General features: G+C 49.1%; 3 protein-coding genes and 1 long non-coding RNA gene across 8 annotated transcripts; 3 read left to right on the top strand and 1 right to left on the bottom strand.

Moving 5' to 3' along the window:
- Window positions 1-3,014: 3,014 nt before the first annotated feature.
- Pgf (placental growth factor) lies at window positions 3,015-13,664 on the top strand. Of its 2 annotated transcripts, XM_021179227.2 has the most exons (7): window positions 3,015-3,521; window positions 4,624-4,663; window positions 8,513-8,709; window positions 8,917-8,996; window positions 10,830-10,859; window positions 10,953-11,012; window positions 12,879-13,664. In XM_021179227.2, the coding sequence occupies exons 1-7, from the start codon at window positions 3,444-3,446 to the stop codon at window positions 12,880-12,882; spliced, it is 489 nt and encodes a 162-aa protein (XP_021034886.1). In that variant the 5' UTR covers window positions 3,015-3,443; the 3' UTR covers window positions 12,883-13,664. The 2 variants fall into 2 exon arrangements, with proteins under 2 accessions (XP_021034886.1, XP_085686279.1); XM_085830153.1 differs by lacking the exon at window positions 12,879-13,664 and having other exon boundaries at window positions 10,953-11,016.
- A 15,909-nt stretch (window positions 13,665-29,573) lies between these two features.
- On the top strand, window positions 29,574-45,392 carry Rps6kl1 (ribosomal protein S6 kinase like 1). Of its 4 annotated transcripts, none has more exons than XM_085830555.1 (11): window positions 29,574-29,670; window positions 30,927-31,211; window positions 32,968-33,092; window positions 33,874-33,966; window positions 39,641-39,688; window positions 40,041-40,173; window positions 41,113-41,433; window positions 41,769-41,861; window positions 42,001-42,083; window positions 43,836-43,931; window positions 44,196-45,392. In XM_085830555.1, exons 2-11 carry the CDS (start codon window positions 30,947-30,949, stop codon window positions 44,304-44,306), a joined length of 1,368 nt encoding a protein of 455 aa, XP_085686681.1. In that variant the 5' UTR covers window positions 29,574-29,670; window positions 30,927-30,946; the 3' UTR covers window positions 44,307-45,392. The 4 variants fall into 4 exon arrangements, with proteins under 4 accessions (XP_085686681.1, XP_021034192.1, XP_021034193.1 ...); XM_021178533.3 differs by having other exon boundaries at window positions 40,843-41,433; XM_021178534.2 differs by having other exon boundaries at window positions 40,843-41,433; window positions 41,772-41,861; window positions 44,196-44,993.
- On the top strand, window positions 42,094-43,440 carry LOC147001278 (uncharacterized). Its single transcript, XR_015045245.1, has 2 exons — window positions 42,094-42,680; window positions 43,230-43,440. It is a non-coding gene; the product is annotated as an uncharacterized LOC147001278 (long non-coding RNA).
- Window positions 45,393-46,552: 1,160 nt separating the features above from the next.
- On the bottom strand, window positions 46,553-69,255 carry Dlst (dihydrolipoamide S-succinyltransferase). The gene is made up of 15 exons (XM_021178536.2): window positions 69,148-69,255; window positions 68,581-68,614; window positions 64,856-64,904; window positions 61,788-61,843; window positions 61,601-61,675; window positions 61,365-61,420; window positions 60,872-60,983; window positions 58,143-58,295; window positions 57,417-57,493; window positions 56,439-56,536; window positions 52,109-52,239; window positions 50,596-50,669; window positions 49,915-49,998; window positions 49,372-49,539; window positions 46,553-48,028 (listed from the first exon to the last, which is right to left on the bottom strand). Exons 1-15 carry the CDS (start codon window positions 69,208-69,210, stop codon window positions 47,894-47,896), a joined length of 1,365 nt encoding a protein of 454 aa, XP_021034195.1. The 5' UTR covers window positions 69,211-69,255; the 3' UTR covers window positions 46,553-47,893.
- Between the last annotated feature and the right edge of the window lie 565 nt (window positions 69,256-69,820).

Genomic DNA, 69,820 nt, shown 5'->3' with positions numbered 1-69,820 from the left:
TCTCTCTCTCTCTCTCACACACACACACACACACACACTCACACACACACACACACACTCACACGCACACACACACTCACACATACGCACACACGCACACGCACACGCACACTCACACACACGCACATGCACTCACACACACACGCACACGCACACACACTCACACACACACACACTCACACACACACACTCACACACACACACACTCACACGCACACACACACTCACACACGCACACACACACACTCACACACACACACACACACTCACACACACGCACACACACACACACTCACACATACGTACACACACACACACTCACACCACGCACACACACACACACTCACACACACGCACACACACACACTCACACACACACACGCACACACACATACACACTCACTCTCACACACACACACACTCACACACGCACACACACACACTCACACACACGCACACACACACACACACTCACACACACGTACACACACACACACACTCACACCACACACACACACACACACTCTCACACACACACACTCACACACACACACGCACACACACACGCACACACGCACACACTCACACACACACACTCACACACACACTCACACACACACACTCACACTCACACACACTCACACACACACACTCACACACACTCACACACACACACACTCACACACACACACACTCACACACACACTCACACACACACACTCACACACACTCACACACAGTGCCTTTATAGTTTCCATGACCCTACTGAGTTGCTTCCTACTTTGCAGATGGCAAGACGGACTCAGAAAATGAAAGCCGTAGCTTGAAGTTAGTTGCATACATGTCCTGAAGTAGGGCCTCAGGACCCAGGAACAGAGATGTCAGTTCACCTGTCCTGAAGGAGATGAGCTATCCTGGTGCCATGGAGGTTTTGGAGTCTTCCTGGTTTCTGCTACCTTACCCGCTTTAGCAAATTCATCCCACAAACCAAAACACATGTGTCTGAGGTTTAGGGACAAGAGACCTCTCAAGGCGCTTGTAGGGAGCCCAGATGTTACCCAAGGGGTTAAGTTCATGCAGGAGAAGAGGAGTGCGTGAGCATCTGCAGCCATCTGTGCAAATGGAAATGTGGAGGGGTCATCTGCATTGGATCCCCAGCATTTGGAGCAGAGCCTACAGCACAGTAGAGCCAAAGGAAGATGTCACGTGAAATGACGGATGAATAAATGCATGCACACATCCATCTTCAGGTACAATTACAGGCAAATATGCCCAATCTGTGCGTGCTCAAGATAGTCGGGGTACACAAGGTGTATATTACACACATAATTAAGAATACACACCTGGGCTGGTGATATGGATCAATGGATGGGGCACTTGTCCAAACCTGACAACCTGAGTTTGATCTCGGGAACCCACATGGTAGAAGGAGAGAGCCAACATCAGAAGGTAATGTTCTCTGACCACTCCATCCATACATGCACCATAGCAACACACAAAGCAAAATTAGTATTAAAAAAATGTTTAAAGGGCACACACTTGTGCCCACATCCACACATCCATCTGGGAATAGATGCACTTCAATGCCTACGTGTACACGAGATGCTGTGAGCACGTGTGGATCCTAGCTATCTATCCACAGCATCCTTGGGTCAGCTCACTCTCATCCACACGCACAATGACCCCGCACCGTGCTCTGGAGCCAGGGAGACAATCTGTCTACTGTACAATCCCCAGCATGTTGGAGCTTGTCAGAATGTTCTTTGCAACCCCCGCTTAGCTGGCCAGTGACTGGCCCCTGGCTCCTGGACCTGCAGGCCTCAGGGCCTACCAGACAGAGAGGCAGCATCTCTGGCAGCCCCTTGTGGGTGGGCAGCAGGCCACAGACACAGAGGTCACTGGGGGTGAGAGCCAAAACTGCCCTAGCCTCCCTGCCTCTGAATGGAATGTGATCCAAGAGCCACCTCCCAGGCCCATCTCCTCCCCCACAGCCACCCACCAACTTCTGACTCTGGACGATGCCAGGTTTTTGCGGCCAGCCCACAAGCTGGTCACAGAGGTTTGTTAGAATGGCAGGTGATGAAGAACAACTCAGGAGCACAGGAGGTTACCACAAAAGTACAGACATGCATGGCTGCATGCGTGTGTGCGCAAGAGCACACACACACACAAACACACAAGTACAAAGAGATACCCAGAGACCCAGATCTGCGACACACAGTGTAACTGGGCACGTTCAGTGGGTGACATATACACACACACAGCTTCATAGGTATACACAAGTGCCCATGCAGACACTGCCTCTCCTCAGAATGTCTTGCTGCTCTAGAACACTTCCTCTTCTGCTTGGGCTCTGGAAGTGATGCCAGGTTAGTCCATTCCTACCTCTAATAGGCTGGCCTGGCCTGACAGGAGGAAGTGGTGGTGGACCTACGTCTAGCCAGGTGCCCGGAGGTGTTTCCTATGTGCAGCCCACATCTGGGCTGCCCTGTGCCTGCCTACCAGGTCAGATAGTAGATGAAATAGAGGGACGGTTCGGGAGGCACGTAGCTTGTCTTGTCTCTGCCAGATCCCTGTCGACGCAGGCAGATGCCCGCGGGCATACATACACTTTCCAAGTGTGAATATGAACATTGTTCAGCATCTGCAGGTGGTGCCCTCTCATAGGATCGGGTTGTTAGTCTATAAAATGGGATTAGTAATCCTGTCACCTCTCCTCCCGGGGTTGTGTAGGGATGGCACGGGTCATGAAGAGCCACAGCAAGATGCTGCCTTCTTAGTACTGCAATCCCTGCAGAGGTCACTTAAGTACCCAGCCATCTCCAAGGCAGATGTTGGACGTCCGCACCTGGAGGCTCCAGAAGAGCCAGGTGCAACCTTGGCTGTCGCTGCGGGCTGACCCCGGGGCAAGCTAATGAACGCCTAGCTCCGAGGGGCCAGGAGATCTGCGCCGGCAGCGCCCCTTCAGCGCCCTGCGGGGTCACGCGCACTCAGGTCTCACCACCAACCGGCTCTCAGCGCTCCCGGGCTGCTCCTGGGGCCTCCGGATTGAAGTGGGCGGGCAGGCTGCAGCCCCGCCCCATACACGGTCTTGAAAACCAGCGGCCGACTAGCTTCGGTTCGTAGGGAAGCTGCAGTCTGAGAAGGAAACCGCATCTTCAGACTTCTACTCACCCACGAGAGGAGCTAGGGTCATCGGACCCCTAAGATCCTTTCACATCGCTCCGACTCGCCGGGACACTCCTCACCAGTTTCCTCAGCCACAGCCCTACCTGTGAGCTCCGGACTTCCCCGGCTTCCAGTGGATGCTCAGGCAGACTGCAGAGACCTAGCCTAGGACAGCAGTGAGGGGGACACTCCTCTCCTCTCCTCTCCTCTGGTATCAGCGTCTCCCCCAAGGGGGACGAGCATGGTGATTGTGCCTTGAAGGACCTTGGCTCTGGATGTCTGAGAAGATGCTGGCCATGAAGCTGTTCACTTGCTTCTTACAGGTCCTAGCTGGGTTGGCTGTGCATTCCCAGGTAAGGACCTGGCCTGGCTTCCTCTTGACCTTCTCATCCTAGCGGTAGAAACAGGGGCTATGGTCTTAAATTACAGACTCACGTTAGAGAGCAGCTTCTGCTAGGGTGCCCACATATTTCCCAGGGGCTGGGCTGGACCTCAGGGAGGAGACCTCTGGCTGGGCAGTCCCTAATTCCTGGGGGCTGTCTTAGTGGGGGCAGGGAAGCCACAGGGAATGAGGGAGGTTTCCTGTCTAGCCCCTGGAGCCCTAGTGGCTTTGCAAAAAGCATCCGTCCACTAATCCCAGTCAGCTCCCTGGCCCTGTGGTCAGGGTTGTGGCCCCATGACCAACCAGGCGCCCCCAGGACCTCTGACCTGGCCTAGTGGGGAAGGAGCTGACTAAAGAAGCCTGAGGTGGGGAGGTGAGGCCCTTCCCCCACCATTGCTCCAATTGAGCAGGGGGCTCTTGGGTGGGCTTCAGATATGACAAGGGATCCTGCCGTGCCCTTTCCTCCTGGTGGGTGTCAGAAGGTCCTGAGTGCAGGGCCTGGGGAAGTGAGCAGGGCCCTTTTCCCAGGAGCTGGGTGAGTCTGGCTGGGAGCCAGATTGGGCAGCAAAATCCTGACAAAGCCAATGCATTCCCTTCCTGCTGCACTGCCCGCTGCACTGCCCACTGCCCTGGGAGCCCTCAGCCCCAGCCCAGGAGTGGGTGGGTTGTCCAGTCCCCTTGCTGAGCAGCCAGGCCATCCGTCTGCTTGCTGCAGTGTTAGCTCGAGGTGTAACGTTACTGGCAGGCAGCACCAGCTCATGGCGCCGCCTCTTCTCCAGCCCCTCAGCTCCCACCAGCTGATCACCCTCCCCCTGGGCTCTGGCACCCAGCCAAGGCGGGCTGTAGTAGGCCCAGCAGGACTGGCCTGGGGGCTGGGTAGAAGAGAGACCCCACAGGATTACAAGCACTTGGGAACACAAGAAGCCTCCTACCCTTTTCCAAGTGAAGAAACTGAGGCCAGAAAGTCAGGTGGTTTTTAGCAGAGGATGGGGGAGGAGCTCGGGGTGGGCTCAAAGAGCCGAGCCCCAAGAAGATGCCCCCTCCTTATAGCTCCACCTTTGTGTCCACCGCAGGGGGCCCTGTCTGCTGGGAACAACTCAACAGAAGTGGAAGGTAAGCCAGCCAGGCCAGCTCTGCAAGCTGAGCCCCCTCTCTTCTTTCCTCATGAGCCGCAGCAGCCGAGGAGAAGGGATCGGTCGGTCGGTCTGAAGGGTGGGAGCAGGCCAGTGGCAAGCTGGGGTGGGTCTGCAAGCTCGACATCCAGGCTGAAGCCCAAGAGTCCAGCTTTTGTGACCCAGCAGCCTAGAGAGGTGCAGTCATGGGTTAGGGTCACTAAACACACAGAAAGCAGGACGTGATTGCTAGGGTTCGTCCAGCTGGCTCAGGGCCCCTGCCCAGCACGCTGTAAGGGTGCAGATGGAGTCTTGGTGGACAGAATCTGTGTTGAGTGCCGGAGGCCAGACTGGAGTCTGGGAACTGGATATAGTAAGGAGCATTCGAGGGGCTTGGTCAGGACGAAGAGTCCTCCCTGCCATTCCAACCCTGGTGGAGCTGTGCAGAGCTGACCAGGCGTTTCCATTGATTACAAACAGGCGGGCTCTGTCACACCCTCCCTGGCCCTTTCACTCTCTGCCCTGGGTTGTGTCAAGACATAATCTTCAAAGGGCAGCAGGACCTTTGCCAAAGAGAGGAGCGCGCCCGCCGAAGGCAGGGAGCTCGTGCCAGGTCCTCTCTCCTTCTCCCTTCTTGCCTCTCAGAGACATGGAGGATGGCCACATACCATGACTGAGGCGTCCAACAACATGGGAGAAAGGATGTGCTTGTAGCAGTGTCCTCAAAGACACAGATAATAGCTGGATTGCTTTCTTGGCCTGGGAACACCCTCTGCCAGTCTGCCCCTTGTCTGTTCCCCATCCCACTGGGAGCAGCCTGTCCGTCCTCCTGCCTGCCCTCACATCTGAAGTCCAGACCACTGAACAGGTTAGAGAGGTAGCTGCCTCAACTTCAGGGACTTGCCCATTTTCTGAGCCCTCTGGAGATCTGAGGAGAGTTGTATCTCCCACCCCCCACATCACATCTGTTATTGAGGACTTTTGTTTGTAGAGCGGACACCAGCTTCCAAAGAGATCTCAGCCTCTGTTTCCTCATCTGTGAAATGGGAGAGCTTAGCTAAGTACTTGATTTCAAAGACTCTTTTCCCAAGGCTGTGAAATTCTGAGTCCTCGGAAGAAACGTGAGTGTATATTATACGTGCCAAGATCCTGGGTGAGAAAGCTTGGAGGTATAGATTCAGAGTGTAGGCCGGCTCACCTGTAATCCTGACAAGCGAGTGGGCCTGCGTTGTGGCCAAGGAAACAACAGTGGTTAGCATCTGGCATTGTCATCCCCTCTTGCTAACACCAGAGGCAGAGGCAGCGTGGTACGGCCGTGGGCACCACTTTTTTTTTTTTTTACCACTGTTTTTCTCAGTTCCAGGGATGAGCATGTGAAGGAGGGAGGTCCCAGTGTGTCACAGATGATGTGTATGGGGTTGGGTGTGGGGGGAGGAGAACCCCAGAAACCAGTCAAAGCTCTATGCACTCTTCAGTGTATCTGGCAGAGCTGGCGTACTCAGCCCGGGGCCTCCCGGCTGCACAGGAGCTAAGGAGGCACTAGGAGAGCATCCCTTGTGGCAGGCTGGCTGGGTGCCTTGCCTGTGAGGAGGACACCAGCTAGGCTCCGGCAGGCAGCCAGTGGGCACTGCAGAGGCCTTTCCAGCAGCTCACCATCAGGATCAAACAGTATCCTTCCATTCTGGGTAGCATGCCACTGAGGACAGATGACAGCTCACTCACAGAGCTCGACAGGTAGCTAAGGAACCCATTCTGGCCCCAAAAGAGGCCCTCAGAGGAGGGACCAGTCCTAGCAGGAGCAGCCTCCCAGGCCTCTCACCACCCACTTCCTACCCAGAAGAGGTTTGGGGTTAGTGGAAGTTCTCCTTGGAGCAATGGAGCACAACGCTGTCCTGAGGGAACAAGTGGTCTCTCTGCTTCCTCTACCTGCCTTGATTTCTCCTGTACACCCAGACGGGGTACTGCTAGGGATGTCCCTATTTCCAGGGACATCAGCTCTTTCTCTGCCTTTTTAGACTAAGACATAGGTCTCAGGATTTGGGGGGATCCTGGAATCTAAAATGTTTACCTAATTGGACATGGGATAGGGGTTTGTTTGGGTCCTGGGTGGGGGGTGGCAAGGTCCCCTTCACTGGTGTCCCTCCCTAGCAGCCGAGTTTTTCTGTGATACTTTGTAGCTAACTGCTCTTCTCCCTTATTTATGTTCCATGGCAGAGATTAAATGTTAGTAGTGATTGGTTGTTCAAGAAGGCTTCAGACTAAACAGGCAGCTCACAGCACTGGCGAAAGGGAGGTGGCCTCTAACCCATGTCGCAAAGACAGACTTTCCTTGCCTGGATGTTCCCACTTGGGTCCAGGGAGAGTGTCCAGTAGTCTGGAAAAGTAGTGTCAGAGGGTCCACATCCCCCTCCAGCCCCTGGTCTAGCCCAAGTATCTTCAAAGCAGAGCAGGATAGGATGAAACACCAGACGTCTAGATAAGTAAGGTTTATTGCCTCCGAAGCTGCTCTGCCAGCTCCACGTGGATGAACCGCCTCTTGGGTATTCTCCACCAATTTTTGGCCTTTCCCAAGGGCCTCTGAAATGTCTGAAGTTTATTTTTCTTCTGAGATTACCGCTCCCTGTTTAGGCAAAAAGGCTTGTAGATGTCCCAGGCTCCAAGTCTTCCATGAGCTGAGGATGGGCATCAGATGTGGTACAGGCTGACCCAGGCATGGTCTCAAGGTTGCACTGAATCACAGACAGTCTGTCAGGGCGTAAGTGACCTTAGCAACCATCTATTCCCGGCCTGCTTCTCTCTCCCGAGCACAGGAAACCGATATACCTGGAATGGCTAAGTGACCTCGCCAAGGTCATACAACCAGTATAGGCACTGAAGCCAGATGGCCTGGCGTCAGCTGCTCCCTGAGAGCCTGTGTTGGAGCCCTGGTACCAGGCTACCCCCTGAAGGAGCAGCACCTTTGGAGGGATTTCAGATCGGCCCTGAGGAGATACCACTACCACCACCAGGCCATCACAGGGGTCAGGACTGTTCCTGGTAATCCTAGACCAACTGTCACCTCATCAGTCAGGAGTCACTTGGCCTATGTTTACTGGGGTCAGCTCCTGCTCTCCCAGAGCCTCATTTTGGCTCCAGCGGAGATAAGAAGCACCAGAGATGGAAGATGGGAGCCAGGGACCCAAGCTATGCTCCAGAAAGGAGTTCTGCTCCTGGGATAATGACCGGAGAAGGCTTCAGGGAGGAGTGGTGGCTGGGTGTGTAGCCACATGGTCTTCCTTGGACCATGTAGATCTAGATTCCAAAGCTGCAATCAATACTAATATGTTCTGGCTCCTTAAAGGGTGGTGGGACCCAGTAGACATGAGGCTGGACCATATGACTAGGCATGCTTTTAGCTGAAGAGGACTTGTATTGAGTGGGGTGGGACACAAGGTAGCCATAATGGGGTTGAGGCAGAGGCCAAGGGAAGGCTGGCCCTTCCTGGTGTACTTGAGAACTGTTTTCAGCAAGTTCCCCAAGGCCCAGGAAGCACTAGGTCAGGCTGGAGAAAGACACAGAAGCTTAAGGAGTGGCCATGGCATAGTCGTCAAAGCTCCAAGGAAGATTTTGGAACCAGTGAAAAAGACAGACTGAGAAGCTGGGACCTTGAGAGATTCTGCTCCGTTGGAGTTTGAGCCCCGAAGCAGCTAAGGCATCCCAGGGTGAAGGCAGCAATAGTTCAGAGCAGAGGGACCCCAGACAGAGTCGGGGGCTTTGTCGAAGAAGTGAACTTGGTATGAACTAAACCCGAGAGCCAAGTCTGAGACACCCTTCTGACCTGACCTGACCTGGCCCTTCTGTCTTCCCGTAGTAGTGCCTTTCAACGAAGTGTGGGGCCGCAGCTATTGCCGGCCCATGGAGAAGCTGGTGTACATCTTGGATGAATACCCCGATGAGGTGTCTCACATATTCAGTCCGTCCTGTGTCCTTCTGAGTCGCTGTAGTGGCTGCTGTGGTGACGAAGGTCTGCACTGTGTGCCAATAAAGACAGCCAACATCACTATGCAGGTAGGGAAACTCTCCCCCACATGTCACGCCCTGCCCATAGCCCACACCATATCCAGATGCCCACAGAACCTCTAGAAATTACCCAGATAGGGACAGAGGCAGGTCAGGGGCCTACAGTGGGTCCAAGCCAGGGTCCCTTGAGCCCCCATTCCAACCTTGATCTCCCCATGGACTCCTTACTGAATATGAACTCTCTATTTCCCACAGATCTTGAAGATTCCCCCCAATCGGGATCCACATTTCTATGTGGAGATGACATTTTCTCAGGACGTGCTCTGTGAATGCAGGTAGGTCCTGGGTGGGCAGCAGGGACAAACCCTGATCACTTAGCAGATTCTCACTGGGCCCCTGGGGCAGAAGAGGGGGTTGCCAGCTTATAGCAGGCTGCGTTTGTTTCCCTAAGCAAGTGGTCCTGGGGAGATGTTTTTCATTTAATATTCCCTACGAGCCAAGTCACTCTGAGGAACTGGCCCCAGCAGCTGGAGTACAGCTGCCAAGATGTCCCAGTAGAAAAGGAAGTCTCTCCTAGACATCCAGAGCCCCGGCGCTTGTCACACAACTGTCACAGGTCCTTGGAACTAATGTCTATAGACGAAGGTATCACAAGCCTGTGCTTGATTCAGGACCAGGCTGCCTGCCTGTGGGGAGTAGGGTGGGCAAACTGTACTGAGAAGACAGCAGGAAACCCTCATAGAAGGAAAGAGACAGGCAAAGGAGGTGCAGTGGTATCTTTCGAGTTGCTGCACACTGCTAACTGTCCCTGGGAGCTTGGGCCAGCCCTCAGCCTTGCTATCTGTTCCCCAGGCTCTTGGCACGCTTGTTGCTAGGAACAGCAGCCTGGCATGCCATCTAGGTCCCGGAGACATGAGATAGGTCTGGAGTGTCTCTGTGTCACAGACAAGGCACCAGACTAGAGGTTTGGAGTCTCGTGTGGAGCTGGAATAAGGGGAGAGCAACCACCTTCCACGTGTGTCTCTTCAGTGTCCACTGCATGCCACACACTGGCCTAAGTGCCTGGGAAATGGTGGTGAGCAGGATAGCAAGGTTGTGCCACTTGTGGCCACCTTGTCAGCATCGCACAGAGGAGGCGAGCCAGACACTGCAGTTCTGTGATTTGGTCCACTGGCCAACGTGGAAAAGGGCTCTGGATCTGGACTTGGCCTGTCTCACGCCTGCTGCCTTTCTTGGCAGTCACCATGTGTTCTCCATAGTCAGCTACACTGCCCGGCTCTGCCCAGGACTCTAGCTGCCCTCTTTGAACTTGAGCCCTGGCTCCAGGCTCTCTCCACTCTACCAGTATTAGAGGCCTTGAGTCAACCTGTTCACTTCCAGCCAGACACCATAGCTCAGTCAGGAGTCCCTCCTCACCTCCTCCCCCAGGGGCTGAATGGTGACCTTCACCTTCTACATCATCTTTTCTCTGACTTGCCCATCTGCAGAGGTGTGACTGGGCAAAGTGGGCCGGCTCAGGACAGCATACACTCAGGGCCCATGCCGCCCCTCCTGTCTGGAACACTGCTCTTGGGAACTACTGAAGAGATCTCTTTCCAGCAAGCCAGGCAACAGGGACACCTTTCTTTTTACTTCTGGGCCAAGAGCCACGGCCCCAGAAGGCAGAGCTGGGACATGCCTGGAGACTGTGAAGCAAGCTCCCTGCTGTTGCCACGGTGGAGCTGGGTTAAGCCCAGGCAGGCAGTCTTAGCTGGTAGTCACCATTGCCCTGACCACAATCTTGTTCATCATTTACTTTCTTGAGGGGCTCCCAGAGTGTACCCCTAGAAGGAACGGGGAAAGTGAACAGAGAAAAAGTAAAAAAAGCAGAAAGCAGAATTAGAAGATCCCAGCTCTTGATGCCAAGAGGCTGGGGCGAGCAGAAACATGTGATGAAAAGCCCCAGAGGGGAACATCGACCTCTCTGGGGATTGCCAGGACCTAGGGTAGGGCTGGGAGCGCAAGCACTGCCCCCCCCCGCCCCCCCCCCACAACTTCTTCACCAGCTCGGTGCTGCCCCCTAGCGGCGCTGGAGCAACCGCCTCACCAGGACCTAGGGACTGTGGGAAGTGGGTGGTAGCAGGAAACATCCATTTACTCGTCTCCCCTGCATCTTTCCGTTTCCCTAGACCTATTCTGGAGACGACAAAGGCAGAAAGGTAAGTGTACTTAGTGCGCGGGGAGGTTGTCGGACCTGCCAGCCGCTGTCCGAGCACGAGGAACCCTCTGTACTGACGCTTGGTTTATTGCAGGAGGAAAACCAAGGGGAAGAGGAAGAGGAGCAGAAACTCACAGACTGAGGAACCCCACCCGTGAGTATGCTGGGGCCCAGGGCTGGCACAAAGGCTGAGCCTGAGGGGGTGGGGCACTGGGGATGAGGTCTTGAGATGAGAACAGGGAATCCACGTTTAAGGTCTAAGGCGTGCCGGGCCTGGTGGCACACACCTTTAATCCCAGCACTTGGGAGGCAGAGGCAGGCAGATTTCTGAGTTCGAGGCCAGCCTGGTCTACAAAGTGAGTTCCAGGACAGCCAGGGCTATACAGAGAAACCCTGTCTCGAAAAAAGTTTAATTAATTAATAATAATAATAATAATAATAATAATAATAAAAAGGTCTAAGGCACATCCAGGGACTTTAGTTCTTGTCCCTTATCTCTTTGTGTGGCCTTAAACAAATCCCTTTCCTTGTAAAATGATGGGTCTGGGAGTACAACAAGCAATGCGCTACTGTGCAGGGGTCACTGCTTTGTGCCAGGCACCTAGGTGACGACCACATGCCCTGTTCTTCCAGAGTATGCCTTCTGCTACATAGTTGGCCACTTCTGGGCATCTCTGGGGCAGGTGCAGTGCGTCTGCAACTCTCCGGTTCCCAGGCCAGTGTGTCTCTCTGTCTTTGGATCCCTCCCTTCCTCTCCCCTCTCCCTGCCTTGCCCATCCTTGCTTCACCCTAGGGGCAGCAGGCTGGAGTCCCAGGTTACAGAGTCACAGTGTAGCTGGAAGAGAGGGGTCAGGGAAGGGACACTCCCACCTGGCAGCCAAGCTAGCCAGAGCTAAATGATCAACACACACCACACAGGTATCAGGTGCCACTGTGCCATCCCTCAGATATGGTTCTTAGGGGTCTTGTTCAGGTATCGCCCCCAAAGAATTTTAATAGTTCATGTGCCTCTCGCTTAATTTTAGGTTGGCCTTGAACCTATGCCTAGAGGAGGATTGTTTTGTTTTGTTTTTTTAGATAGGATGCTATGTAGTCCAAGCTGGTTTTAAACTCACAGCAATCCTGCCTCATGTGCTCACTGTGAACTTCTTTGTCTTTCTTTCTTTTTTTATTAATTTTTTAATTTTTATTTATTTTTTTTCAAGACAGAATTACTCTGTGTGGTCCTGGCTGTCCTGCATCTCATTCTGTAGACCAGGCTGTACTCACAGCGATTCACCTGCCTCTGCCTCCTGAGTGCGGGATGAAAGGCATGTGTTACCACTGCCAGGCTCTTTTTGAAGGTTTAAAATCATATTAACAAACATCTGGGTGTGGAGCTCCTAATGCTTCTTTAAGGGGAAAGTGCAACTGTAGCAAGGACAGCAGGCCCCACGCCTTCCTCACAAAAAGTTTAAGTGAATATCCAAGAAGGCTGAAGACTGATTTCTTTAAAAACACCTTTTTTTTTTTTTTTTTTTTTTTTGGACTGGAGATGTAGCTCAGCAGTAGTGAGCTTGCTTACCATGTGTAAGACCCAAGCTCAATCCCCCACCCCAGTGCCACAAACCACCTAGTATAAAAGTACAAACAACAGAGCCACTCCTACCAGTTCCATCCGAAGACTGCTGTCTTGGGATGGGTTAACCAGAGACACTGTTACAGGATGCCAGATTGGCTTCAAATGTCTCTGCCACTGAATGGCGAGTTTCTCCATCTCTCCGCCTGAGCTCCACATCTGTGAAAGGGTTAACACTCCTGTGGGGTGTGGCGAAGTGTGAGTGAGACAGGACCTGGCACAAAACTGGGCACCTGAGCAGGTGCTTGGCAAGGGAGACACCTGCTTGCTGGTCTGGGTATAAGCAGGCTTGCCCAGGTGCTGTTTCTTCCTTGTCCCTCTGGGTCTGACCCTCTCTCTAGGAGGAGACGCCATCCTCACAGCATCCTGTCCTCTGACTTGTCTGTGTTTGGTCTCTGGCAGGTGATACCGTTTCCCAGAGGTAACCAGCCACTCAGAGGAGAGCCCCACACCCAGCTCACGTATTTATTACCGTCGCCCTCTCAGAACCCTCCCTGCTGGTACCTACCCTCTATTTATTAGCCGACTCGTCCCTGCTGAATGACGTGCCCCCTCCAAGATAAAGGGGCATGGAAGGACAAGACCCTCAGGAATTCAGTGCCTTAAAACAGAACGAGAGAGAAAGAAAGAAGCCAGCCACGGACCTGTGGGAGCTTCGGCTTGGGAAGAAGCAAGACATGGACATGGCCTTACAAGGGGCAAGCCGTGCCCCAGAGGCCCTGGCTCTCCAGGGAACTAGAGAAGAGAAGAGGAGGCCTAGAACCTGCCCTGATTCCCAGCTCCACCCAGACAGCAGCTCTGGCCCTGGCTGCATTGAAGGCATGTAGAGGGGACCCAGTCTACTGTATCCTGGAGATCGGGACAGGACATTCGGCTCTGGAGAGCAGAGCTTGCCTGTGGACTTTGCCCTTCAGTCTAGAAGTTCATGCTTCACCCTTTGCAAAGCCACCCCCTTGTCCCCTCTCTGGGACACAGGCAGAGTGGCCTGGGGCTGAGCAGAGGGCAGGCTGGAGGAGCACTAGCCCGTGGACTTTGACCGCTGCAAGTCTGGGTCGTGTGTCCTCGTGGTACAGCTACGGGAAGTGAGCTGACTCCTGGAGGGCCCTTGCAGCCCACCGGTTGTCTCTGCCGGGACTAACTGCCAAGCCAGATTCTCTTGAATAAAGCATTCTAGTCTGGAACCAACATGTCTAGTAGGATGTATGTCTTCCAGAGCTGTGGGGGAGAGCAGAAAATAGAGGCAAGGCAGATGAGAGAGGATGTGGGAGAGGCAGATCCAAGCCTCGATTCCTCTTCTCAGAAAACCTTCTCAGGTTGTGAGGGGACATGCCAGCGGATGACATCATATGTTTCTCTTTTGACAGCTGGGGAAACTGAGGCCCGAGAAAGCAGAATGGGCAGTGCAGGGGTAAGGGGGCACTGGGCTGACAGGCCAGTCTTATTCCAGACTTGCCAAGTGATACTGAATTTCCCTGCATTCACGCTTGGATAGACCTCTTCCGCTTTGACACTGTTAAAGAAGCCCTGCTATTGTCTCAATGACCCTGGATGGTCTTCAGGGACTGTCCCTACAGAGACTATTTCAGGGATGCTCCTGGAGTCTACCCCACCCCAAACATACAGTCTCAATCAATAAAAGTCGGGGAGAGATCTGGCTCGAGCCTCCTCTAAGCCCCATCAAACACAAGAGCAGGGCTCTGTTTTCCTAACCCAAAGCCACCCACAGCCAGCCTGGGGCACAGACTCTGGAGAGGCAATAAGTGGGTCTCCTAGGGTCCTCAGTCCCTAGGACACCCTGTCTGAGGCTTGCTGAAGCACGTTGTCCCCTCACTACTTGGACCTCTAGACACCTGGATCTGTAGCCGACTTCTTCCTTTACCTTCCTCCCTAGGGGGAAAAAAAAGAGTTGGAACCATTTTCTAACAGACACCCAGCTGCCCCTGACCCATGAGGTGGTGTGAGTACCTTTTTATGGTGTGTGTGTGTGTGTGTGTGTGTGTGTGTGTGTGTGTGTGTGTGTGATGGTTTGAAGAGCCCTCCCTACTTTATCTCTTGACATTGAAACACACAAGAGCTCAGGGACAGAAGGGAGCCCGCCTACAGGCCAGTGGTTCTTAACCTTCCTTGAGTACAGCTATGACTCTTGAATACAGTTCCATTTTATGATTCCATGAAAAGTTCTTTTTAAAAAAAAAAATTTATTTAACGTAGATGAGTACACTGTACCTGTTTTCAGACACACCAGAAAAGGGCATCAGAGCCCATTACAGATGGTTGGGAGCCACCATGTGATTGCTGAGAATTGAACTCAAGACCTCTGGAAGAGCAGTCAGTGCTCTTAACCGCTGAGCCATCTCTCCAGCCTGAAAAGTTATTTTCATTGCGACTTCATGACTAATTTTGCTGCTGAGCAGTGTCTCAGTTCCTAAGACCATCAGGAATTAAGTGTTTTCTGATGGTCAGAGCCCACAGCTTGAGAACCACTGCTATAGGCTTTGGATGGAGGCCCTGATGAGGAACAGGGTAGAGGGGCTCTGCTCAGGCAGCTGCCTTCCACTTGTCTGTTCGTGGAGGCCTGGGGCCCTGGAAGAAAGTCCTGCGTTCGATCAGCGTGTGCTCCTGGCTGGGGATCAGAGAGGGTGTGGGCTGGCCCCAGGAGACTCAGCTAAAGAAATGACTTTCTTACTTCTCTCTTCAGCTGCAGCTGTTCAAAGACATTGTCTTTGGCTGCATTTGCCAAGGCAAGTACCCCTCCCTCTCTCCCCCAGGCCTCTGGCTGGGCCCCGAGGACCCCAACTCCACCCAGAACATCAGTTCCCACCCAGGCCAGCAACCTCTCAGTAACCTAGACAGAGAGCAGAGCAGTTCCTGGGTTACAAGAAGAAACCCTTGTCCTTGGCCAGGGTGTTCACTACAGGAACAGTTAGAGAAGGAACATCGTGATGGTGCATTTGACCAAACTGCTGGTCCTTTCAGGTCACCCAGGTCGCCAGGGACCTGTATAATGGGCTTGTCACCCATTGGTGGAATACCATCGAGTAATAGGCTCTGAGGAGCAGTGAGGAATGGAGCATGCATACCTTCCCCAACCCCCGGGCTCTCATGCCACAGAGCGTTGTGTATTAGAGGGTCTAGGGGTTCATTTTCATCACTCAAATGGATGACTCAACTCAAAGCTAAGGAAAGGGGGGCTCTTGAGCACCCGAGATTCTAAACCAAGAAACTATTTGGGGCCAGAAATACTTGCCTATGGGATTCATTAAGAACTTGAAGGAGATGGGGAGGAATCTGGTGAGATGGTTCAGCAGTTAAGACCACAGGAGGCTCTCCTACAGGACCTGGGTTTGAGTCCCAGCACCATACTCGACAACTCACAACTGTCTGTAACTCCAGTTCGAGGAAATCTAACACCCTATTCTGGCTTTTTCAGGGACCAGGTACCCATGTGGTACACAAACATAAACACAGGCACACTCATACTCATTAGTTAAATAGATGGATGGATGGATAGACAGACAGACAGACAGACAGACAGACAGACAGACAGACAGACAGACAGACAGACAGACAGATAGATAGATAGATAGATAGATAGATAGATAGATAGATAGATAGAGGTAGGTAGCAGAGGCCAAGAGATACCTTAAGAGGGGTTAGCAAGATGGCTCATCAAGTAAAGTTGCTTATCTTGAAAACGTGGTGTCTTAGGGTTTCTATTGCTGTGAAGAGACATGACCTTTGCAACTCTTATAAAGGAAAATATGTAATTGGGGCTGGCTTACAGTGTCCGATGTTTAGTCTATTATCAACATAGCAGTGTTCAGGCAAACATGGTTCTGGAGAAGGAGCTGAGAGTTCTACATCTTGATCAGCAGGCAGTGGAAGGAGACTGCCCCACTGGGCATGGCTTGAGCACATAAGACCTCAAAGCCTGCCTCCACAGTGACACACTTCCTCCAACACGGCCACACCTCCTAACAGTGCCACTCCCTATAGGCCAAACATTCAAACACATGAGTCTCTGGGGGCCACTCCTATTCAAACCACCACACTTGGTGACCTGAGTTCAATCCTTGGAACCCACAAAAGGGTAGAAAGAGAGAATTAACTAATCGCACACAGTTGTCTTGGAGCGTTCACACATGTGTTCTGTGGCACATGTGCCACACACATGGACATACATCATGCACGTGTACACACTAATGATGATAATAGTAATAACAACAACAAGAATAAATATTTAAAGTTTTTCAATTTAAAGTTGAAGACCAGTTGAAGCTGGTCTGGTAGTACATACCTGTAATTCCAGCATTCTGGAAACCGAGGTAGGAGAATCAAGAGTTCAATGCCAACCTGAGGTACACAGTAAGAGTCTGTCAAATTAAACAGAAAGGAGGAAGGAAGGAAGGAAGGAAGGAAGGAAGGAAGGAAGGAAGGAAGGAAGGAAGGAAGGAAGGAAGGAAAGAAGAAGGATGAAGGAAGACGGAAGACAGAAGATGGAAGACCGAAGAAGGAAGGGTTTTACCTCTCCAAAATGTGGCTGTGGAACTTCGCAGTATCCCTGACACTGCTCCACTGGAGGTGACCCTTCAGCTCCCTCCCTTTGGCTGAGTCAGGTTGATCTGCTTTGGCCCAGCCAGTGACTCTTATGCCAGTTCCTAAGGCCACTGGTATGTCCACCTCAGTCACTTGGAACTCTGAGCTCTCACGGTGTTAGCCATCTTGAGGCCACCATGTAAGGAGGAAGCTCTGACTGACCCTAGAGATGGGGAGCAGAGAGAAATGCTCAGCAGACCCCAAGTTCCTCTGGCCCCACCCATCACAGTCATCTTAATGAACACCTCAGGACACTGGGTAAAGGGCTCAGTGGTTAAGAGCACACGCCGCTCTTGCACAGGACCTGGATTCAATTCCTAGACCCCACCTTGGGTGTCTCACAACTGCCTGAAATCCCAGGCCACAAGTATACAAGGCCTCTGGCCTCCAGGGCATCGGCATCGGAGTGCACAGACCCACACATAGACACATAATCACAAATAAAGGTTATGGGGCTGGATTGAGCGCTCAGCGGAAAGAGCACTTGTTGATCTTGCAGGGGATCCATGGTGTGTTCCATCTTTTCATCTCTGCAGGCACCAGGAAAGAAGAAAGCAAGGAAAGAAGGAAGGAAGGAAGGAAGGAAGGAAGGAAGGAAGGAAGGAAGGAAGGAAGGAAGGAAGGAAGGAAGAAATATATATATATATATATATGCAAAACATCCATACATGAAAGACAAAACAAATAAATCTCTTTTTAATTTAAAAAAATTATTTTTATGTGTACTGGTATTTTGCCTGCATTTATATCTGTGTGCTCATGCCAGATCCCCTGAAACTGGAATTACAGACAACTGTGAGCTGCCACATGGGTGCTGGGAATTGAACCTGGGTCCTTTGAAAGAGCAGCCAGTGTTCTTAACAGATGAGCTATCTCTCCAGTCCCTAAACAAACCCTTTTAAAAAATAGAATAAAATAAAAAATTAGACTCCACTGAGAGCTTCCCAGACCTCACAGAGCAAAGACAAAATGTTCCCACCCTGCCCTGCTTCCCTTTCTAACTGTTGGGACCAGGAGACACTGTAACAACAGATTGTTTTAGAGTAGTTTGTTCTGTAACAGTAAGTAACGGGGACAGAAACTCAGAGAAGGTAAAGGGGCAGTGTTCGAGGGAAACGCCGTAGACCAGGTCACAGGAAGCCTCACCATGGAGACAACATTTACAGCATTTATGACATGATGGTCACATAAAGATCAGAGACAAGGATGCTCCAAACTGAGGTTAGGAAAGATTCCAAGATGGCTGGAACGTAATGGGTGAGGGGGAAAAGAGGAAGTCTTCAAGAGCTGGACCTTCACCCTGAAGGCAGGGTAGGGAGTCTGAAGTTTAATAGAATGTGACAGGAAACCACTGAAGGGTGTCAAGCTGTAGAATAAAGCGACACTGCATACCGTTTTTTGGTTTTTGTTTTGTTTTTTTTCTTTTTTGATGCAAGGTTTCTCTACACAGTCCTGGCTGTCCAGGAACTCACTCTGTAGACCAAGCTGGTCTTGAACTCACAGAGATACACCAGCCTCCGCCTCCTGAGTGCTGGGATTGAAAATGTGCAGCACTACCTGCCCAGCTATTGCTGGGTACCACTGTGAAAGCGCACTCTGTTTCTTGGAAAATATTCTCTAGGGACACAAGATGGAGAGGTCACTGGGCACGGTTAGGGTAGGTGATTCTAATAAGAAGGACAGGGCACAAAGAGATGTAGGGCCTTCCTGCTCGTGTTGTCTGTCCTGCTGCCTCCTGAGCATCAGCTGAGTCCTAGGACCAGATGTTGTGGAGTAGATGGATTTGTGATGGAGCAAGATACAGGAGCATGCAAATGTCTTCCCACTTCCCCACGGGCAAAAGAGGATTCCATTCTGAAAGAATTCAGAGCTGAGAGGCTAAGCTAGGAGCTACTTGGGAGCTAAAGTGAGAAGGCAAGTGAATGGGGTTTGCTGGGAGTGGAGAAGGGGATGCCGGGAGTTTTGTCAAGGAGCCTTGGATGATGAGGAACAGCTTGGGTGGTGAGAGAAGGGCTTTGAGAACACACTGCTATGATCCCCTACTTGCTAGTGGGATTTAAGAGTCTATTCAATGAGAGACCAGAGAGACTGAGCCCAGCAGGGTCACAAAGAGGAAGCTGAGACACTGTCTCTGCCCTTAGGGTCTTTGATAAAGGGGTTGAAGAGCTGGCTCAGTGGTTAAGAGCACTTGCTCTTCCTGATAGAACTCAGGTTCTGTTCCCAGCATCCACATGGTGGTTCACAACCATCCTTACCGTCAGTTCTGGGGTCGGGGGTGGGGTCATCACCTTCTTCTGGCTTCCCTGAGCACCAGGTATGTGTATGGTGTATCCAGGCTTAACACTCATACACATAAAATATAAGTTCAATTTTTTTAAATTTAAAGAATGTATAATTTATTGTATATTGTGTTAATATATTCTATCTTCAATATAAAATATATTTATTAAAATTACATTTACATTAATATTGTAGTTATATTAATATTTGTTTAAAGGGATGAGTGAGGGTTTACCTCAGGGGTGGGACACTTGCCTAGGACACAGAAAGTCCTAGGTCTAATTCTCAACTCGAGGGGAAAAGTTAGTCAAAGGATTAAGATTACAATTGGAAGGAAAGAAGGAAGGAAGGAAGGGAGGAAGGAAGGAAGGAAGGAAGGAAGGAAGGGAGGGAGGGAGGGAGGGAGGGAGGGAGGGAGGAAGGGAGGGAGGAAGGAAGGAAGGAAGAGTTGGTGACATTTGAGTTGTTCCTTAAAGAACAGGCACACCATGGACCAGATGTGGTGGCCTGAACACTTAGGAAGATGAGGCAGGAGGATTGTTAAATTCAAGACCATTCTGGACAACGTAGTTACACCCTGTTGCAACAAATAAAACAATACAAACAAACAGACAAAAGAAAGAAAAAGCAAACCACCCTCCCCTCCCCCTCTCCCCCCTCCCCCATCCCCCCTCCCCCTCTCCCCCTCCCCCTCCCCTCCTTCTCCCCCTCTCCCCCTCCCCTCCTTCTCCCCCTCTCCCCCACCCCCACCCCCCACTCAGCTCTGGGTAAAGGTAAACTGTTGATAGGACTTCCACCGCATCCCTTCTTAAGTAGTTCTGGGGCTGGTGAGGCGGATGTCACTGATGTTTTTAAATAAACAAACAATACACAGGCCTTAAAGAAAGGCCTTGTTGTCAAAAGCTACGTAGATTGAGTGAGCCAGAATTTTCAAATTTCCCAGGAAGGACGGAGATGGGATGGGATCCAAACCTGAAGCTGATGCTTCCTGCCCCTCCAAACAGCACCTCCTCCACAAGAGGAGGAGAGAGCCTTGCTCCCCACAGGAGGAGCTGGCCAAACCATCTGTGAGGTGTGCCTGGGTGGGTCTGCAGAAAAGGCCTTCCCACAGACTCGGGTGGGAAATCAAGGCTCCAGACGGGCGGTGACAGGGCTGAGTCTTGGAGTGGAAAGATGGCTGTCTGTCAGTAACAAAGCTTAACAGCTGTGTTTCTGAAGAAGCTGGGCCCCTCCCTTTCCTGAGGGAAGCCTGAAGGCCCCCCCTCCCTTGACTTTGGCCTCGACTGAGGCAGATGAGGCCCCACCTCAAAGACTCCAGGCCAAAAAGATGATGTGTTTCTGGTTCCTGTTGCCATGGAAAACATCAGACAGCTAGCGGGTCGGGAAGGGGTTGAGGCATCCTCGTTGAGTTGGATTATGGGATGTCACCTGGATGGCAGGTGAGACACTATTGGCCCCTCTGTAAGGCTGTTCAGTGCAGAAGACCCATTCTCTGTCTTTCTTCCTGCTCCTGTCTCTGTGGTCCTACCCTTTCACGCCTCAGCCAGGGCCACCCAACACCATAGGGCCACTGCAGTAACAGGATCTTCAGGCTTCCCAGCCCACAGTGGTAGCATGGTGGCACAGCAGGGGTCTGAGGGTTAGCCTGATGAGGTAAACCCCGTACAGGGTTATCCCATTCCCTCAGCACCATCCGAGGATCCCTGAAGCCTGTGGAGTCTTCTCACTTGTTAGACAAGTCCTAGAGGGGTGAGATCAACTCCAGGAAGTCTTCCCTCAGCATCTTGGAGGGTCAGAAGCTGACAGCTGGCTACGGCTGGCTGCCACACAGACACAGAAGAGTGAAGAAGCAGAGCTGGGATTCACATGTAGTGTCCTGTCCCCTCCCCTATGCGTCAGGGCCAGGCCTGTAGGGCTGTTCTAGTGTGGTGGATGAGGTGAGACACGGCTAGAACGGCATAAATCCTAGATCAGTGCTCACCTCACAGGAAGCTGAGGAAGTCCTAGACCCTTCTCACATCAGAACATCTAGGTGGCATTGGGTGCCCTTGGCTCCTTCTTGAGTGAGAAGCCCCCGGCCAGCGGAGATTAGCTCCATCAAAGTCACACAGTGACCGGCTATGGTGGCTCTTGCCTGTAATCTCAGCACTAGAGGCAGAGACAGGAGGATTTCTGTGAGTGACTCGGCCTGATCTACAAGGTGAGTTCCAAGATAGCCAAGACAACATAGGGAGGCTGTCTCAAAAGGCCCACAAGGCTTCACTGCGACCCCATGTTTCTATGTATGGAGACTTTTTTTGCCCTTCCCCTTGCTTCCCCAGGAGCATATACCATCTAATACCCTTAAGAAAGTCTGATCATCATGTGGCTATGATAAGAGGTGTCTCTTAGGACAGATTATAAACCTGATTTACATGGCCTCTTGGTCCAGAAGCCCACCCTCCGTTCGTAACAGCCTCATGCCTCTGAAAATAACCACTCAGCAGCAGTTCCTGGGGTCGGAGAACAGCCAGTAAAAGTTGCCTCACTTCGGAGCACTGTCCTCTCCCCAAACCCCCAGAGTAAGTAGCCTATCTATATTTTCGCTTTCCAGAATTTCCGTTACTTAGAGTTGCAAAATATAAAGTGGAAAATTCCAGAAATAAACAATCCGTATTTTTTTTTTTTAAACCGTAGGCTGTTCTTGGTAATGTGATGAAATCTCTGGCTGTCACGCCCCACCCCACCCGGATGTGCACCGCCCCTTTCTTCAGTGTATCTGCCCTGTATGTGCTACCCTCCCCGTTAGTTACTTAGTAGCTGTCTGCTGTCTGCTGCGGGTTTGCAGTTCGGCCACAGTAGTGTCACGGTGCTTATATATGAACTTTGGTACTAGGCAGGTTTTCCGGCATCAGTGGGGAGTCTTGGAACACATCCCTACCCCTTAGGGGAAAGGAGGCTACTGAATAGCAAAAACCCTCTACCCTCCCGAGATGCTGTGCCTTGCCAGGACCGCTCTCTGAAGCAAGCAGCAAATGCCTCTTGTTTCACATAATTGGTGGTGATATCTTCTTTCAATATTCTCTTCCAAAAATCTTTCTTACAATCTACCACAAATTCTTCTAAAATCCAAAGAACAAGCAAGAAAATTCGTCTTACAGCTTTGGTACAAGACTGGTTTAGACTGCAGACCAAAATTATTCCCCCAGTCTATCTTTTTCTTCTTCTATCCTCTCCCCCAGAGCCCTGCTCAATCCTGACAGAGTGACTGTGGCCCATCCTCCTCTGTCCCCTTGTAGATCATCTACAGGACAAACAAACATTGCCTTCAACCTCTTTGGACAAAGCAGATCAAAGCCTCTTGTCATAGATTTTACGAGGTGGTTTCATGTCAAAAGACACTGCTATTACCACTATCATCACCAGGTGAAGATGGAGGAAGAAGTGAGAGGTGCAGAGTCCTTGCAAATCTTCTTAAGACCCAAGTGAAAGTGAGAGCCACTGTTTATCTCACAGCCTGCTTTTAACACTTAATCTGGGGACTGGAGAGATGGCTCAGTGGTTAGGAATGCTGGCTACTCAGCACCCAAATGGTGCTCACAACCCTCTCTACCTCCATATGGAGGGGAGCTAAGGCCTCTTCGTCACTCCCAGGCACGTATGTGGTACTCCTAAATACATGCAGACAAAACACTCATACACATAAAGTAAAAATAAGTAAAACCTTAAACGCCATCTGGTGTGAATTATTTCCAATAATATTATCTATCTCCTATGATACCGATTTAATCCTGACTTGTGTTTTATCATCTAGGATTCCCATAACAGACGCACTATTGGACATTTAGGTTTGGGTGGCAGTTACTATTAAGACAGCTGTGGTGGGCAGCCTTATAGACAGCCCTTTTTGTGCAGAAATCTCCTGCTTCCTAAAAACAGCAAGAGCCACTAAAGTCAAAAGGCGTCCCTTTACTGCACAATCTCCATCCACTTGCTTCCTGCAATAAAAATTTCTCTGTCCCTCACAGTTCATATCCAACACACGTCATGGTTGGGGGAAAGAGGTCTGACATGCTGCGATTTCCCAGAGATCTAGGCTGCCTGCTTCTAAGCTCGCTATGGTGGAAGGAAGGGGAAAGATGAATTATCCCCTGGCTTTTGAAGTTCCCACCCTAAAATACCACATGCTCCAGCCCTGAGCACTTCAAAGCAAGTTCTGTGACTCAGCCCATCTTGCAAAGGGGTGGAGAAGTGTGATCCTGCTTCAAGCCAGGATGACGGACTGTGGGAACGTTTCTAAGTCACTTACAGATGGGGTTTGCTCTGTGCTTGGAAGATAACCCACTATCAAGTTATGAGGAAAATTTGTGAGCTTCGCTTAGAGCTTGTGAAGAAGTGTTTGTATCTCTCGGGAAGTGGTGCTAATGTCTGTCAGTGACTTCATGCCTTCTGTTTGGACAGGGCATTCCTACCTATCTTGTCTCTGTACAGAGCCTTCTCCTCCACGGCTCTCCTCCATTGCATTTCCTGGTTAATTTCTTCTTAAGCTTTAGAGCCCATTCATCCCCTTGACAACATTTCTTGGGTGATCCTACGTGACATATGCTGTGCTTGGCATTTGGGGCACAGCAGTGAACACAAGCCCTGGGCATATGGGTCTCACACTAGAGCAAGGAAAGAAACAGGCACAGAGAAAGAAAGGAGTAGAAATCAGAGGCCATGCTATCAGTTTAGGAGAGAGAGAGAGAGAGAGAGAGAGAGAGAGAGAGAGAGAGAGAGAGAGAGAGAGAGAGAGAGAGAGAATCATTGCAGGGGGAAGGGAGCTAGGCGGATTTCTGAGGAAGACTATTCTAGAAGGAGCAGCAGCTCCAGGATAGGGGGGCTAGGGGAAGAGATGCTGGGTATGCTGAGGAGCTGAAGTTGGATGGGTGAGGTCCTTAAGGAGGAAGAGCTAGGAAGAGCAGGAACAGAGGCCTTGGGGGCCACAGGAGGTCCTGAGTACATCTCGAAGCCAGATTGGAACTCTCAGGGTTTGAGCAAGGACGGACAGAATCTGAGGAGTGTTTGGAGAGGCTCCCAGGATGGCAGTGTCTGTTGCATTTAGGACAGGAGAAGAAGGAGGAGGAGGAGGTGAGGGGTCTTCTACAGTGAGTGAAGTACACACAGCCTGGCTCTGGTTCATGGGCTTTCATATGTGCTCATTTTATGGTTATTCATTTTGTGTAAGGGTGGTTTGTATGCACATATGTCTGTGTACCAGGACTATGTCTGGTGCCCTTAGAGACCAGAGAGATTAGATTCCTTGGGACTGGAGTTACAGACCCTTGGGAAGCGCCTTGTAGGTGCTGGGAATTGGGAATCAAACCTGAGTCTTCTGGAAGAGCAGCCAGTGCTCTCGACCACTGGTCCATCTCTGCAGTGTCCAATTTCTTTACGTTTTTGAAAAATAAATGAATAAAACTAGGCAAGGTAACTTATGCTTGTAGTCTCAACATTCAAGAGTCAGGAGACAATAAGTTGGAAACCAACTTGGAGAACACAGGGAAATCCTGTCTTAAAAGTTAAAACTAGAGACAATGAGTTAATTCAGGGTGGGAACGTCACCTTCTGCCAAACCTGGTCGCCTGAGCTGTGTGGTAGGAGAGAACTGACTCCTGTAAGTTGTTCTCTGAGTTCTATGTGTGCCATGGCGCGTGCCCACACACACACACACACACGCACTTACACAAGCAAGCGCACATGTGTGTACACACACACAACTAAAAAAAAAGAGACTGAAACAAAAAGAGGAAAATGCTCTTACAGTAAATGGAGTGGCAAATACAGATGTTCTCATCAAACACATTGCAGTGAGGATGGGGAAAGAATGTTTGGATTTGGAGGGAAAACCACTGTGATGTTCAAATGGACTAAAACAGTGGTGTGTGAAAAGAAAAGAGAAGTCAGATGAACTCCAACAGTGAGGGCCTTGCAGTAGATTACCTCGATGCACACAGTTGGGACCCCGTGTGGATAAAAAGAGTTTCAAAGGACCGAGGAGTCTTTGCCCTTTGTTAGGATCACTTTTAAAATTTGAGATAGAGGGCTGGAGAGATGGCGCTGCCGTTAAGAGTGCTGGCTCCTCTTACAGATGCCTGGAGTTTGGTTCCCAGCACCCACATTGGGCAGTTCACACTTGCCTGTAACTCCAGCTCCAGGGAATCTGATGCCCTCTTCTGGCCTCCATGAGCACCTGTGGGCATGTTCATTAAAAAAAAAAAATTCTTTTTAAAAAGACCAAGATACAATTTGCAAAACATATGAAACTCAAGAAGGAAGAACAAAGTGTGGACACTTCAATCTTTCTTAGAAGAGGGAACAAAATACCCACGGAAGGAGTTACAGAGACAACGTTCAGAACAGAGACCGAAGGAATGACCATGCAGAAACTGCCCTACCTGGGGATCCATCCCATAAGCAACCACCAAACCCAGACACTGTTGTGGATGCCAACAAGAGCCTGCTGACAGGAGCCTGGTATAGCTGTCTCCTGAGAGGCTCTGCCAGTGCCTGACTAATACAGAAGTGGATGCTCACAGTCATCCATTGGATGGAGCACAAGGTCCCCAATGAAGGAGCTAGAGAAAGTACCCAAGGAGCTGAAGGGGTTTGCAGCCCCCTAGGAGGAGGAACAACAATATGAACTAACCAGTAACCGCAGAGCTCCCTGGGACTAAACCACCAATCAAAAGAAACACATGGTGGGACTCGTGGCTCTAGTTGCATATGTAGCAGAGGATGGCCTCGTCGGCCATCAATGAGAGGGGAGGCCCTTGGTCCTGTGAAGGTTCTATGCCACAGTATAGGGGACTGCCAAGGCCAGGAAACAGGAGTGTGTGGGTTGGGGAGTAGGGGGAAGGGAGAGAGGGTAGAGGTTTTTCAGAGGGGAAACTAGGAAAGGGAAAAACATTTGAAATGTAAATAAAGAAAATATCTAGCTGGGCGGTGGTGGTGCATGCCTTTAATCCCAGCACTTGGGAGGCAGAGGCAGGTGGATTTCTGAGTTCGAGGCCAGCCTGGTCTACAATGTGAGTTCCAGGACAGCCAGGGCTATACAGAGAAACCCTGTCTCGAAAAACCAAAAAAAAAAAAAATCTAATAATAATAATAAAAAAAGACCAAGATGGAGGGAAGGAAGAAGGAAGGAAGGAAGAAGCAAACAAACAAAGTCAAAATAGCTCAGCAAAAGCAGATACACACATTAGCCACCATGCCTAATGACCTGAGTTTGATTCCAGAAACGCAACGCAAAATGTAGGAGAGAGCTGACTCCTGCAAGTTGCATTCTGACCTCCCACCGCATGCTGGGGCATTGTGCAGTACAAACACACATGCATGGCATTTAAAAAGTATGTGTTATGGGGCTGGAGAAATGGCTTAGTGGTTAAGAGCACACAGATGGTTCTTGCAGAGGACCTGAGTTCAGTCCTTAGCACCCACCCTGGGCAGCTCACAACTGTCCGGTAGTCCCCAGCTTCAGGAAGCTGATGCCTCTCTCACCTCCTTGGGCACATTCACAGACACACAAAAACACAGAAATAAAGAATAAGTTTTAAGCCGGGCAGTGGTGGTGCACGCTTTTAATCCCAGCACTCGGGAGGCAGAGGCAGGTGGATTTCTGAGTTCGAGGCCAGCCTGGTTTACAGAGTGAGTTCCAGGACAGCCAGGGCTAGACAGAGAAACCCTGTCTTGAAAAAACAAACAAAACAAAACAAAAAAGGAATAAGTTTTAAAAATCTAATAAATTGGGGCTGGAGAGATGGCTCAGCAGTTAAGAGTACTGGAGGTACTGAGTTCAAATCCCAGCAACCAAATGGTGGCTCACAAACATCTGTAATGAGATCGGATGCCCTCTTCTGGTGTGTCTGAAGACAGAGACAGTGTACTTACATATAATAAATAAATCTCTGGAAAAAAAATCTAATAAATAAATAATAAAAACTTAGAAAATAAAATGAGACAAAATGCATATATACTTCTTTAAAATGTACAGATCACAGAAACAAAGCAAAACAAAACAAAACCATAACAAAAACAAAAAACCAAAAACCAGCCAGGCAGTAGTGGCACAGTTATTCCCGGCCCTGGGGAGGCAGAGGCAGGCAGGTCCCTAGGAGTGTGAGCCTTGTGACGACATTGCACTTTTGTCTGTTGTGATTGTTGCTGCTAATGACATTTGTGTGTGGACTTTCACAGGAGTGAAACCCTGGATCATACGTAACTGTAAATTTAACTTTGTGAGCATCAACTAACGCACTTTCTGTAGAGACTTATCCACATCCCCGACAGCAGTGTAAGGTCCCCATTTCCCCAGAACACTGTCAAGCCTTGCTATGGGAATTTGTCTTACTATGGCCATCCAGTGGATATCAGTGATGCGTTGTTGTGGCTTTAATTTGCATTCTCTTAAGAACCAATGATATTAAATATCTTCTCATCTATTTACTGATTGTTTTTATATCTTCTTTGAGGAGATTATTAAAATCCTTTGCTCAGTTTTGAATTTTTTGTCTTTAGCTTGTTAAAATGTGTAGTAGTGTGAATAAAAATGGACCCCATAGACTCATGTATTTAAATGCTTTGTGACAAGGGAGTGACACTCTTTGCTAGGATTAGAAGGGTTAGAAGGTGTGGTCTCACTGGAGGAAGTGTGTTTTGAGGTTTTGAAAGCCCATGCCAGACCCAAGCTACGTCTCTTCTTCCCTCTCTCTTTCTCTTTCTTCTCTTCTCTTCTCTTCTCTTCTCTTCTCTTCTCTTCTCTTCTCTTCTCTTCTCTTCTCTTCTCTCTCTCTCTCTCTCTCTCCTTCTCTCTCCTCCTCTGTCTGTCTGTCTGTCTGTCTTCTTATGGATCAGGATTAACTTTCAGCTATTGCTTCAGTGCCTGCCTATCTGCCACCGTGCACCCCACCATGATGATAAATGACTAAACCTTTGAAACTGTAAGCAAGCCCCCAATTAAATGTTTTCTTTCAGAAGAGTTGCCATGGTCATGGTGTCTCTGCACAACAACAGAACAGTAGCTAAGACAAAATGTAAGAATGTTCTATATGTTCTGGAGACCAGACCCCTATCAAATACATGATGTCCAAATAGTCTCTTTCTGTGGGTTATGTTTTATTTTAGTCCTAGATTGTTGGATTTAAGGGATTTTTGTCTTTTTAAATTTCTTTTATTTTTTTATATTTTCTTTATTTACATTTTAAATATCCCCTTTCCTAGTTTCCGCCTCCGAAAAATCCCCTACACCCTCCCTCTCCCCCTTAAGATGCTTTAGGGATGATGAGATGGCCTCATGGTTGGGAGCACTGGCTGCTTGTCCAGAGGATCAGGGTTCAATTTCCTGCACCCACATGGAAGCTTAGAACTGTCTGTAAGTCCAGATTCAATAATTGAACACCTCACATAGACATATTTGCAAGTGAAACACCAATATACATAAGATAAAAATAAATAACTCAAAACTTAAAAAGGTTGTTTTATTTTATTAATAAAGAGATAAATCTGGGGCTGGTGAAGTGGTTTAGTGCATAAGGTGCTGCCATTCGAGCCTGGTGACCTGAGTTTGATCCCCAGAGAAGACAACAGCTCTGGGTGAGGAAGGGGTGTGGAAGAGGAAGAGGAGTCAGAGGAGACTGGTGTGGAAAAAACTACCAGAGACAAGGTCACAGCAAAGCGCAGAATGACTTCTGACAAGTAAGGGGGTCGGGGTCATTTGTGCCTTTCTTGGGGATGCATTTCTGACTCCAGGTTAGGATTCGGTGCTGCTCAACTCCGAACCACTCGCCTGACCTTAGAGCCCAGGAAACCCTGGGCAGATTGATCTGTGAAGCCATAGAGGCAGCCCTACCCTAAGCCCTAGGGCAGAGTACACACCCAACAGAGAAACATTGACTAACTGAAGAAGTGAATGAAGAAAGTCTCTTGAATGTATGTACTGTGGTTAAGTTTCATTGGCTTAGAGGTCTAAGGCAGCCACATCCCTGGGTGACAATAGACCTCTTCTCTCCCCGCTACACTCAGTCACCCACATCCATCCCCACTGACTCCCACTCCAGAGTTCCTGGCCTTGCAAACTCTAGGGCTTTAAGGGCTGTCAGAAGCCGAGGAGAACGATGATTGGAGGTTTATTCTAATGGGATGAGGATGAGCTCATCCTTAGCCAATGGCTGGCAGGCACCCGGCTAGACGCCCCACCCCCGCCCCCAGGCACCTGCGGAAGGGTGGTAGGCACAGACAGAGCCTTGCAGAAGGTGAAGGGACTGCGTTGGCGGGAAGGCCCGGAGCTCTGGCACGCGGACAGGTGTAGTATTTGGTCTGCTCTTGAGCCATCCTCTCAGGAGAGGAGGCTTCCCCTCCCTGCCTCAGCCCGACCTCCTTGGATGTTCCCTGTAGTGATGCACCTTGTGTGCCGGGGTCGTGCACGCGCTGCTTGCTTGATGTGTATAGTCTTAGGCACGCGGCTCCGAGAGCTGGACCCGCAACCCGCAGCCCTGCGCAGCCGGCTTCGGTACCCCAGCACAGGCCTCGAAGCTACCTATCCCGTTGGGCCTGGCAGAGCAGGAAGGCCGCCTTTCTCCATCTCCTGGCCTCCTGGCTGCTTGGATATGTGCGTTTCCTCCCCACCTCTTCCTTTATCCTGTGTCTCTTTCCTTGCCGAGACGGAAAAGATCCAGGGAGAAGAGCTACCCCCTGGCCATTTTCCAGGGTACCCGAGACAGCAACGGTGGCTGCTAGGCTGCTGTGAGGGACAGGGACCGCGCTGCTGGCTGCTTTCTCTTTGCCCCTTCCCCTCTGGCAGCCGCCACTCTTATCCCTTGGGCCATTGGGGTCACACATTGCTTGGGGAGGAGTTACTGTCAGGTCCTTGGGAGGGCGCACAGGCCCCTGGACTTCTGGGATAGCCTCCATAGGGCTGGGTCACCCTGACACTCTCGCTGAACTCCACATGAACTGGCATCTAATCTGTCAGTCACCTCATCTCCCAGGGGGCTTTGATGAGCTCGCCATTCCCGGCTTGGAGCCTGGGTAGTGGGGGGTGGGGAGAGGGGAGTTCCCCACTTGCTGACTCAGGACTTCTCTGGGCCAAAGGTTTTGTCTGGGGAGAGGTACCCCTGAGCTGAATGGAACTTCGCAAGGAAGGCAGGGAGGAGGGGAGACGCGAGGTGGAGGAGAGGTGCGACCAGAAGCTTTAAGCCAGTGTGTGCCTTTGGTATGTTTACTATGTTCTTGACACTGGGTTTGCTCTGTGGACACCCCTCAAAGGCAGCTGTGGGTCACAGGTACCCCCAGTTTTCCGTGCTCCGTTCATACAACATGGTATTTGTGGAGCTGAATTTGAGTGGAAAAGAAAAGAAAGCCCCCCACCCCCGCTGTGTTAATCTATCATTGCCACACTGAGGTAGGACCCAGCTCAAAGATGGGAGTTTACCACCGCTTGTTCCTCCAGCCTTTGGATGTGAACATCTGTCTCTCCAATGTTTAGTAGAGAACGCTGGAGTACAGGTAGGGGTGTGGCTCCCAACACGTGTCTCCCCCTAATGCCTTTGCTTCTTACAGGTCACAACAGCAGGGCCACTATGAGCCTGGTAGCCTGCGAATGTCCATCTGGACCAGGCCTGGAGCCAGAGCCCTGTTCACGAGCACGATCCCAAGCCTGCATGTACCTGGAACAGATTCGTAACCGGGTAGCTACAGGGACAGCTGATGTGACCAAACGTGACTACCTGGTAGACGCAGCTACACAGATCCACCTGGCGCTGGAGCGAGATGTCAGTGAAGACTACGAGGCTGCCTTCAACCATTACCAGAACGGTGTGGACGTGCTGCTCCGCGGTGTGCATGGTGAGGGCGGGGATGTGTGCGGACAGAAGGTGGACAGGAGAGGGCCAGTGGAGGGTCCTTTGTCTCTGTCCGTACTAGGGCATTGTGTTAACCCTGCCTGACTTCCGTGAAGGACATTTCTGAGGACTTAGATTTATTAAGGCATTTCTACCTGGCAGACCCCGTTAGGTTTTCACTATATTAACTCATTCAAGTCTCACATTGATAGTTAAAGGTATATAGGAATTATTAGTAGGATCATTATTATCATTATTTGAGATAGGCCTTTCACTGTTGCCCAGGCTAATCTTCCTAGATCAGTTTCCCGACGGTTCAGGCTACAAGTGTGTGCTCTGGGCAAAAACGAATTTTCTCCTCTTCCTCCTCCTTCTCCTCCTTCTTAAATTTATTTATATTGTGTATATGAGTACACTGTAGCTGTTTTCAGACACACCAGAAGAGGGCATTGGATCCCATTACAGATGGTTGTGAGCCACCATGTGGCTGCTGGGAATTGATCTCAGGACCTCTGGAAGAACAGTCAGTGCTCTTGTCCTCTGAGCCATCTCTCCAGCCCTTCTTTTTTTAATGATTCATTTTTTATCTGTTTTCTGTGCACTGGTGTTTTGCCTGAATGTGTGTATGTGTAAGGGTGTCAGATACCCTGGAACTGAAGTTATAGACACTTGTGAGCTGCCATGTGGGTGCTGGGAATCGAACCTGGTCCTCTAGAAGAGCGGGCTGTGCTCTTAACCACCAAACCATCTCTCCAGTGCCAGCAGGAACTCACTTTCCAGGTGCAGAAATTGAGGCATGGAGCCATTAGAGGGTCTGCTCAAGGCTCCATAGCTGCTGAGGGCTACACCGGAAGGTGGGACTGTGGCTTCATCAGCTCCTGTGGCTTACGTACTTGGCCTGCTGCACCTGCCTGGCCACGGAGCTGGGCTGTGCAGTGGCCCTCTGGAAATTGCACTCCAGGGGTGGGAGGAGGTGGAGCTGACTGGCAGGTGGATATGAAATTATAATCCTGGATGGGAAGAGCAAAGAGGGGCAGGCAAAGGGAGAAAAGAGGAGAACTGGGGTAGGAGGGACCTAGCAAGGGACATCCAGATGTGAATGCTGACGTATGTGTGTCCAGTAAAGGCCTAGCAGTGTTCCACAGAGAGGGAGGAAGGAAGGGAGGCCCAGGCTTGTGAGCGAGAGGGAAGCACTGATGGGGCAGAAGGAGGCGTTTCCATGCTAACTCTGAGACGAAAGGGCCTGTGGCAGGCAGGCTATGATGATTAGAGTCACCAGATTCACTGTAGAGGGGACCCTGCTATGCCTGAACTTCAGGAGTGCCCAAAGCATTCCTTATCCGTCTAAGGAATATCTCCACCCAGACCTTTTTCATACTGGGAGACAGAGATAGAGGCAGCATTGTCCCCCGAAAGCGTCTCTCTCCTCTTCTGAAGGGAAGAGACATAAAAATCTCCACCTCGATCCTTCCCAGGATGTGAGAACAGTCAGTGAGATGGTGGGTACCGCTGTAAAGAACAGGTGGCTGAGGGCCATGGTGGTTCCCCATTTCCTCATGCAGCTCTCATCTCAGCCCCTGATCTCACACACAGAGCTGGGGGGATGAACCAGCTAAAGCTGTCTGAGAAGTAGGAGTCATGGGTGGTGGTGACAGGCAGACGGAGTTGACAGAGTTGGCATCTCAGCCACCAGTAAGCCCAGGATAGAGGGTGGAGCACAGTCCTGGTGACCACAGATGGCGACCCCTGGTTCCCCACAGTTGACCCCAACAAGGAAAGGCGTGAAGCTGTGAAGCTGAAAATTACCAAGTACCTACGGAGGGCAGAGGAGATCTTCAACTGCCACCTGCAGCGAACCCTGGGCAGTGGAGCCAGTCCCAACACGGTGAGGAGAGCCTCCCTGAGGAAGAGAAGGATGACTCTGGGGAGAGACATCCCCTCCCCCATACAACCCTCACTTCCCTCCTGCCCCAAGGAGGAGTGGGCAGCAGAGGATGTGAATCTGAGTGTGAGGCAGGGTCTCCCACACCCTCACGCCTCATTCAGCCTCACAGAGCACCTGGCATACGTGACTTAAACACCCACCCCAGTTTGTGTGTGACTCCATGTCCTTCTCACAGGAGTACGCAGGGTCTCCAGATTCTGTTTCTGCTGAGTGGGCATAACACAGGTATTTGTAATGTATACACACATACACACTTTTGCATCTAACGCTCCTCCTGTCGCTTTCCTAACCCAGTGGCCAACTGCACTCTCCATGCCACGCCCCTCCTAGGCCCACTGTGTCCTGTAGCTTGCCTTTCACAAAAGTAGGTTATCTGCATTTTGAGGCTGAGACTCACGCATGCACGCACGCACGCACATATGCACGTGTTCCCACCACACACCCTGAGAGCATCTACCTCCCACAGACAAGCCTCTGGAGAAGGAGATTCCAAAGCCCCTAGAAGCAGTCCTAATAAGGCTGGGTAGGGGCTGAGCAAAAAGCCAGCTGGGGTGCTTTGAACCCGTGCACCCCCAAACTCAGAACCAAGGGGCTTCTTTACTCAGTCTGACCCTGTGAGGCAGGGTCTGCCTGGACCCCAAGTCCTAGCCACTGTGGCCCCCCTGTACTCTCCCGACATCCAGAAACCCTGCACATCTTGTCTTGTCTCTCTCCTCCACAGGGCTTCAGCAGCTTGAGGCTCCGGCCCATCCGCACACTGAGCTCTGCTCTGGAGCAGCTGAAGGGATGCAGGGTCGTTGGCATCATCAAGAAGGTGAGCAAGCTCTGGGGTGCAGGAAGGGAAGCAGACATGTACAGTTAGGGGTGGCGGAGGATGGGGAGGTAGGATAGAATGGAAGGTGTCTATAGTGCTGCCTGCATCGGAGGAGAGAACAGCCCGGTCCAGTGGCTCCTCTTCTCAGGCTTTCCAGAGGAATAGGAGAATGAGAAGAAGCAGACAGTGGCCCGCTCAGACAGAAAGCTCCCAGAGCCTGTGGGAAGAGCTAAGCCCAGGGAACCGTCCAGCACTCGCTGATCTGCCCATTTCCCACAACCCTCCTCCTTCCACTCAGTCTGCCCGCCAGGGCTGCAGCCCCGAGTCTCCCTCCCGACACACACAGCTGAGCACTTCCTGTACTGAAAGGTCCTTCTCTCCAGCCTGACCCGTGGACATATGCATTTCTTTGAGATGGCGTGGATCGTCCAGGGCCTTGGCAGCTCTGCCCTTTCTCCTCTGGTAGTCCTGCCCTCATCCTGAGCCCATTGTGCACCTTTTCCCATTCCCTTGATCCAGAGTAGACAAGAAGACAGAAGATAGCATCCCAACCCCTCTTAAAGTGGAGAAATCGGAGGCACAAAGAGGTCATGTAAGAGTTGAGCCTTTATTAGATTGCCCTCTGCCTCTAGCCCAGGGCTCCCTAGACAGTTCTAAGAGCCATCCGGACGTAGATATCGGGACCCCTTGCCCAGCCTGTGGAGACAGACTTTTTAGGGTAGAGTGTGTAGTTTGAAGCACTGGGCAATTTTGATGGGTCTGGGAGCCCATAGAGAAAAAGAGATCAGTGTGTGCCTCTCAGCCATATAGGCGGGCAAGCATGCTCTGGGTTTGGCCAGTGAACCATGGACACTGAGAACTGGTCTCCTCCTCCCAGAGTGGTGATCTGAGAAGGAAATGAAACAGTTTTTGGGAAAGGCCTGGCACATGCTAAGACACTTGATGCATGGTTGATGGCTAGGAGTGCAAGCGACAGGAGCAGGGAGGGCTGAGTTCCCATCTCTAGGCCTCGCTCCAGCTGCTTCTCCAGGGTCCCTGGAACAGGCGCCAGGCTCAGGGAAGGTCCAGCCAGCTTCCCATCTGCTGCAGTCCCCCCCCCAAACTGCACAGTGGCCAAGCACAGCTGCTCTCACAGACAGACTGACTGACACCATATCTCTGAGTGAGATGCCAGATTTGAAGAGAGGCGCTCTGAACTAAATACGTTTGGGGAAACACTCAATGAAAGTTTCCACCCCTGGTACTTCAACTTTAGACAGTCTCAGAGCTTTTGGGGACGTGCATATATAGGAGTCCCCAAGGGGAAATCTGTGACAAAACTCTCTGATTTGTTCAACCCAAGGACATGCACATGTGCAAGGCGTTGAAACCTCCATGCCCTGAGGCCTGCACTGGGGGATGGGGTGGGGGGACGGGATGGGGACATTAAGATGTTTAGGTAGCTGCTTTTCACCCTCTCTCAGATTCCCCCCGTTCCCTCCTGGGGTCTTTCTTCCTCCTCTAGGTTTATGTCCCAGCCAGGGACAGAAATTTCCCCAAATTAGGAAAGGCCTTAGGGCCATTGGTCCCATTCCACAGCTCTGCCTGGACAGATCCAGGCAGCAGAGCTGTGTTAGTGCCTGCGAGTGGCCACCCTCAGGCCCAGGAAGGGAGCTTGCTCAGGACAATCCTGGGCCCCAGAAAGGTGCTGGCTGTGGGGCCCACAGGGCTGCAGAAGTGCAGGAACGGAGGTGGCAGGGAGCAGTGAAGTGGGCATGTGAGGGACTAGGTAGGCAGTCAGGACACCTGGGGGCTTTTGTCAGGGATTGTCCCCACCCCTCTCTGGGCTTCCTCGGAGACTCATGCTTTGCACTAGGCATGAGGAAGGAAAGCCTTTGAGTTGCTTCTTGTTTTATTTGGCTCAAATACAGGTTTGGGACGTTGTTGTTGTTGTGGTTGTTGTTACCAACATTTTCAAATGTGTAGATTTCATATCAAAGTCCACATGTCAAGCTTCTCCTGGAAAACAAAACTCAGATCTTGAGACGTGGGGCTCGAATTCCCATGTAGCTCTAGGGAGGCAAGGAGGAGCTGGAGCACTGGCCTTGCCCACGCTCTGTTCCAACTCTGCTCAACTCTATCTTCCCCTCTAAGCCTTTAGGAGCCTGTTTGACCCTGGCAGGGTATGGTAGATACCTTTAATCCCAGCACTCTGGAGGCAGAAGCAGGCAGACCTCTGTGAGTTCGAGGCCAGCCTGGACTATATAATGACTACCTGGTCAGTCAGGGCTTATAATGGAGAGACGCAAACATCTTTGAAGTTTTGGGCCTTGCCTGCTTCAAGAGAGGTTCCACCCAGGATTTAGATTTCCTACTTAAAAATAGGCCTAATCAGGGGCTAGAGAGATGGCTCAGAGGTTAAGAGCACTGGCTGCTCTTCCAGAGGTCCTGAGTTCAATTCCCAGCAACCACATAGTGGCTCACAGCCATCTGTAATGAGATCTGGTGCCCTCTTCTGGCTTGCAGGCATACATGCAGGCAATGTATTTATAATTAATTAATTAAAAGAGGAAACCAGGAGCGGGGCAGTGGTGGCACACGCCTTTAATCCCAGCACTTGGGAGGCAGAGGCAGGTGAATTTCTGAGTTCGAGGCCAGCTCTGGTCTACAAAGTGAGTTCCAGGACAGCCAGGGCTGCACAGAGAAACCCTGTCTGGAAAAAAAGAACAAAAAACAAACAGAGAGAGAGAGAGAGAGAGAGAGAGAGTGTTAAATTCCCAGCAACCACATGGTGGCTCACAACCATCTGTAATGGGATCTGATGCCCTCTTCTGGTGTATTCACGTAAAATAAGTAAATAATAAAATGTTAAAAAAACAAACAAACAGTGGCCACAATTGTCTTCCATCTTCCCAATGCTCCCATTTGTGGATTAATTAAAACCTAGTTTTCTGTGTCTCCGTTGCATGGGCTCTACCACCAGGGTCGATGGCTTCCCCAGTGCACAAGGCAGGACCACATACATCTCCATCGCAGGGAAAGCTGTGCTTGGCAGTGCTGTGTTTTCATAATTGCCCCCACTTTTTAGACCTTGAACTCCTGATTTTCTTGCCTTCATATCCTGAGTCTTAGGTGACAGGTGTGTATCACTGTTCCCAGTTGATGCAAGGCTGAGGAGCAAACCCAGGGCTTCGTGTGTGCTATGCAAGCACTCTCCCGAGCAACCTACATCTCCAGCCCCTTAACAATGATCAGAGAGAGAGAACAACTAAGATCGAAGGAGTCAGGTGTTGGCTATTCTGTCCTCCAGGCCACTTATCAGAGGGAGAGGATGTGTGTGCTTGCTTGGTTGGTTGTATCATTGGGAAAATGTTCGCTCTGCTGGAAGTATTCTGAGAGAGTGGAGAGTGTAAAACCAAAAAGGAAAAAGGAAAAGAAATCAATTCACTGCCCCACCTAACTTCAGAGAAGTCGTTGTTAATGTTTTGGTCTAATTCCTTCCAAAAGAAAGTAGGGCATACTATGTTTTGAATACACAGGTTTTTGACACCATGGGTCCTTATTTAATTTCTGGCTCCCATCCTTGACTGAGTTTTCAGACTGTAAATCAGAGGATTTGGTCAAGGAGGTGGTGGCGGGGAATACCACTTGGGGAAGGATGGTGGGGAACTAACTGGGGGGCAATACTTACGGGAATCTTTTCCTAAATTATCCCAGTGTTTTCTGCCTCTGTCTTCAAACATTGGTCAGGGAGCCAAGGCCAGCCTGAGTTAGGTGAGTTAGCCATTAGAGGGCGACCTCTTGTGGTCAAAAGGGATACTGCTGCTCTGGTGTAGGTGCCCTGGTGTAGGAAGGAGGGCTGGGGTGAGCCTAGCCCCTGCTTTTGCTTTACTGATTATGGAGAAAATAAGGCCCAGCCCGGCAGGCACTTTCACCCCTCTCTATGGTCAGACTGTCTGTATTCAAATTCTGATGCTACAGCCTTTTAGCAGTAGGCTTGAAAGTGAGTGGTTTCACGTCTCAGAACCTCAATTTCACCAGGAAAGCTGGTAGGAGAACACGGTGAAGTGAGCCAGCCGTTCGAAGCCCTTAGCACTGCGTGAGCAGTGTCTGTTTCTGCTACAATGACAATGATAATTACCAGGACTGAGGAGGATTTAACACTTGGGGTCTCTGCTTTTACCGACAAGCACAATGACGTCAGAAAGCGCGAACTGCTACGACCCCCATTTTTAGGCAGCTTAGGGAAAAGGCTCAGTTGGCAAAGAACTTCCCATGCAAACATGAAGACCTGAGTTTGATTCCCAGCAACTACGTACAAAGCTAGACTTAGTAGGGTGCATGTCTGTAACCCCAATCCTGAGGCGGCAGACACGAGCTTGTTGGCCAGCCAACTTAGCCAGAGAGGTGAGCTCCAAGTTCAGCAAGAGACTGCCTCAAAAAGTAAGATGGAGAGTGGCTAAGGAAGAAGACACCAGCATCCTCAAGCCTGGTCTCTACACACACACACATACACACGCACACATACACACACACACACAACTCAGAAACAAGCACAAGGTTCAGAGAAGGTGTGTGACTTGGCAAGCATGTAATATCATTATGGCTCCATTAAGGACTCTCCTATTTACAGCCTAACAAACCAGCGATATAGCAAAGGTGGACGTTTCTAATCCCTCTTTGGTAGTTAAGAAAGTCAGCTTATTTGCCCAAGCTGGGGAACCAGGGCCCTGAGCTGGGGGATATAAGTCAGCAACAGAGCTCTTAGCCTGGTGTGCAGGAGGCCCAGTACCATTCAAAGGACTGCAGGGCTCTTCCCTACTCCATTCCTAGGCTTTGTTTTTCACCACTGTCTAGCAGTATGGACCCAGCTCCCCACTTACTGAAGCCACCCCGAGAAGGAGACAGCTACTGTCAAAGGACAGGTGACTGGTGTGCACAACCACACCCACTTTATTTCAAAAGAAGTGTAGCAAAGAAGAGAAATTCCTGGAGTGTGTCGAGCCTGCTGAAGGCAGCCCTCCTGATCTGGAACCATGTTCTCAGATGCCGCAGGCTCTTAACGCGTTTGGGGGGGTTGCTTTGTTTTGTTTTGTTTTGTTTTGTTTTTCTGGGTTTTATTTTGTTTTTGTTTTGTTCTGTTTTGAGAAAAGGGCTCACCGTGCATTTGGCTGACCTTGAACTCACCAAGGTCCACCTGCCTCTGCCTCTCTCAATCGCTGCTGGGATTAAAGGCATGCACCACCTCGCCTAGCCCTAGCTTCACTTGTGCGCAAAACTCGGAAGAATTGACTGACTCAGTGCCACCTTCAATCCCTGCTGGGATGATGACCTCTGGCGAAAGCCTGCAGTTGAAGTGTTGATTTTGGCTGTCCTTCTAGGCCACACAGGGCCTAGCTAGTGTAGGCAGGTGGGGGAGGGGGGAGTGGAGATGTTCTCATGAGAGTAATGGCAAACCCAACAGCGGGTACTTAGACCTCTTGCCATCCTAGGTGAAGTAGCCATACCATCCTGGCACTACACAGAACTGTGGGGTAGTCCCACAGAGCGAGAGCCCAGAGAGACATAGGGTAGGAGTCGCAGATGCTGGAGGAAAAGGCACCAGGGTTTAGATGTTTGGGAATAGTCAGGGCCTCAGGCCATGGAACGCCTGGGATCTAACACAGTTTGACCTTTGCCTCCTGGACTTTGGCAGGTGCAGGTGGTTCAGGACCCGGCAACTGGAGAAACCTTCATCGTGAAGGCAGGTGCTGCCCGGCTGCTGGCGTGCAGCATTCCTCTTGGAACTTTCTCAGAGCTCTTGAGACCCCTGCCCACCCCCACCCCACCCCCGGAATGTGCGTATGAGGCCCATGCTTCCTCCAAAGCCCAACTCTGCCAATTCCCCTGAGCGTTGCCCAAGGCTCCAAGACTGACATGCACACACTGTATCCCATCCTTGGATGTGGATTCCATGGGATTACAGGGGTGAGGGCTGGGCCAGGAACTGGTGGAAGCAGATGCTACTCAGCCTGGCTCCCAATTTATCTTCCGGTGCCCTGAAGCCAGAGCATTGGGCAGTATCAGCTCACTTACATACCCTGTCCCCTCCCCAGAGCCTCCCCAGGTGTCACATGGTGAGCCGGGAGCGGCTGACGATCATCCCACATGGCGTCCCCTACATGACAAAATTGTTGCGATACTTCGTGAGCGAGGACTCCATCTTCCTGCACCTGGAGCATGTGCAAGGTGAGGGCCCATCAGTTCCTCTGAGCTTTGGGGTCTCACTGTTCTCCCCAACTCTGAGCTCTGAGGACTATGGCTTGCGTCACACGTGGGGTACAGACAGAGAGTCTAGAGTTTCTGAAGGTTGAGGGTGGGGCCGGGCTGCTGTGGAGCTCTGTATGGTGCCGAGGGAGCAGGGGGAATCCCCGGAAGGATGCTCCCACCGTAGGCAGGTGAAGGGGGACATTTATTCAGCTGTCTTCTTTGTTACCATTTCCTCTAGTCTTGGTTTTCCTGGTCAGTGCCCATTCCTGAATGGCCACATGGCGCGGCTGGTGACTAAAACTGTAAAGACGGGAACTGAGCCACGCAGCAGATACTTAGTGATTCTAAAATGTGAGGCACATCCTTGGGTCGTGATGCAGCCACTGTAAATCCATGCGTGGCCTTACCTTTTGTGAAGAGGAAGTGTAACGTGTTGAACACTGGTGTTCAAACACACTCAGTCCAAGTTCACCAACAATCGAGTGTGCAGGCCTTGAAGCTGAGTCCCCTGGAGGTGGGTCAGAGCAGGGTGATCAGATCTCTGAGGAGGCAGAGGGGGCGGGATGAAATGGAGGGAAGGCAGGATGGGGCCTGGGCCTATGTCCGAGCTCTTCTTTCTTCCTACGCTCTCATTCCCTCTTTGGCCAGGAGGCACCCTTTGGTCACATCTACGCTCCCAGGACCATTTTCAATACTCTGGGCTTAACTCTGGCTCCACTCAGGAGAAGTCGCAAGCCCAACTCAGCACCCGCCTCAGCCTCATGACCCCAGCAGAGCTCACACCAGGCCATACCCTGAGGCAGAACAGAATCCCAATGGAGCCTCCACGGACTTCCCAAAGCCTACCACCAGCCCTCCAGCTTCAGAAAGAGGCTGATGCTGAACCTTCATCCAGGCCCAATGCTGTTTACTCTTCAGACTCCACAGAGGCCCCGTGTGGCCACTCGCACAGTCAAGTCAGGCGAGCTGGCCAGGGTTCGAACCCAGCACCCACGCAGAGGCTCCACTGGGTACGAGAAGGGGCTGACCGGGTGCTAGGAGCCTATGGCCGAGGCAGGGGTCAGCACCCCCCATCAGCAAACAGGGCCAGCCTGGGGAGCGGAAGAGCTGCCTGGAGCCTGAGGGAGGGACAGGTGAAGCAGTGGGCAGCTGAGATGCTGCTGGCACTAGAGGCGCTGCATCAGCAGGGGGTGCTGTGCCGGGACCTCAACCCACAGAACCTGCTCCTGGACCAGGCAGGTAAGAGCCCCAGCCTCCCTCCTCCAACCCCACTCCTCCTCACATGGGAGCCCAGAGTCAACAGAAGCCCCAAGATTATAAAGCTGTTCCTCCCCCTCCCCTTCCTTCATCTGTTCCTTTAGAGAAGGCATGGACCTGGGGTCCAGGGCAGCTTCAGAAACACCCCTGGGCCCTGGGCAGCAAGGGGCCACACCCTTAGGGAGACTCCACCTGGGATGACCTTTGGCCTCTGACATGATTGTATTGGGGGAAGCCTTGGGACTGCCTGGAGAGTCCTGATGCTCATTGATGCTTTCAACCTTTGTCCCACTGTTCCTCCCTGCACACTGGACAAGAAGGTCACATCCAACTCACGTATTTTGGCCAGTGGTCAGAAGTGGAGCCACGATGCAGCCAGGAGGCTGTGGACTGTCTGTACAGTGCTCCAGGCAAGAAGGGAGTTGGGAGAGGTGTCTAGATCTTGGCCACCTTTGCACGGGTTAAAGACGGAATGGGTAGTGGGTGCTAGAATGAGAACAGAAAGGGCCCTTCTGTGAGGTGGGCATGTGTGTGTTCTTGTTCTCGCAGAGGTTGGGGGCATTTCTGAGCTGACTGAAGCCTGTGACTGGTGGAGCTATGGCTCACTTCTGTATGAATTGCTCACAGGAATGGTGAGTAGCTGGGCAGGGAGTGTATAGAACCCTGGTGGGGACCATTGGGTTTAGGCTGAGCAGAGGCTTAGCCAGCCAGCCAGGGTCAAAACAGAGGCTGCCTGGTTCTCCGTGCCTGACCATTGGGCTGGATGTCCATCCATCCATCAGACCACTGGCAATAGAACTCCTACCGCATGAGGGCCTGTGGCTAAGGAGACTTGCTGGCTTCTATGAATTATGTGAGTTGGCATGACCAGAGGCTTATGGACAAGCATGTCTGGCCTGAGGCCTGGAGAAGCAGCAACCCTTCCCTGGAAGGTCTCTGGATTATAACCTAAATCTTTTTCCTACTATCCAGTCCCCCTTACCCTTAAAGGCTATTGTCCCTAGACCTCAATCTGAGATGGGAGAAGGCTCCTCCATACAAGTCAGCCATTGCCTTATCAGCCGGGTTGGCCAAGCACACTTGCGGGCTGTACAGGGGCTCAGTTGGTAAAACTCGAGTCTGATCCCCAGCAACTATGCAAAAGTCAAGTGTGATGACGCACATCTGTAACTAATACAGGGTCTTGGAGAGACAGCAGGATTCCCAGAGCTTCCTGGTCAACCAGTCAGGTACAGTGACCCTACACATACACACACATACATACACACACATTCACACATACATACACACACATATATACGCATACACACATACATACACACATATACACACATGCATACACACATATACACACATGCATACACACATATACACACATACATACATACATATACACACATACATACACATATACATATACACATACACACATGCATACACACACATGCATACATACACACATGCATACACACATATATATACACATACATATACACACATACATACACATATACATATACACATACACACATGCATACACACACATGCATACATACACACATGCATACACATATATACATATACACATACATATACACACATACATATACACATACCTGCATACATACACACATATATACATATACACATACATATACACACATATATACACACACACATGCATACATACACATATATACATACACACATACATATACACACATATACATATACACATCACCCACTTGACCAGGCTTTACCCTCTGTACTCCACTCAGATGAGCTCAGAATGACATGTGGGGCCAGTCCGGTTGGGAAGCAAGGGAGAAGACAAACTACATTTGAGCAGGCAACAGTTTGAGTGGCACCAGAAGACAACAGTGTGAGTGACCTAAAGGCCAGACCTGATGGGCCTTTGTTGGTCATAACTCAGGGTCTCTGAGAACCCTTCATTAAGAAAAAAAAAAAAAAAGAACCCTAAGCCCCACAAGGCTCACCTGTCTCTCTTTTTGCAGCTCATCCTATCTCAATATACCTCCGCTGCTCATCACATTCCTGCCTTGGCCTCAACAGCTGCATGGCAGGCCTGCCACTGCATATGTAGCTTCTAGAGACCTAAGAGTTCCCAATAGTGTCTACTGTATAAAGACAATGGTTCTAAAAAGTTGCAGGTTCCAACTTCAGTGCTAACCCAAGTCCCCTTTTCCCTGAGCCAACTTCTTTAATGTTTGGGGTCTAGCTCCGTCCAAGTCATTAGTAGATCCTAGCAAAAGGCAGCTATCAAGATCTTCCTCTTGGACTGTGACACGTGTGTGCAAGTTTTGGCTGCCACTAGGGTGTAAGCTTCCCCAGGATGGTCTCTCCTTGTGTCCCCCACTCTCCAGGCACTGTCCCAGAGCCACCCTTCAGGATTCCAGGCCCACACCCAACTTCAGCTGCCTGAGTGGCTTAGTCGCCCAGCAGCTTCTCTGCTAACTGAGGTGAGAGGTTCTCGCTGCCCCTGGCTTATTGGTATATGGGTGGGAGGTGAGAGGAACCGCCTATACACGTTAATTCAAGTGCTGGAACGCATAAATGCCCTTGAATGCCTGTGTTTGCTACCTCCAAAGTCATGGGGAGGGGCTTGCTGACTGGGTTATCGAGGAAAGGACACCCTAGGGACTTTGGTGATGGTAGCCCCAGGAGGGGGATATCTCCCTCTAGGATGGGGAAGGGCTGCAGAGTGATTGACTCTCTCCCCACAGCTGCTGCAGTTTGAGCCCCAGCGGCGCCTAGGAGCTGGAGGTGGTGGCACCAGCAGACTCAAGTCCCATCCCTTTTTCAGTACTATCCAGTGGAGCCGGCTAATAGGGTAGGAGGCAGGGAATGGACAGTGTGGCTGGCCCAGGTCTCTTGACTGTCTACCAGCTGGGCTGGCCCCTCCCCTCAGTGGACTTCAAGGGAAGCACGTGGCGCAGCAGCCACTTTTTCTGCTCACAACCTGCTTGGGCCTCAGACTGGTGAAGCTGCTGCAAGGGCAGAGAGGTGCACCCCGTCGAGCAACCTACACTCACCAGCCAACAGATACCTGCTGACCACACAGCTTGGACCTTGAGCTGAGACCTAGCATCTCAAAGGGTGCCTTCTGTTGCTCTAATTCCAAACTGCTCAATACCCACTGAGCCAACTGACAAATCTGGGGACACTGCCATCTGTACACCACGTAGGGCATCTCTAGAGACATCTCAGGACACTGAACCTCTGGCTCAGTAGACCCAAACCAGGACTGTCCTGGATCCACTTTAGTCATGCTACCAGTGGGCTGCTACAACCAGATGCCGTTCCCACAGAGGTCCGGGTGCTGGGAGGGTCTGTAGGGTGAAGTGGGGAGAGGTGGGGCACAGTATGATCCACTCGCCACTCCTGACCCCTAACTTCTGATTTCTGACTTTGGAGAATAAAATCAAGGCAAAGAGAAGCCAGTGTGTTTAAGAGCAGGATAAGAATGCGGTTGTACCACTTAAGACGGGGTTTGAAAACAGAATAAAGCGCTTTATTCTCTGGCTGGCTCTCCTGTGTCAGAAGAGCTTGCTCCACAGGACCAGCAGTCAGTTCTTCTCAGGGGTTGTTTTCCACTCTGCATTTTGGTATGAGTTTCTATTCAATTCACCGCCTACTGACTTTTAGAATGAGTTACATATGGACCAATTTTACCCGGTGCCTTCAGAAAGGTATTTCTGGTCTCTGAAGTAAGTGGTATGTCCAAAGACAGCCCCCTCCCCAGGTCTGAGGGCTTGCCTCAAGACAACCCAGTTGCTGGGCCGTGGTACATGCAACAAACTTCATTTGACCAATCCCCAGTTCCTGAGTGCGTGTGTGTGCGTGCGTCTGTGTGTGCGCGCTGGTCCTCCAAGTGCCTGGGGCTTGTCTACCCTCTAATAAAGCCTATTCTTTCTGTGGCATCTTTGCATCATTAATATAGTGCAAGTGGCCTGGAAGGAAGCAGCCTGAGGAACAGCCTCAGAAAAAGGGAAGAAGGCTAGGAGACAAGACACCTGAGGCGGTCATGGTACTTGAGGAGCATATAATCTAATCTACCTCAGCTCATGGAAGATTCTCCTGAGAAAACAGAGGATCTTGAGAGGTTAACATAGGACCTTCTAGAGCTGGCTCCCAGGTGTAGGTTCTGTGGTAACCCACGGTGCCAGACACCTTCGGCCACTGCTTTATGGAGTGCAGGTCGCTTCCGGGCTTAACCAGCCATCATACTGCACATCTGGAACTCTGTGGAGCCATCAGTTTGGAACACCGCGGTCCCAGTTCTGGATGGCCTTTCAATAAAACAGAACAGCTACTCCAGAAGTTTAGTAGAAAATTTTAAAACTTGCAACATATCAAACACTAGACCTGATACATAATTCACTGAACTCACCTCCCAGCAGCAATTCTTAAGGACCCTACTTCTTCCTGGGACAGGCCACCAGAGGGAGGGCCTCTCTGCAGACAGGATCAGCAGATGAGAGGTGTGTGGGAAAGTATGGCTCTGTTGAAGTCTCTACTCCATCATGCCTATCCATTGGGGTCATCCTGGGTTGGTGACCAACCCTATCCTGTCCATTGCCCCTCGCACACTCCTGCTCCTAGGAGATGGCCCTCACCGTTCATAACCAGACATGTGCTTATAATGATGCACATGTGGCAACCAAGTCCAAATGGTATTAGGAGTGTTCGTGGCTCCCCACTCTATCTCAGAAATGATGCAAGCCCTTCAAAGGGAAACTGCCCCTGGTGTTTTGAAGGGGATTCACATAGGTGGGAGCCTCAATTTCTCAAGAATTGGCTTGTCAGGGACATGGGGCTCCCTGAAAGGAACCCAGGGTACTGAGACATTAGTGGGCTCCCCTGGCTGGCTGTTAAAAGCAATATGCCTAAAATATGGGACGGGGGCCTGGTATGCTGCTGAGAGATAAGAATATACAAAGATCCTGCGTCCACCAGTAGCTCCACCAAGATAGCCAACTCAGGAGGAAGTAGTAGCTTTCGGTGATAACGACATTGTAGTTGCCAACAGTGATGGGGGCTGTAAAGCCTCGAGGGTCAAAAGGAGCACAGATCCCGGAGCCCTGTTTGAGAACATTTGCCCTTTAATTTTCATTCAAAATCAGTCTCTTTAAATATTTTAGTTACAAGTTCTGAATGGTATAGATGAAGTAGCAGATGCTGCAGGCACTCAATACTGACCTCTTCCCCTCCCCCCAGCTTGTCTTAGATTACAAGAAAAACGGGCATTCAGCACTAATGGCCCAGGCAACTGTCAGCAGGCTCAGGCTCAGTGCAGGATACGAGGCCTAGGAGCGCTCATAACCACTTAAGCATTTTACCAGGCTTCAAGAATATTCCAAAAACTGTACCTGCACCTGAAGGGTGGTCTTAGCGATGACATCATCACCTCTTCACTGTCCTAACTCCTGAGGCTGGTTCCCACCACAGTCCACCCTCCCCTGTCTCTGTGTCCTGCACCAGAGGCAACAAGACCTTGCTCCCCCTACAGGCCACATCCCAGGAAGGGAGAGCACAGCCTCTCCCCAGCACATGCTCACACCACCTCCAATTTAAAAGCTCTCATCAGCCTGATCTGGTGAGAACAGTCCCTTCGCCAGGCTGCCCCACTGCCATGATGTGCTAAAATCTGCTTTAAGTGACAACCGTGTCCTAGAACGATTCCTAGAAGCTGGAAAGGGTTGGTATGACGACAGTCGTACGTAATTATGCCAAAATGAATCTTCCCAGTGCCAGCATACAATGGAGCCCGAGAGGGCAGGCCAGGGTTCAACTCCCACCTGTGACTATAACAGGTAAGCTCAGGGGATGCTGCACAATCCTGCCTATCCCCAAATGCCCCAGCCTGTGCTTTCTGGAAGAGGTAGAGCACCTTGAAGCCACTGACAGGTCAGAATGACGGTGCATTTAAGAAGCAAATCAGCACCTCTTTGCCTGTGTTCAATACCTCCACACAGGTGGCATCAAGTCAGAGTGTGCACAGCTGGGATGGAGGCAAAGCATCCCCCAGGCATCTCTGGAGAACACTTTCCTAAGATAGAAACTCAAATCACATGGTCCCTGGTGGTATCCCTATAGTATACTGTCACTGGAGAAAAGCAAAATTGCCTTTGTAGAGGACTGGAATAAAGGCAGGAACATTAATGAGCATCCATTAAGGCTCTCACTCTCTCTCAGGTCCAAGATAGCAGAAGATTAAGAGTCACAGGGAGAGAGAAAGAGCCTAGAGGGAACACTAAGAACAGACTTGTGAACGCTGGTTACATCGTGCCCTGGCTTCCGTGCTTGAGGCCAACAGTATGTGCCTGCCTGTCATCAGGCTAACCTGGGATTGATGAGGGTACAGGGAGAAGACTGGTTTTCAGTTCCTGCGTGATCGATAGGTAGGATGTGTGGCTTCCTCCTAAAGGTCTAGGAGGAGGACTCTTGGATCTTCTACTGCTGCCTTGATTTTTCGGAGGAAAGTCACAGCCTCTCTGCCATCGATCAGCCGGTGGTCATAGGTCAGGGCTACATACATCATAGGTCGAACTTCCACCTGCAGAGAGGAGAGGTCAACAGATCTGTATCCAGCAGATCAGAGACAAAGCCCTGCTGAGGGAAATGTGAGAAAGCAAGCAAAGCCGACCCCAATGGTTCTAGCTGCAAAACCTTTTCTCCCACTGCTACCTCTGGATAACGTAGGTTTATTTTCTTTTGAGCAAAGCTCTGAGATTTAGAACCAAAGTTTAAACAAGGAAACAGGCTACTCAAAATTGCCTTGACACAAGTAAGCTACACTGTGCTCTACGGCTACTGTTACCCACAGAGGTTTGTTCTGCAGTTGTAGCTGCCTGTAGGAGCTACTTTCAAGTTCAATCTTTGTCACTACTATTTTTTTTTTTTTTTTTTTGCAATGAGCAGATCCAACACCAGGCCTTGTGTATGCTTAGCAAGCACCTAACTTGCCCGAGGTAGAGGCAAGCACATCTGAGTTAAAGGCCAGCCTTGTTTACATAGATAATTCTGGGACAGATAAGCTACACAGAGAAACCCTGTCTTAAAAATCCATGAATTAAAAAAAAAAATAAGTCTGTTATGTGCAAAGCTAAGCGTGTTAACTGTTTTCCAAGAAAAAGACCTATAGTTTTTTGACTTATAAAAGGAGTCAATGACCCAGATATATTCTAGACACAGAAGTCTCAGAAAACTTCATTTTTTTTAAACTAACTTACCTTCCAATAGCTAACTCAAGCTCTTTGGCCTCCCTCATACCTTGAACACTCAAAGAAACTTGTAAGCTTTCTCACATAATTCTGTAGCCCTCAGACTGCTGTGCACTGTGCCCGTTTTCTGACTCCCTGAGGCTCTGACAAGGCGGCAACAAGTGCCAGCGCAAACGTCAGCATGCATCACAGCTGAGCATCTCTGCTTCAGTAGACTAAGTGTGTGTGTGTGTGGGGGGGGGGAAAGTCTAAGCATTTACTTAAAAATAAATTAGTATTTACTGTGTATGAGCATCTCACCTACATGTATGCATGCCTAGCAGCCAAGGAGGGCAGAGGATGGTGCCCAATACCTCAGAACTGGAATTACTGATGGCAGCAAGCACTATGTGGATGCTGAGAACTGAATCTAGCTAGCTACTTTGCCAGCAGCAAGTGCTCTTAACTGCTGATTCGTCTTGTCGGTCCAGCACTTGCATTTTTGACAAGTTCCCAGATGATGCCAATAGCCCCAGATCACAGTTTGAGAACCAGTGTCTTAACTGTCACTTAGTAATTAAAAACTGAAACTTAAGTCTGAAATTACAGTGGATGCTTTATAGTAAGGACTTGGTTAGGTTTCTCTCTTACAGCCAGCCATTTAGCAATTAAAAATCTCAGAAACAATGGTTCCTACCTTGCCTCCCACAGCCACAGGCCTGTCAAAGATGGCGTGCATGCCCAGGATGGCAGATTGAGGGGGGTTGATAATGGGTGTTCCAAAAAGTGAGCCAAAAACTCCTCCGTTGCTGATGGTGAAGGTACCACCATCCATATCTTCAATGGCAAGTTCATTCTTCCGGGCCTAAGAACAACAAACATCCAGGTTTCTCTGATCCAGAACAGTGAGTCTAGAAAACTCTTATCTGAGAGCCCAGGTGCAAACTCCAGTGGCAAACAGGACAGCGGCTCAGCTCAGGTGACTGTGACCACCTTCAGAGAAACCCTGACTCTACAATCAACATCTCCTTCCCAGGAGGATTCTGACTTAGAGATCTCAGTCACTGGAGCATGCAGGCTCTGCCTGCCACATGCCTCTCCTCAGATCACAGCCGCGCCTTCCTGGGAGGTTATGCTGTCCCTAGAGAGCCAGACTCCAGAGGCCTGAGCAGCGCAGCCTCTGCAGGCTCTGATCCCTCAACTGCCCAGCAGGCCGTGCACACACTTCCGTCTACTGTACCTTCTCTCCTAGTTCATTAATGGTCCGTTCAATATCTGCATAATTCATAGTTTCCACATTCCTGATGACAGGAACCACGAGACCCTGGAGTGGAAAGTTATTTTAAGTGCAAATAACAGCCCTCTTTATAGTTACAATTTCCCCAACCAGAACACCTTAAACTCACTGTGATTAAAAAGACTTACACTAAGATAAAGGAACGTGGTATAGTTAAAAAAAAAAATGCACTTTTACTAACAATCCCCTAGAAATAGGGAACTATAGAAATAGCCCCTCCAGGTGAGCTCTGTGGTGGCCTGAGAATGGCCTCCACAGGATCACACACTGGTCTGTAGTTGGTGCAAGTGTCTGGAAGATTAGGTGTGGCCTCCTTTTGGGAGGAGGTGTGTCGCTGTGGGCAAGCTTTAAGTTTTAAAGAAGCCATGCTTAGTCCCAGTTAGTTAGCGCTCTTTACTTTGTGACTGTCTCAACATGTGAGCTCTCAGCTACTGCTCCAGTACCATGCCTGCTACCACTTTCTGTAACATGAATGTAATTGTAATTTCTCTTAACCCTCTGAAACCGAAGCCCGCCCAATACTCTTTCTTCTATAAGCTGCCCTAGTCCTGGCGTCTTAGCACAGAAATGGAAATAACTAAGACAGGAGCTAAGTAAGCACTTCCAACTCTTGCCCCAACATACCCTCGGGGTAGCAACTGCAACACTGATGTCAATGTAATCTCTGTACACCACCTCCTTGGTTGCATCATCAATCACTATGAAAGAGAAAACAGATGTTACATACAACCCTCTTGGCCAAGGATAAGGAGTTCACAGAGTGAAAGTCTTCAGTGGCCAATGCAGTGTGGGCTGACTAATCAACATGAAAATAACTACAAGTCACTAACACCCCTCTGGCTCCCGTCCCGACTCATATCAGTGTTTCCCAAGCCTCTGGGCCAACCTGAACGTAGGAGCTCACAGGAGGTACTCTCAGTAGAAGCACACTAGTGGCCTATCTATGCAAGCCTTCCCTGAGCAGAGAATGGCTAGATAGCAAGTGCTCTGGAAAAGGCAGAGGAGGGTGGAGGAGGTCTGGCTTTCAAATACGTCATCTTAAAATATAAAACCAATTACTGAAAACTCTACCTACCTACAAGAAATGCAGGCTTGGGGGCTAAAGAGATGGCTCAGTGGTTAAGAGCACCGACTGCTCTTCCAGAAGTCCTAAGTTCAATTCCCAGCAACCACATGGTGGCTCACAACCATCTCTAATGGGATCTGATGCCATTTCCTGGTGTGTCTGAAGACAGTTACAGTGTATTTTATACATAAAATAAATAAATAAATCTTTTTTTAAAAAAGGAGAAGAGAAGGGGAGGGGAGGGGAGGGGAGGGGAGGGGAGGGGAGGGGAGGGGAGGGGAGGGGAGGGGAGGGGAGGGGAGGGGAGAAGAAGAGAAGAGAAGAGAAGAGAAGAGAAGAGAAGAGAAGAGAAGAGAAGAGAAGAGAAGAGAAGAGAAGAGAAGAGAAGAGAAGAGAAGAGAAGAGAAGAGAAGAGAAGAGAAAAAAAGAAAAGCAGGCTTGGGAATCTTCCAGAGTCTACATTGGATTGTTAGAGTACATGTCAAGTGAACGAGAACTCTGAGAGATGCCGAGAGCAAAGAAAGCCCTCCTGTGTGCCTAATGCACGGCACTCAATGGGGAACAGACTAAGGATTTTAGGCTGAGGACTGCAAAGTGTCACTGTCCCCTCTCCTATCTTCTAAGGAACACAGAAGTGCCTCAACACAACACAAAACAAGAAATGCAAGCTAGATCAACACTTCAGCGCTGAGAAGAGGAAAGACAACTGAGTACGAAGCCCAAGCCTTCGTAATAAGGCCCCTAACCCCATGTCAAAGGTCAACCTGGAGCCTATGCCAAACATGAAAGTCAAGCCTCCAAGTAAAGGGTGTGTGGGGGTGAGGAGCAGCCAGAGCTTGAGATTGCCCATGATAAGACAGCTTGGGAAGCCAGGCTATCCCAGAGCTGCCTACTGCCAGAGTAAGTGCCAATTCTGCCCACTTGGTGCAGAGAAAGTAATTGTGTTACCATTACTTTTAGTATTTGGTGAAGGTGATCATGTTTCCATAGACTGTGAATAAAAAGCTTTGGTGACCCCTAAATGTGGCAGCAGGTCTGTAGTCTTTGCCACACTGGTCTCAGGAAACTTACCTGCATTTACAACAGGCTGCTCCTGCAAGGCGAACGCCGAAGCCTTCACAAATGCTGACATGAAGCCTAATTTGAGGTTATGTTTTTTCAGGAAAGCATCTTTGTGCCGAGCTCTCATCTCTTGTATGTTACTGTAAATACATGATGCAAAGAAACTGTCAGTGAAGCTCTGGTGTGTATACATGCACATACTGCCACAGGCTAAGTGTCGAGGACTTCTGAGAAATGCTGGCAAGGGCTTTACTCCTGAGCTGTGCTCCCCAACGCACCCCTGCATCCTACCCTTTTTTTTTTCATTAAATAAATTTATTTGTTAAAATAATATAACTCCAAATACAACTGTTGAATTTGCATTGAGTTATAATGACAATTCATGTTTCAATTGAAATGTCAGGGCTCACCTGACACTGTTACAAAACAATAAGCCGTTGTTCACTTTTCAACGGTCAGTTGTATTAGAGTCCAACAACTGTGAACTGGATCTCTGGGGAACCCCAAATCAATAACGGTAAGTCTGTTTTCAAAATCTACTGCAGCCATTCTAGAAACCCTGATCAAGGTTTAATAGATACACGAGGACAAATTAAACAAGAGGACCCCCATGGTCTTCAACATCTGATTGGCTGAGAATACAGTTAGAGCTGAGCCAGTGCTAAAGGGGGGGGGGGCTACTGATGCATCCCACCCTTTTAAAGTCTAGAGACTAGGTGTACTGAAATTGCATGATCTAGCCTTAAACTTGCACTTCCTCTGCTTCAATCTCCCAACGAGCTGGGATGCCTGCCACCAGAACAGCTACAGCCCTAGTTTGGACTTTCACAAGTTTTCACACATGTATGCAAATGGATAGGCTTTCCCTTGGCCTGAAGCATCTAAGTTCAAGTTTTGAAACATTCTTTAGTGGTCAATGCAATAAAGTACTCTATCACAAAATACCAGCCTAGAAGAATCAGCGCCAACCTGCCCTTTAAGATGGTTGAGCCCTTTTAAGGCGATCCTTTTAGTTCTATGAGTCACAGATTTCAGTGACAGATAATCTAAAGATCACAATGAATACTACCATTCCAAACAGCACTACTAACCATATGTAACTATACGTAGGAGCTAAGTCCAATATTCTTCCAGGCTTGTGCAAAGTCAGCAGACTCACTCTGTCCTCTGAGTTAGCACTTCTTTCTACTTGCTCATGAAACAGTTACTAATGTGTGGGGGAGGGACTGGGCTGGGCACCAAGATAGAACAACACACAGCGTCTGCCCTTAAGATTAGTTTCACTGACTGTGGTTTCCTTGGTATTTAGAAAGCGGCTCCGTGTGGGCTGTGGCCTGTCTTTCAGATTCAGCGCTGGGCTTGCCTCTGAGAAGACTCTGCAACTTGAACATCCTCTGGTCTATCAAGCTAGCCCCCACCCCACCCCACCCCCACATACACATATGCATTGCAGAGTTAGTGAGAAATGCCTCTCCCATTGTTTTCCCACAGGAAGGTCTATGATTATAGGAATACCATTCCATGATGAAAATTGAGTTGAACTTTATCTCAGGCCCAAATGCTCACGTCTCCCTTTCCCCCTATAATGGCTTAATTCAACATTAGCAGGAAAGATAAGATGTGGTACCCTTTAACTGCCCACTTCAGACCTTTTGTTTTTGAAAAAAGGAAATTTTCCTAAGGGGACTGATTGGGTTTAAAATGTTTATTTTCCTGGGTCTAACCTCATTTAGTGCTAGAATTACCACCCTAAAGGCATTACTGCGAAAGAGGCGTGGTGGGTGTCTCTGTTCTCAGACCTGTCTAGATGCCATTTTCTGGTCATTAAGGAGTTTCTATTTCAGAGCTTAGCCCTTGGAGGCAAAGCTGGGCCAGTGGAGGAAGGGGCAAGTCTCAGAAAGACTCCTCTGGGCTTGCTGATAGGCATAAGACCCAAAGGGCACTCGATCTAAACCACATTACCGGCTACAGTGAAGTCTCAGGCCACTGCTAAGTGACACTAGATTGGCTACTGAAAGAAGATCCAGCTATTACACAGATTTGCAATCAAGGATGTTGGGCCAACTGCATCTTTTAGAGATAAAAATATTTACATGCTTCGTCTTAAGAAATGGGTAAAATTTCAAAGTCCAATTTAATTTGTGTACACTTTGCTGCTAATGCAGGAAACACGGCTGCAGCCTTTGAGATTCATTAGGAAAAGTCCTTCCCTACATTATGGGCTTCCCAATAAAATAATGACATCTAGTGAAATTAACCAGATCCCTACATACATTTCCAATAAACAAACTTCCTCACTGAGATGCAGAGGGAAAGACTTAATACTCAAAGCAAAGGGAGATGGGTACCTTAGAGACATCATCTTTGACTTAATTCATTCTTACACTGATATTCAAATACAGATCCAACCTTCACCATTCATATCCTATGTGGACTGTTGGCAAAAAAAGAAAAACAAAACCTAGATCTTTTCTGTTTCTTACATTTTCTTTACAGTGCCATGATCCAAACTGCTAAAACTATTTGGAATGACTTTCTATGTAACACTACTTAGCATTTTCGTGTTGTTTTGTTTTAAGTTGAGACAGGCTCTCGTTTTGAACTTTATGCAGCTAAGGTGAACCCTGAATTGTTGGTCCTCTTGCCTCCACCTCCCAAGCACCAGGATGACAGATGTACACACTATCCCTGGCTTACATGCTTGTCATTCAAACTCCGAAAGCAAACAACACTCCCTTCTCCACTTCATACTCATTTTTATCTTTTTGATGCTTTTTTTCCTAGATTTTATTTAGTGTTCACCAAAATGAGATAGCAAGATCCAAAGAGCTTTTACACTCATCTCCATAACTCCCTAAATTTTACTTTAGTAAATTGCATATGATAAACACTTAAAATACTTGTTAAAGAAAACTATTTTCTCTTTCCCAAAATGCTGATACTTAGATACATCAAAATGTTGAAAAAAACAAGGAAATCAACCATTAGGCCATTCAGGAATGGGTGTAGTGAACTGGGGTTTTTTTATATTTTAGAGTTTAACTGTTTAGGGCTAGGGAAGACATCCTCGTTCCCAGGTAAGCATGAAGACCTGAGTTTGCACTCCAAAATCTATATAAAACCAACCAATCAAACAAACCATCCTGGGTTGGTGGCACACACGAAATCTCAGAGTTATAGACGTAGGAGATGCACAGATCCCTGGGGCTCACTGGCTAGTCAGCTTGGCCTATTAACAAACTCGAGGCCAGTAGAAACCTGCCTTAATAAACAAGGTGGATGATCTTTGGCTTTTATATGCATGTATGCACACCTACACACTCCCACATGTACATATATGTGTGCTTGCTTGCACAGACACACACACACAGACACACACACACACACACAGGAACTTAATTTAGTTCCAATTCCATAATCCAAACAGGGCAGAGTAAGAGGTGGCAGGTTTCTGTCCTTTTGCCTGCTAGATTCTGAGTTGCTTGGGAACTATACAAGAAAAAAATCACTGTCAGAAAGGAGAGTGTGGTGTCCTTTTAGGCACATTGTGAAGGGTTTCCCATTCCAAGGGGAAGAAGTGCTAGAAGTGGGCCATTTCTAGCAGCAGGACATGGTAGCACCATCACCATCATCCTCAGCTACAAAGAGAGTTCAAGCCCAGCTCAGGAAACATGAGACACCGTCTCAAAACCCACCCACCAACCCACCAACCAACCAGCTTGGGCATAATGGCACACACTTTTAACCCTAGTACTTGGAGGCACAAGCAGGCAAATCTCTGTGAGTTTAAGGCCTGTCTGGTCTACATAGTAAGTTCTAGGCCAGCTAGGACTATATATTTGAGACCCTGTCTCAAAAACCAAACAGAGACTGGAGCAGTTATGAGAACCTAAATGTGGGCTTGTACTCATGTCAGTGAGCCCCCAAGATCTGTAACTCCAGTTCTAAGGGATCCCTTTTCTGCCCTCTGTGGGCACCCCTGCTCCAAACTCACACATATACATAAGTAAAAATAAATATAAAAGCCTAAACAAAAATGATTACCCTAGGATAATTTATCAGAGACCATAATAGTTCAGGCATGAAAGTCCAAAAAACTAAGCTTTTTACACTGCAGTAAAGCTCACTCTTTTCTTACATGCTTTCTAAGTCACTCCATTATTAAAGAAGTAAACTAGCGAATTAAGCCAGTGGGTCATGCTGCATAAGTCAGCAAGGAGCTAAGCAGAGAAATAAATACCTCTGCCAGGTCAAGCTAGTTTTGGAAGCAGCAGAGCAAGTTCCCGTGTTCTACTTCTAGAAACACAGATATGGGGACTAGAGGGACTAGAGATCCCACCTCATGTCAACCTCATTGAAAGTCGTCAGCATTGCACACGTGTTCTGGGCTTCCTTCAGACGCTGGGCAATGCGCTGCCGCATCCTGTTCATTTTCTCCTGAAAGGGAAGTGGAACGAGTTGACCATGCGACCATCCCTAGTCAGTGAGAGGACTCAGCCTGTCAGCGATGGATGACAAGCACTAGAGACCCTCCCGCCTCTGCCTCCTAAGTGCTGGGATTCATGGCATGTGCCACAATGCTGGGCCCAATCACTACAGTTAAAGCTAGAGGCTTTCCCTTTCTGGAGTGGCCTCAGCAAAAACACAGAATCAGAGACCAAGGTTTTCACTCAGATATACCTGAAATTTGACCAAGAACAGAAGCTCAGGAAATAGTGTGATTTAAAAACCAAAACCAATTTACAAAAGGAAGACTGTGGTGTAGATGCAGCCAGCTTAAGAGTCATTTCAGAAAGGGCGACTTCCCTTGATAAAGACTGGCGTGAGAATAGCTACTTGGAGAGCGGAAACGCTAAAGCAAGCTTTTGAGGCTATAGTATTTTTAGGAAGCATTGTCAGGCAAAGAACCCACACTCTTGACCATACTTCCTTGAGGGCTCTGTCTGCTCTGACAGAGGACTGCTACAATGCAGCAATCTGTCCCCACTGGTCCCCAGCTGCGGCGAAATATCCCGGAAGTCTAGAGAGGGAGCGCTCAGCAGACTACGTCTGTGACAAGCATGTGCTTCTATTCTCTGCAGACACTTTACTCAGCGGAAGCGTTTCACCAACAGCACAGTACAGTAGGAACCCCAACATGCGGAAGACACCGAGTTCTAGTTATTCCCTCTGACAGTTACGAGACCATGAACAAGTAACTCTCTCCCCCTTCTCAAGACCAAGGCAAAGAGGTACCAGCCCTTTCTAAAGGTGACCACACTCCATTACTCTCCACAGCGACTCTCTGCCACTTCCCTGGAAGTTGTCGGAGGCTTACCCGATGTTCTGAACGCAGACCTTTAGCAGCTCCTGCCTCAGCCAGTGGAGGGGTAGCAGTGGGTTTTATTGCAGACACTGAAAATGAAGAGAGTGCACAGCTACATTGGACAGGGACAGCAATACTTTCTGCACCGTATTAACCCTTTACCCTCAAGATACTAAAGTTTATCAGCATCATTCCAAACTCGCAGATGGACAGCCTAGTCATAGAAGTAATGAGACTAGTGTCATATGGTTAGCAAATAAATAGATGGCTGGTTTGCAAACCCAGTTCTTCAGCAAACCCGGTATATTCAGAGCCACGGCATCAGACTGCAACTGTGAGGGTCACGAAGTCCCTTCTCCCCAAGAGACACCTGAGAGTCAGAGACTGTAAGGCTTAAATCTTGACTGTCAATTTGACAGGACTTAGAACCACTGGGAAGATAGAACCTGGCCATGTCTATAACAGTTTTTCCAGAGAAACTGAATTCTTGCTCCCAGAGTGGGGAGACTTACTGTGAATACAGGCAGCACTGTAATGTGGGCTGGGTCTGGAAGTGAGTAGCGTTTAGCTAACAAAGTGATTGGAGCAGCAGACGATCTTTCTTGGCTGCAATGCCATGTGACCATCCTCCGTGCACTGAAACCACACCTTCCCTGCCACAAAGGACTCTCCATCCTCAAAACAAGCTAAAAGAAATCTAAGCAGCTCTCCGTAAAGTGCTCTGTTACAGGGTCTTACCTGGTTTGCTAGCAGGAGGCTGTGAGGGTGAGGGCACTGGTGGCATCTGAGTGAGCACAGGTGCTGCGGGGGGAGGAGGGACCGCCGGTGCTGCGGGCTCTGCTTTGTGGGCTGGAGCAGGGGTTTCAGCTGGTTTAGCCTTAGCAGGAGCAGCTGCACAGAGAGAGAGAGAGAGAGAGAGAGAGAGAGAGAGAGAGAGAGAGAGATGCCATTGGTACCGCTCCATGGAAGGCAACTAACCGCAGCTACTAAAGAGGATTCAGAGAGAAAGGTCTATTTCCATCCTCAAACAAATGTCTCCTAGGTCCTTGCTATAGGCAAAGCATCAAGTGATACACACTGACACGAGCCACTATTCTCTAGTCTCAGGTCTCCCTAAATGTTCTGCTGCCTTCCTGATTTCACAAATATTAACTAACATCTATGGACTTTCAAAGCACATACTAAGCCCAAGGAAATAAAACTTAAGCCAATGATTCTCAGCCTTCCTAATGCTGTGACCTTTAATACAGTTCCTTATGTGGTGGTGACCCCTCCCCCCACAGCCACTTCATTGCTACTTCATAACTGTAATTTTCATACTATCATGAATCATCATACAAATATCTGCTATGCGTAGGTTTGGGGGTGACCCTTGTGAAAGAGTCACTCAACCTCCAAAGGGGCTGCGACCAGCAGAACCACTGTTTTAAGCAAAAACAACAAAGCAAATGAAAATGTTAAAATGCACACATAAATGTGACACGCTGCTAACAATCTACTATTTTAGCGTTAACATGTATAAGAAATACTCTTTCCCTTTTGTTTTTCGTTTTTTTGTTTTTGGTTTTGGTTTTTGGTTTTTGGTTTTTGAGACAGGGTTTCTCTGTGTAGCCCTGGCTGTCCTGGAGCTCACTCTGTAGACCAGGTTGGCCTTGAACTCAGAAATCCGCCTGCCTCTGCCTCCCGAGTGCTGGGATTAAAGGCGTGTGCCACCACGCCCGGCTCTCTCTTCTTTTTCAAGACAACCTTTCACTGTGTAACCCTCCCCTGGAACTCTCTGTAGACCAGGCTGGCCTCAAACTCACAAAGATCCACAAAGGTGTGCACTGCCACCACCAGGCAAAAGGAATACTCTTAACCATTAAAAATTTTTTTAAAAAGGAGTGGGGGTGGGGGATATAGCTCAGTGGTTAAGAGCACTGACTGTTCTTCTAGAGGTCCGGAGTTCAAATCCCAGCCACTATAATAATGGTTCACAGCCATCTGTAATAGGATCCAATGCCCTCTTTTGGTGTGTCTGAAGACAGTGACAGTGGACTCATATACATAAAATAATTCTTAAAAGAATGTTAAAAAAACATTTATTTTAAATAAATAAATCAAATTGAAGAATTATTTTATCATTATTAACTGTGTATATGTACACATGAATGGAGATGCCTATAGAGGCTCATTGGAACCCGTGGAGCAGGAGTCTCAGACAACTGTGAGCTGCCATGTAGGCACTGGGAAGTGAACTTGGGTCCTCCGAAAGAACAGTATCTACTTTGATCCACTGAGCCATCTCTCCAGCCTCTGAACTCTTTAATCTTCAATGAGCATTTGATTAAGATGTTATTTTGGCGCCTGGAAAGATGTCTTGGGGGGGGGGGGGGGTCCCAGCATGAATCCTGACAGGTCCATTCATCTTGGCTACTTCAGATTTTTTCCCTTTACTTTGAACTTGACCTTGCCCTGACCAACTTTAATGGTCCAATCTACCATCTTTCTGCCTATCTTAACAGTTAAATACTCTACAAAAACCTTCACTTACAAGTCAGAAAAGCAGATTTTTCTAACCCCCAATATTGACTACAGTAGAGGCATCTTTCTTTGGCATTTCTTCCAAAGAGAAATGTCATTTTTTCCTGAGAAAAATGTGAGAAGAAACTCCACGGAAAGGGGATGATTCAGCGGTAGAGACACACGGCACCAAATCTGACAGCCTGAGTTCGAGCACTAGGGCCGGCCCATGTGACAGGAAGAGAAAACTGACTCTCAAGTTACCCACCGACCTCCACACGCGTGCCTTTGTATGTACACTCCCCACACAGATACACACACACACAAATGTAATCGTAAAGAAACAAGGAAACTACACTCAATTGTCGACACAGTGGCTCTCAGGGCTGACTATATGCCAGAATCCCTTAGGACAATGCTACTAAACTAACAATAATCCAGCTATTACAGCAAGTGGTAAATCAGAACTCTCAGGAGCTGGAAGCCTTTTCCTTTGCATCTTTTTAAAGCTCCATGTGATCCAGGTCAGCGCAGGGAAAACTACTCTCTTCAGATTCCTGACTTCTGTTAGTCTGACCGTCTGTCCGTCTGTCCATCCATCCCCGTTCCCCACCCCATCCCCCACCCCACCCCCTGGAGCCGAGGACCAAACCCAGGGTCTTGTGCTTGCTAGGCAAGCTCTCTACCACTGAGCTAAATCCCCAACCCCCTGTTAGTTCTTTAAGAAAAAGATCCAATCTGAGAAATATGGAAAGAACAGAGTATTGTGGGATTTTAAAATTACCCTGTTGGCTTAGAACTTGACAATGAAAGTTCACCATCCATCAACAGGATTTCTTCTACCCCTCAACTAAAGGTGTAACTAGAATGCCAGTCGGAGGCAGGGGAGTTGCTAGGACAGTATGCTCAGCCTCAACCCCACCAGGAAACACTGGAGACCTTGACCACCCGGAGAACTTCTTTACCACCAGTTTTCCTGAGTGTGAACAGAGGAGTTCCTCCTTCAACTTTGCCCCCATCGGGTACCAAAAGAGCTTCAATGATGCCATTTGCTGGTGAGGGAACCTGCACAGAAGTCTGGAAAGGAAAGAGATGGAGACAGAGTCCGGCATTTGTATCGCATTAGTCAAGCAGGATGAGTAGAAAGAGTTACAACATTGCTACATCTGGATATTACATCTCCTCCACACACAGAAATACCTATTTTTCAGTAAGAATTTTTTCAGTCAGAAAAAGACAAGTGATTGCTATCTTGAGGATTCACCTTCTGTCTTTTCTTAGAAACATTAAAACATGCTTTAGTTACTATGTTTCCAAGTGATACAAGGAAGAAGACTGAAAGCAGCCCAGGAACCACAAAGAAAACAAAGTAGCTACTGATTCAAGTTACTAGTGTACACACTACATAGGACTGAATAATCAAAATTAATCCATAATAAATCCCTAGGATGAACCCACCTTGTCTGTCTCAATCTCACACACCACTTCATCTTCTGCAACCGCATCTCCAACAGCTGAAAGACAAAGGACGCCTGTTGGCTGGGAGCCTCAGGGCCTCTATTAGCCCATTGTGTGAAAAGACCACTTTCCTACAAGACTGGGCAGGAAGTAGATGTGGATGTGAAGAAAAGGTGGAGCCAGTTCCCACTTGCTGTGCTTCATGAAGAGACCTTAGTTTTTAACGTAAATCTCACCTTTCTCCCACCTGACATCTCCCTCTGTGACAGACTCTGCAAACGCTGGGGTTTGGACTGTTATCACATCATTCTCTAGAGAAAAACAAATCAGGAAAACCACAAGTGCTCATTCTGTCTTTAATAAACTCACTCAGTTGTTTCTCTTCCCAGTAAAAGTCCATTCACAAGAAATCAGGTACTTAACTGCACACAGCTGTGGTTTGGAAGAAGCGAACACTGAAGACGCTACCACTGTTAATGCTACAAAAGAAACACAAATGTTAACTCTTTTAGAATGTGAACCACTAATATTTCAGTCCAGTCCAGGTACCAAGGGTTACCTACTTAAACTGGTGAATCTTAAGTAGATTCTCATGCAGGGGAACTTGTCAAAGCACACATGTCAGGCCAGACCTGGACAGATTCTGACTCAGCAAGTAGCATCCCAAAGCCTGATGATCTAGGTGTCTTAAATAGTGCTTGGTACTAAAATGAAATGTCACCTCTCAAAAGAGTGAGGCACACTGGTTCTATGAAGTAAAAAGAATCTTAGTCCTTTGCAAACTAACCAAAATGACGTTTCTTCCCAATTAGGTTAACCAAATCCTTTGCAGCACACAGATATGCCAAACACAAATGTGTTACAATCCTCGGGGTTAGATTTCCATAAGGCAGCAAACTGAGAATAAACTCAGAAGCCAAAAGCAAAGTATTAGGCAACCACTAACCCCACCCCCCAAAATAATTAAAAACAAAAACAGCAACAAAAAACAAAACAAAACAAAAACACCCCCCCCAAAAAAAAAACAAAAACCCCATGGTATTTCCTCTAACATTCCCATGCAAAGAGGCAGCACACCTGCCCTTCCTGGACTCACTGCAAAGGAACTTCAAGACCATGCCGTTTGAACATGGGATAGTATAAGCTGGAAGGTGATATCTAGCACCCTGTGTACAAACTCACTAGGTTACACCTGAGGAGCGGAGATACAGACTATCTTAGCCTGGTTACTAAGGCTATCTGCCATCAACGGTTATTTATATAGTTTGAGAGAATGAGTTAAACTGATGAAAAAATGTAGGGGATCTTCTCAACAGGTTTGTTTTGTTTTGTTTTGTTTTTTCGAGACTAAGTATCACTATCCCTGGCTGTCCTGGAATTCAATCTGTAGATTAGGCTGGTCTCAAACTCAAGAGATCTGCCCTGCCTCTGCCCCCTCAATGCGGAGATTAAAGGCCTGAGGCATTCATTACCATAACAGGTTATTTTTATAATACATAAGTAGATTTAACTGCCTTTTAGCCCTTTCTCTTTTATGTCAGGATAACTTTAAAATGTATACACGTAGTATCTAGGGGAACAATACAAAAATACAGCACACAGAACACTGCGTATAAAGTTGGTATATATACATAAGAATCTAATAAAAACATATGTCATGAGCAGAGACTAATGTGGAAAAGAAGGGGTTGCTCTGGCAGACGCCTAGGAAGCTGGTGCACTGGCTACTCTTGGAAGAGATGCTCAATGTGCTAAGGATAAAAGACTTATTGCTGGGCAGTGGTGGCTCACGCTTTCAGTTCCAGCACCCAGTGGGCAGAGGCCAGCCTAGTCTGCAGAGCATTTTCCAAGACAGCCAGGGCTACACTGAGAAACCCTATTTGGAAAACAAAAACCAAAACTGATAGCCTTTTTTTAGACTTTTGAAACATGAAATTACCTATTAAGTAAAAAGCAAAGTAAAAAAGTTTTATATTAAAAAGGTCTTTTGAGCAGGTGAGATGGCTCAGTGGACAAGGTCTGCCAAGCCTGGTGGCCTGAGCTTGATTCCCTGGGACCCACACAGTGGACAGAGAACCAGCTTCCCACAAGTTCCACATGCTGTGCTCCCATCACTGCTACTACACGAACAAATGCAATCAAAGAATATTGTGTAAAGATCTTTTAAACAAAATAGACATGCGTTGAAGAAAAGACAGCATGCGACACAGACGGTGTTACTAGCATGCCACTAGCATGCCACAGTTGAGGGTGATCAAGCGGAAGTTTAGAGTTTTCCACAGTTAACTTTAGTTATGTGTTGTATTTACTACATAAAGTCATGATTACTCCTCATTACCCCACTCTCCATTTAAACTGAACAAGTAATATGTTTGACTCTCTGAGTCATTTTTTAAATTATGAAAGCATTACTTGCTTACTGCTGAGTATTAGAAACAGAAAAAAAAAACCCTTTATAATGGAATTACACATCAAAAACTGAAATATTCTATAAATCTTTAATTTCTTTCTTATCATAGTGGGAACATGTTCAAACACTACAGCTTAGCCGCTGGCTGCTTGTCCCTTTTGAAAGGAATTTGAATATATAAATTCTCCAGTAAAGATTCTTAGCAATAACATCTCAGAGCCAGGCATAGTGCATACGCTTTTAATCCCATCACTCCAGAGGAGGCCAGCATGGTTTACAGTGCTAGTTCTAGGGTAAGAAACCCAGTCTTAAAAAACCCAACAAACAAACCACAAAGATTTCAAGAGTTTTGTACTTGTAACAGCACGCTAATGAAACATTTTGGAATGAAAGCAAAATGCATTGTGCTGCGTAAGGAGAAAGCTCTTGTTCCTGCCAGGGCTTCACCCTGTAATGAGGCAGCCCACAGTTCCTCAAGAGGTGCTAGAAAGCAGCCTCTCAGAACCCTAAAGACGCTTGGAATGTAAAGTAACTCAAGTAAGTGCAAGTTACTCTGGACCACACGTGGATGGCCCGCCTCCAAACTCTGCATTAGGCAATAATAGTGTTCTTACCAATCCAGTCAAAAGTCCTGGGCTTAACTGGTCTTTTGCATTTACTGATTTTAAGACGACTAACAGTGCTACCAAGAGAGAGAGAATTCTCTCAATTCTCTGAAGCAAACGTGACCTCCAGCCCTCAGCTGCACTTGTATCCAACTAGAATATTAGGTTCTCTTAGATGCCCATTCTAATTTTTAAGAAAAAGAATAAGAAAGATAGTTTCAAGTTAACACTCATTATACTTTAACTACCTGCGAAGGTCCAGTATACTTTTGGTCCAACACCTGACCACTGAGCTGATGACAAAGGTAGATTATGATAAAAACGACCATGACCATCCAGGATGGGTCTATGGATCCAACCTAATGCTCTTAATGTCTAGAACTGGAGATCCGTGAAGACGTCGGAGTTTAAATTTAGAATCTGTGTCTAAGTAAATCTACCACGGGCACATATCCGCATCACCCAGTGATACTTACACCATCTTCCTGCTGTCAGGGTAAGCTGGTCCCCGACAGAAGGAGACCCCTGCAAGAAACAAACAACTCTTAATCAACAGCTCCTAATCCACGCAGGATTAAATAGAATTATTCATCCCACAGAGCCCAAACAGAGTGGGCCAGCTTCAGGCAATGGCAGAATCTTTATCATTTAGAATCCTGCTTCGCAAATGTTCGACCTGCCTTATTGGCAGCATATAGGTATGGGAGAATAAGAGTGGATGTGCACTTGGAGGGGAAAGAGGTCTGATGTACAGCCCTAAGGCTTGTATAATCTACCTGCCTTAAAAAGTCATGAATTTTCATTAGCCTACTATGTTTGCATAATAAAATGTCTCTACTACCTTTGAAACTTGAAAGTAGACATATGATAGCTTGTCCCGTGACTTCTTATAACCTGAGGCAGAGGAGCTGATCTGGGTGTAGTGGATGAGGCTAGAAAGTGAACTGACTGAACCCTAGCGGCAAAGACTGGGTGGCTTTAGGTCTTCCACTTGTCCTGAGCAGAAACCACCTCTCCCCCTGTCAGTCTACCTTCCTCTGAGGTGCGCTTTCCACCTGGTCACTCTTAATAAGATGAGTCTCTGGGAGTGCCAATTCAAAAAGGGTAACTTGCCCTTTTCTCTGACCCTGGCCAAAGGTCACTCTGGGGTCTTACTGTTTCTGTGAGGACTCCCTGCCCGCCCGCCCTTTTCTTTTTTTTCTTTTTTTTTTGGTTTTTCGAGACAGGATTTCTCTGTGTAGCCCTGGCTGTCCTGGAACTCACTCTGTAGACCAGGCTGGCCTCGAACTCAGAAATCCGCCTGCCTCTGCCTCCCTTAAAGGCGTGCGCCACCGCGCCCGGCTTCCCCGCCCTTTCTATAGCTGCTAGCCCACAACTTCCACTGCAGAACAGGGGTGCTCCCCGACCCTAACTCAAAAGGCCGCCATCGCCCTCCTCGTGGCGTGGCAGCGACTAGATTCAGTTTGCCTGACCTGCCATTTTTCTCTCAAATTCTAATAAAATGATCCTTGAGCAAGAGAGGGAGGGGGATAAGGGGAAAAGGGAGAGGAAGAGGGGAGAGCCGCTACCCACTAAACCAACTGTCCTTATCATAAATTCATTTCCCCAATATCTACTACCCACAGCTGCTTCTTCGGAATATATTATTTGTGTTTTCTTTTTTTGCTATTTGTGTCTATTAATAACCCTTTCGACTGAGAGACAACTGGTCCTTATGTACATACACTCCCACACAAACATTCCCAGAGTCAGGTCAGCCAGACATCTCTGTGTTCAGCAGCCAATGAGTGCAGTGCAGATTCTAAGCAGAGCCTGTCTTTGAACTAGAACACAGCAGCCCACACAGCTTTTTGAAAACTGGAGTCCTACAAAATTTATCCTATAACAAGTTTTATTTGTGCAGAACTGTAGGCTCATAAGGAGATTTCACACAATGGCCTCTTCATTTTCCACTCTCAATAGCAACTCCCTGAAGTAGAATAGTCACCTGCCATTATTTCTATTTCATATACAACTAGGTTGGTGACTAGCCTAACCAGAATATGTGAGTCAAGATGCCCACCCCTAAGCACAAGGCTTTTCCTTTTCCGCACAGCTTAAAAAGTGGAGAAAATACTTGTTGCATCTTCCAGCATTCCTAGCTGAGCAGAAAGGTCATACATAACTGAGAATGCACTATGGACCGTGCTTGGAGCCTTATGTCCTCCTGGCTTAGGATAAAGTCCATACACTTTACAGTCCTCCACCTCCTCTCTATCTCCAGCTTACCATTTGTACAACTGCTCAAGTCTCTTCCTGCTTGGAAACATTTGCACAGGAAATTCCCTTTGCCTGGAATAGCAGTTCCCTGGCTAACTCGTACATTCTTTTAAGTCTCATCTTAAATGTCCCTTCTCTGGGCCTTCTACTCTCTAACCTCCCAAGCTGGGCTTTATTATCATACTACCCTCACGTCTTCTCAGCCTGTACTTAGTAACCACAATGCTATTTTCTCCCTAGGGTACATAACCGTGCATTTGCTTTGTCTGTCCAGCTAGCCCAAGAGATTCTTGCAGAGAGAGACAGGCTGTATCCCTTACCTAGGAACCTAGGAAGAAGCACTCTAGCCTACTGACTGAGTTCGGACACAGCTCAGATGACTGCTAAGAGTCTTGCCCAGCAGGTACAAAGTCTTGGGTTTGAACTCCAGCACTACATAAAACCAGGCATGGTGGTGCAATCCTGTGATCCTAGCACTTGGGAAAGAGAGGCAGAATGATCAAAAGTAAAATGGCAGCCTCAGACTACTTATCTAGTTTGAGTTCAGCCTGGGCTATATCAGACCCTATCATTCAGACACAGACATACTCTGGGGAGTTCACAGGAAATTCCAACACTTCTTTCAGTAAAGCAGTTTGAGCAGAGGAAGGAGTTAGGTAAGCCTCGTTTAACCAATAGCTTTGCCTGAGTGACCTTGGCCTCGAAATCGAGGACTATGCTACCAAATCTCACTTAGTTATGGTTAACCCAAAACTGCACAGAAAGCATTCAGAACAACGCCTGGCACGAGAAAGCCTACATACATAAGACTGAATCTTTCAACAAGTATTTTGCCAGAGCCAGATGTGGTAGCACAAGGCTGTAATCCCAGCTCTCTGAGAAAGAGAGGCAAGAGGAAGTTCAAGGCCAGCCTGGTATATGCATAGTGAGCTCTAGGTCAGACAGTCCTAACAGCAAGACTTTGTCTCCAAAAATAAAAAAGGGAAGGTGGGCAGGGATAAACACATATCTGCCAGGCACCTGATTAAAAGTAAGCTATGGAAGGTTGTTAATAACTTTCTTCTCTACCAAAGACAACAACCCACACACAGCCACGAAAATGAAAATCCAAACTTCCAGGCTTAGGGGTTCAGAACAGGTACTACGATCCCGCAGAGACCCAGGCACCGGGCATTTCCCAACCAACCTGCAACTCCAATTACAGGGGATCCCACACCTCTTCTGGCCTCCGTGGGCACAGAATGCCAAGTGTGTACACAGTACACATAAAGAAAAAGAAATTTAAGGGAAAAACATCTAAACTTCCGAGAGCCTCTACACCATCATCTTCCTCAACATACTGTTTCCTTTAACTGATGGCTTCTGGCAAGTCACTTTGTTTCCAATTCCAAAAGAATGCCACACCTGTTTCCTTCTTCACTGACTTCATGCATTCTACCCCTTTCTCTCTCTTCTTCTTCTTCTCTTCACTGACTGTCACATCCTGCAAGCCACAACTTTAATGTCACCTATTTAAACCTGTTCTGTCCATGTTTCCAAACACTTACACGATTGATGATCAGCAATTTACACCATGCCTTTCCCTTACGCCTTAGGCTCCTGGAGGACAAGACCTTTTGCATTGTTTTATTTCTAACGAGCATCTAGCACAGTGCCCTGACAGTGTAAATTCAGTAACCGTGGGCCGCTGGTGTTGCTCAGTGGTTAAGTGCTTGCCTCCCATGCCCTAGCTTCCATCCTCAGCACCACAAAAAGCTGAACAAAACCCAGTAAGGATGTGCCGGGTGAGTACACGACAGCCGTTATAGTTAAGGGAGTCTTTTGCTTCGCATCTCTCTGAATTCACTGTCTTTAAATACCATGAGAAGAAACATCAGATTTCCTCCCATGCTGCTCTGCCCACGAGAAGTGCATTTTAGGTGACCGCAAGGGCAGAACTTACCAGGCAGGGAACGTCTCCCTAGAGGGCAGTTCCCCTGTTGAGAAAGAAGACATTATCGACGTCACCCAAAATGAAAAGAGGGGGAAAAAAAAACAAACATTTTTTAAAAGTGCACGTTTATCGTGCTGCTGACAGGTAGTGACACGTTTATCGTTCTCTTAACTCCGAAAGTAGACGCAAAACACCGAGTCGGCCAAACTCTGTCATCCTCCCCTGAGCCTGCCGGGCGCTAGTTTGGAGACCGCGAGGAGACAGGCCGCGGAATACGGTTGGGGGCCGTGCCTCCTCCTAACTCTAAGTCAATGTCGCTGCGGGCGCGGCTCCCAGCCCCGGAGCAAAGGGTTCGGGACAGCGGGAAAACGGCCGGCGCGGGCTGCCTGGGAGAGGACAGGGGCTCCGGGGCTCCGTACACGCGGCTGGGCGGCTCCGCGGGCGTCGGCAGCCACCGCGTCCCGGTGCCCTTGGTGGCCGGCCTGGCCAGCACACAGCGTCCCTGCCCTTCGGCCTGCCCGTCCGCCCACAGCCATGTTCGGCACTCATCGGAGCCCGGGCCCCGCCAGACTGTACCTTCTGGAAGGCAGAAAGCGAGCGGCTGAACGCCCGGGACACGCAGCGTGACCGGGACAGCATCGCGGAGGCAGCGGGATGGAGGGCGGGCGGACACCGGATACAGGGCCCGGCAGCAACCGGAAGTGAGACCGGCCGCGGCACCAGCCAAGCGGCGAGGGGTGTTCGGAGCGAACCACTAACCGTGCTGGGTGCCGGGCGGTGTGAGACGGGCTAGCATCCTTAGCGGTCCCAGCGCGGGGCGTCTGTGGCGCTGTCAAGAGCGGGCCAGATTGGGTTAGTATTCTTCGAGGACAACCATCCGGCTACCGGAGCGCCCCCGGGTTCAAGCCTTCCCTGCCTTTCCTGAGAGCTAGTTCTGTTTGGCGCCGTTTTCTGCTGCCCCCAAACCTAGCCTTTCTGCCTCTGCATCCTAGGAAGAGAGGGCTATGGCTAGGAACTTGGATCTCAGGCCGATAATTAGGCTTATGTGGACTTGGGCAGGTCCTTTGGAGGGTCCAACGACCCTTTCAGTGGGATCATATATCAGATATCTAGCATACCGGATAATTACATTACAACTCACAACAGTAGCAAATTTACAGTTATGAAGTAGCAACAAAATAATCTTATGGCCCGGGATCACTACAACAAGAGGAACTGTATTAAAGGACCTGTAAGACTTCACCAACTA

The sequence above is a fragment of the Mus caroli genome, unplaced genomic scaffold (genome assembly GCF_978045245.1).
Source record: "Mus caroli unplaced genomic scaffold, Mus_caroli_1 scaffold_14, whole genome shotgun sequence".
NCBI classification, from domain to species: Eukaryota; Metazoa; Chordata; class Mammalia; order Rodentia; family Muridae; genus Mus; species Mus caroli.
The sequence above is the reverse complement of the archived record's forward strand: the minus strand, read 5'-3'. Positions and strand labels throughout refer to the sequence as shown.

Bases quoted from the DNA above. Each gene is read 5' to 3' on its own strand.
- Rps6kl1 (XM_021178533.3), top strand. From the start codon at position 30,947: ATGAGCCTGGTAGCCTGCGAATGTCCATCTGGACCAGGCCTGGAGCCA. The intron at 31,212-32,967 runs GTGAGGGCGGGG...GGTTCCCCACAG, and splicing joins GCTGCTCCGCGGTGTGCATG to TTGACCCCAACAAGGAAAGG. The intron at 33,093-33,873 runs GTGAGGAGAGCC...TCTCCTCCACAG, and splicing joins GTGGAGCCAGTCCCAACACG to GGCTTCAGCAGCTTGAGGCT.
- Pgf (XM_021179227.2), top strand. From the start codon at position 3,444: ATGTCTGAGAAGATGCTGGCCATGAAGCTGTTCACTTGCTTCTTACAG. The intron at 3,522-4,623 runs GTAAGGACCTGG...TGTCCACCGCAG, and splicing joins GGTTGGCTGTGCATTCCCAG to GGGGCCCTGTCTGCTGGGAA. The intron at 8,710-8,916 runs GTAGGGAAACTC...TATTTCCCACAG, and splicing joins CAGCCAACATCACTATGCAG to ATCTTGAAGATTCCCCCCAA.
- Dlst (XM_021178536.2), bottom strand. From the start codon at position 69,210: ATGCTGTCCCGGTCACGCTGCGTGTCCCGGGCGTTCAGCCGCTCGCTT. The intron at 61,844-64,855 runs GTAAGTATCACT...TTTCTTTTGTAG, and splicing joins CCTGACAGCAGGAAGATGGT to CATTAACAGTGGTAGCGTCT. The intron at 49,540-49,914 runs GTACAGTAGACG...TGTTGTTCTTAG, and splicing joins TTAATGAACTAGGAGAGAAG to GCCCGGAAGAATGAACTTGC.